This window comes from Nesoenas mayeri, assembly GCF_963082525.1.
Source record: "Nesoenas mayeri genome assembly, chromosome: W".
NCBI classification, from domain to species: Eukaryota; Metazoa; Chordata; class Aves; order Columbiformes; family Columbidae; genus Nesoenas; species Nesoenas mayeri.
In genome coordinates this window covers 5,382,977-5,455,065 of record NC_137553.1, presented here as the reverse complement: position 1 = coordinate 5,455,065, position 72,089 = coordinate 5,382,977, and positions in this window count along the sequence as shown.

Below are 72,089 nucleotides of genomic sequence, written 5' to 3'. Positions count from 1 at the left end.
TCACGGCACCAAAAATTGTTATAAATGAAGACAAGTCTTTGAGCCAATTAATTAATTTTATTGAGCAAGCGAATTTAAAGCAGCAGTAATTAGGCAAAACAGCGCTGGGTGACCGGGGGAAGCTCAGTTCCACCACGGCACAAAACTCAACTTTTCATATGTGCTTATATATGTTATACACTTGTTCACGCGCTGGGACACCCTGACGAGTTAGCTCCTGGTTGGCTAGTCGACAGTGAAAGATGTTGCTGGGTGTCACTTGGTGTTTCTGCCTCTGGAGTTCTGTTACCTGTTACACCATCTGGGAGCTCTGTTATCTGTTGCACCATCCGGCCATTGGCTTGGTTGGGGTCCGGCATCCGGCCATTGGCTTGGTTGGGGCCCGGCATCCGGCCATTGGCTTAACTACTATTTTTTACAAAATATAATGAAACTTGCACAAACGCAATTACTTCTTACAACGATATGCATGATATGATTGAACCCTACTCGATTTGTTCAACAACCTTGATCATTATTTATTACAAGTATTGTTGGAGTGACTGGGGGATCCCAGTAACTGACTGTTGTAGAGGCTGAAATGAGCTTAACTGGAAAAAACTGGCAAAAACATCCCATTGTGACTGGTCCAGATGCTCCATGCATCCTTGGCATAGACTACCTCAGGAGAGGGTATTTTAAGGACTCAAAGGGGTATAGGTGGGCATTTGGTACAGCAACTGTGGAAACTGAGAATATTGAACAGCTGTCTGATTTGCCTGGTCTCTCAGACAACCCTTCTGTTGTAGGACTGCTGCTGGTTGACGATCAGCATGTGCCAATTTTTACCACAATGGTGCATTGCCATCAATATTACACCAATCGAGACTCTTTGATTCCTATCCAGAAGTTGATTCATCAACTGGAAAGCCAGGGTGTGATCAGTAAGACTCGCTTACCTTTTAGCAGCCCAATTTGGCCAGTGTGTAAGTCTAGTGACGAGTGGAGACTTCTTTCCCTCCCAATTGCCTGTCCTTAGTGGGAACGGGGAAGAGGTGGAAATTGGCTTTCCCAAAATTCAGGGTCCTGACTTTACTCTTTGCCTGTTTCACATCCCTCAGGGCTGCAATCTCCACAAGTGCATGATTACTGCAGCCCAGACTGCCTCCAGCCTTGACATCACTACTTAGCTCAGTTGCATTGGTGACCACGAGATCCAACATCTCATCCCCCCTGGTAGGGCTGTCTGTTACCTGACTTAAGAAGTTGGACTCCAAGGAGTCTCTTTTCCAGCAGATGTCGGGGTGGTTGATGTCCCCAGGCAGGACAAGAGCCTGCAAGCGCAATGCCTCCTGTAGCTGGAGTAAGAAGGCTTCATCAGTAGTCTCCCCTTGAGCAGGTGGCCTGTAGTAGACACCAACCACAAGATTTTCATTTGTTACCTTAGTCTCTGATTTTTACCCATAAGCTTTCAACCTTCTCGTGGCTATTCTTCAGAGACAGCTCTTCACGCTCTATCCATCTCTTGATGTAGACAGCAACTCCCCATCCATCCATCCTTCCTTGCCTGTCCCTTCTGAACAGCATATAGCCATTGTTAGCCACACGTTTGTCATGGGATCTTTTCCACCAAATTTCAGTAATAGTCACTAGGTCATAGCCTTCTAGCAGCACCATGGTGTTAGCAATCAGGACACATAACCACGGGCGTAGTTATATGTGGTGCTTTATTTCAGCGCTGAGAAACCAGGGGTTCGCACCCAAAGCTGGCTTCGCTGGTCAGTTTAAGTTACACAGTATTTATACAGTCCATTCACATACATATTCATATATTCATTAAGATACGTAAAGGTTACTCAACATTGATTGCAACATCGATTGCAACATCTTGGAACTATTTTGATCATGTGCAGTGTCCTCTGGTGGTCTTTCAGGGGGTCTTCAGGATGAAGTAAGTAGTCTTCATCACTTCTGTCCCTTTCACCTTTGGGTACTGCACAGGCGTACTACTTCTGTAGCTAGGTAACTGCTGACTTGCTCAACCTCCGGAGATATTGCATGTACTTCTCCTCACTCTATGCGTATTTAGGCTAAGATAAAGCTAGGTTGTTAAGATAAGAGTATACTCGAACACAATATGCTTGAACATCCTTTCAGGGACAGTTTACAAAACTGCTTCATCCTTTCAGGAACATTTTGTAAAACTGGTTCTGTTACTAACAAATATACATACAAAATAGAAATAAAAGATAAAATAAAAGGTACTCAAGGCAATTCCTCACGAACTCTGTTCACATCAAGCAGCCAGTCCCAGGAAACAGGACCTGGTCCCAAACAGCTGATCTCGAAGAGAGAAAAAAGGAAAAAAGGCAGAAAGGCCCAGAGGCCTCTGCAAAATGGCAAAAGGCCGAAATAAACATCCCAAACAGAACTCCCCCGGCTCCGACAAAAAGAGCGAAGAAGAACATGAGAGAAAGACAGAAAGACCAGAAGATCCTGACTCTCCTTAAATATGAAGCATGACGCTAATGAGATGGAATATCCTTATTGATTAGTCTGGTTTCAGTCAAGTTCTGACCCGTCTATGCCCCCCTGCCTCGATGCCTCACACCTGTGCACAGAGCATTCAGAATGTCCTTGGCTCTCAGACCAGAGCAATTAAAAACATTAATTCTGTGCTGAGGTGTTATGTCTTGTTCTCAAACTAAGTCCAAATAATAACTGTGCTAGCTATGAAGAAGAAAGGTTTCTAACTGCATGAAGAAAATTAACTCATTTTTAGTCAAATCAGCACAGCACTGATCCAGCACTAAATGAGATCTTGGGCGAAGACCACCTACGGTGCTTTGGCATGATTTCTGCTTCAGTACCCACCAAATTAAGATTGATGTTATTACAGTACAGGAATAAAGTTCGTCTAGAGCAGACAATTTCAGAATTATTTCTGACTGAAACTGTGAGTGACCTCAAAATGTCTCTGGTGCCACAGCTTTTGAAAAGGGGACATTTTGTCCTGGACCACCTGTCACGGTTTACCAAACCACTACAGCTTTATGAGACTTCCCAGAACCATCAACAAAAACTTTGCAAGTATGTAGGATCAGACCAAATACAAGTATGGCCTATGACCTGATGTTAAGGACTTTCAGGTTCTGCATCAATTTACATTTAGGCGTGTCAAAAGCTGTGCTGTTAAGAAAACCAGCTAGTGCAATTTATAAAGACATAAATTACAAATAAAATTAAAAAAAAATTAAAAAAAAAATCAGAATTAAATTTCACAAATGGTACATATATGACAAAAGTATCATGGCCTATTGAAACTTAAATTCATTCCCTGCTTTTCTTGATCAGAGTAACAATCAGTATATCAGTCTGCTAGCAATCTCATCATACTGTCCCACAATAGCCACAGTTTGTTTTTTTTTCTATGTTGTAGCTATAAACAGACAATTTTGCAAGTCCAATCGAATGCAGTCAGCCTGCAAGGTTGTCACAAATTCACTCCTCAAAATCTCCAAGTCCACTTTTGTTGTCATATTTATTGGATATTGTTTTCCCTTACCAGATCGAAGTCCTATTTCAGATCTATCAGTGTAGTATTTGCTTTATCGAAACATTGGCTGTTAATACTAGTGGAAATAGAGCATTCAAAATTTCCTTGGAGATTTCTCACTTGCACAAGCAGATCTGCACCATCCCAGCAGCTTCTTGCAGGACATGCAACTAAACAGAATTCTCAGAAAACGTTATTTGAGCTTACAATTTACTTAACAAATCTTAACCTAAGAGAGCTATAGGACTTTCTGGCAACTACGAGAATTCATGTATTAAAACTTTTTTCCAGATTTGGCATTCTATTGGTCTCAAAAAATGGCCTTTCTTTCGTTCTCTCTCATGACCTCAAAAACTAGCATGGTGAATTTACTAAGAAGTCTCTTACAACTAATTACCACAGAATAAGTCTATTAACAAATATTTGGTTTAATTTTCCAGTTTCATTAGAACTAAGGATCCACTGATGATGCCTTTAAATTTCACCCTCAGACTCCTTCATGCAGTATTACAGCTCTGTAGTAGTAACATGGCTTGGGGAAGGGGGGCGGGGGGGAATAAAACTTCCCTCTCGCCCCCATCTGAGATGGCAAGATGCACAGCCCAGCATGAAAACACATCAGTTTGAACTCCACATCAAACCAACCTGGCTCCACTCCACACTCAAATCAGCACCAGTCTGACCCAGAGAAGCACTGAACACTGTGACCCCCCAAAGCTGACCAGTGTGAAAAGACTGACTTCAGCAAGGAGGTAAAACTATGAGCTCTTTCCCCAGATGTGCCAAAACCTAGGAAACAAGACAGAAGCAAAAACAAACAACACCAACAACCCCTGATTCAAAGCTGAAAAGCAACACAGTGCCACAACAAGGATGGATGACAACACTTCATGGAAAAAAAAAGAGACAGAGCAGGGGGAGTAAAACCCCCCTTTCTCTGCTTAGCAGCAGGAAAACAGGTTTTTTCCTTTTTTTTTTTTTTTTTTCTTTCTTCTTCTTTCTCTTCTCGCCGCAGTTCAGATATAGTCAAGGCCATGCAGCTGGTACGAAGTGGGAGGCTCTGGCAAACTCCTCAGTTACAATGAGCTGCACACAGGCCTGGAATATTTTGTTCTTTTGTGTTCCCATTTCATTCCAACTACACTTTATATGCAATTTCAAGTAGCTCAGAAATAGTTACATTCCTTAGCTCCATTTACCTTTTACAATTTACAGATGTCAAAATACAGTATATTAAACGTCAATCCATTCAATCCATTATTCCATTTTCCCCGATCCAAATCAGTTCACATTCCAGCAACCTTTAAATACAACTTCATAACTTCATACAATACCAAGTTCACATCCATTATAGTATTTAGGGGGGTTTTTTTGTTTTGTTTTTTTGTTTTTTTGGGGTTTTTTTTGGTTGTTTTTTTTTTTTTTCCAAAGCAGAGTTTAACAATTTAAATTCTTTTCTGGTCTCAAAATTGGCAAATTAAATTACAATACCACACTTCACCAATTTTTTTCCAAAGTTCTGCATAACAACATTAATTGCAATACAGCACTAAACCCCAGAATTCTACATTTAAGCCACATTCAAGTAAAGTATCATTTCAAGTTTTTCTTTTTTCAGAATATTTCCCCTCAAAGTTACTCTAACGTGTAAGGATGCATCCTAAGGGGAAGCAAGGCGGAATTTTAGGAATGGAACCGGTTCCCATTTTGTAATTATCTCCCCAAACAAGATTCTTTTGGTACCAAATATGAATATGCAAACTAAAATACTGAGCTCAGATGTGAAAACCATATACCAAGTTCAAATATGCAGATGGTTCACAGTTACACCAATTTAAGACAATATCTCAATTTTTGCATTGCACCTTTGAACCACTTACTGCTCGGCCAGGTAGCGGTGCCGCTGGGTCTCCCTGACAAAATGGGTCAGTGCGCGCTGAAACCCAACTGGCACTTGCCCCCCCCCCACCGCCGCAGTAAGCTGAACTGGGCAAAGCTTTTATTAGTGTCTCATCTGGTGCGCTACAACTGTTATTCTAAAACCAGGATTCTTTACTTGATGTGCATACAAGAAAGCCAAATTTAGTGCACCGAGATGAGAGACAGCCTGTCACAGAGTTGTGCAAGTCTGGATATTGGAATAAAGCTAGTACGCTAGGAAAAAAAAAATAAAAAATAACAGCTACTACACACAAAATCTTAACACCACATTCACGCAGTAAGGAACTAAATTACTCATGATCTTTTGTACTATCACAAAATGCACCTTTTGAGTTAACGGATTCTCATGATTTAACAGTCTGTGAACTTACTGTACCATATAACACAGACCTACCAAAATTGCAACATACTTAAACAGATACCCACAAAGAAAACAGGTTAATAAGGAAAGCATCTTGCAGACTTTAACAAGTTTTCTGACCTGTGTGTTATCAGCTAATTCTCTCTCAGCTTGTTGAAGTTCAAATCGCCCTGCCTGTAAAACTGTCTGAAATGATTTAATGATTTCTTGTAGAGATTTATTTTGTCCTGCTCTTCTCGCCCTAAAAACAACATTAATTGCAACAAGGTGTGATACTTCAAGATTCTATTCCCCGGACACTTTTCCCAATCATTTAACTTATACCACAGCCACCATTAATTACAATATTTTACAAGATCTTCCTTCTTCATATTTCCAAGTGCTTTCCTATGTTTTAAAACACCTCCCAATACCGATTTTTTATGAACACGACTGAAAACCATTATTCCTGACCTCATCTTGCAAGTAAAAACCTTGAGAAGATGACTGGGAAAAATGGGGAGAAAGTTTTACGGCACACTCATACCACAAAGAAACAATTCTAACAACAACCAGTAAAACAATTAACTCACATTCCTGACAAGCTGCTTGATTTTCAGAGAGGCAGTAAAGAGGAGCACATAATATGTACTGTAAAACTCGCAAATAACACATTGATAGCAAACACTAGCATTCTCTGCTGCTAATTTCAACATCAATGCTTGCTTAACTTCTAAGTTTTATACCCTGAGTTCCCAGGAGCACCCCCTCTCCCGTCACGATTATCATGACTGCATTGCTGACTGTCGGATTCACTTGCTGTTAGCTGATCTAATCTGTCACACAGTTCTGCCGTCCAGTTCCCATCCAGTGACCTCCTCTGTTCTCCCGTGGAAGCCAGAGGTTCAAAAGGCAGTAAAACCAGATGGGCAAAATTGGTAAAAGGACTGATAGTACACTTGTTTATGACTTTAGCATTCTCATCTTTCACAGGTTCTTTGAGCAAGTTGTCTGACTCCAATCTTCTGGACTTGCTGTTCTCACCAGGGTTAGATGACAGTACAGGAGGCCACCCGCTCGGCATTTTTCCTCCCCCTGCCCCAGACTGCTGAACTATCGGGGGCGCCGAATGCACTGCAGGGGACGGAACAGGGAGGGCATTGCAGACACAAACCGGGCAAACCTCACAGCAACTTTCAGGATACTTGCTGACTTTATCCCATAATTTCTGCTTTATATTGTCCCAAAGTTCAAGTTTAAGTTTTGAGTCACTAATGCTCGTAACAGTCTTTTCAGGTTTTAATTGCTTCACTGTAGTAATTATCAGTTTCCAGGTGTTTACAAGGCCGAGAATATATTTCTCACGGTGACTAATTGCCTTCCACAACACAGTTCCCAGTTTTTCCCAAGTCTCTATTTGAAAAACTCCTGACAGGTCAGCAGGATACCCATTGCCTCTGCACCAAGTTAATAGTCTTTTGAGGTTCTTTGCTGATTTATCATCATCTATAACCATATCTCATAACACATCCCCTAATTTTTGCCATTCACTAACATCAAAAGGAGAATCCGGATTCTGAAAACAACCCTTAACTTTACCTAACATTACTAACCCCGTTAAATGCTTGATACAATCAATTCCTCGCTTTTCTAAAAAGCGCTGCAATAAATCTAGGGCTACTTTAAATCCATAGTTCCGTTATCCATATCCTGATACCTGCCCTTAGGCAAAAGAAAGGCGCCTTACCCTATAATCCTTGGTACCTTGTAAACCTGGCACCACCTGCAGCCCTTGCCCTGTAGCCCATGCAGACGGCGAACTCCTGAATTCAGTTCAGGTCCTCGGAGACGACACACCGACGCACGCACGCAGTGTTCGGTCACTCTTGACCCCCCGGTCGCTGCTTCCCAGTGCCCCTCTGCTTCAGCCGCTCCTTCGAGAGTCCCTGTTTGGGCGCCACTTGCTAGTTCGCGGCTGAGGAAAACATGCAGGCCAACTCAATGTGAGTGATAAAGCATGATTCAACTTTATTGCCCGAGATAGCACGTATTTATACCAAATACCATAATTATGCATACTTGTCTCTATCTAATAGGCTAAGCACTAAAAGGTTACATTCACTTACTCCACCTAGTTGCAGTTAGCTAACTATGCACATTCCGCACTCTTCCGACTCCTACTTTCTCAAGTTGTTTATCACCTCTTCAAGGGCATGCTGACCTTGCTTTAATTAGTACTTTTCCATTTCTCCTTTTCCCACGGCCTACTAGCAAAGCAATCTAAGGCCTACTTATGTCAACTAGAACGGGCTCTGCTCGTACAGTTGCTCGGTGGACTCATGTCCATGCTCCTTGAGCCAATTCCTGACACCAAATGTCCCCCTACTTTCCTGCAGCTTTATATTGCTGAGCTGTTGCCTTCTATGAAGGTAGTGACGACCTGGTTCAGAGACAGCACGGCGACCACGCTCGGGTCGTTCGGTCCATCAGCTCGCAGACACCAATGTGGTGGACGGCAAATGGCATTTATTGGCAGGTAACACAGGTTTATATACCTTGAGGTTACAACGTCACTTCCGTTTGCTTTCATCACACACTTCTACCTGTCTAGGGAGGGGCTACTACCTTTCCGTACAGCGCGAGATCTTCCGGTTGCCAGGCCTTAACTACCTGCATTTCCCCTCTCCCTATGCACAACTAAATTAGCTAAAATATAACAGTCTTAAAAAATTTATACTTCTACCTTAGTGCAATACTATGTGATTAACGTGAACAGGGCACTATAAATTGGTGAAAACTAGGGGGTGACGGTGTGCAATACTGTGTAAACAATCTTTAGAGGTAGATTTCATAACGTGAATGATAAGGCACTACAAACTGGTGAGGACTAAGGGGGTGACCGTTAGTAATGGGGTATAACTAGGGATAACTAGGGATAACACTGGGTAAACACCCTTTTAAAGTAGTTGCTGGCGTTCAATCATCATGATGTTAACTCGCTCTAGCCGGCTTTTAACAAACGACACAAGCTTATTTAGTATGCAGGGTCCGAAGATCAGTGCTAATATGACCGTAATGATTGGCCCTGCCAAGGTAGATATCAGGGCGGTTAACCATGGTGAGTAGCTAAACCATGACTCAAACCATCCCTGTAGGGCTTCTCTATCTCTTTTCCTTTTTTCTAGACCCTCCCTAAGTTTGGCCATTGTGTCTCTGACAATCCCTGTGTTGTCTGCATATACACAACATTCTTCCCCCAGCACAGCACAGAGCCCGCCTCGTCGTAAGAGCAAGAGATCCAGTCCTCTACGATTTTGTAAAACAACTTCGGACAATGATCTCAAGGACTTTTCCAAAGCGGTGATCGATTGTTCAATTCGAACTAAATCTTCATCTACTGCTACTCTGAGGGATTGAAACTTTTGATTTTGTTCCACTAGTGCTGCTATTCCCGTTCCTGCCCCCGCAGCTCCTATGGCTAGTAGGGTAGCTATAGTCAGGGCAGTAATGGGTTCTCGCTTTTGTATGTGACCAAGAGTTAAGGGGGATTGATGATTATACATGAATTCTTCAGGATGGTACATGATTCTCGGAATAATCATTACTTGTATACAAAACTCACTGTTTTGATCAAACACACTAAGAGACACACATGGCGTAACTCCAGTTTTTGAACATATCCATTTGGTATTGCTGGCAGGAACTAGCCATTTGGCTTTCGATTCCTTTTCTAGTGTGAACTCATTTGCACACAATGCTTTTTTCTCAGGGGGTACTTTACCGACACAAGTGCCTTGCCCTGATACATATTGCATTGTTATTCCTGAGTTGTTCGTGGAGTTCCACAGAAATTGTTGTGGATTAGGCTCGCCTGCCAGTCCTGGTTTAGAGGGTATACCTACTGCTTCATAAAAGGGGGGCCTTATGTCGTAGCAAAGCCAGCAGTTTGCTGTCATATTTGGATTGGTAAAATTCAGGAGCTGGTATGTTGAGTTCAGCAGATTCCATAGCGGGGACATTTCAAGTTTCAAAGTACTGAATGTCTTGGTACTGCCTACTAAGGGCCTGGATGCTTGTGGGCTAAAAACTGGGTTAGGCCCGAGTGCCCGGGGCATTTGTGGCCTGACCTTGATGATTTGTATTAGTGTTCCTGAATCTTTAAAAGTGGTGCGAAGAAATACTGACCACATTTTCCCCACAACCCAACCCGCATTGGTCGGGTTTCGGATTTTTAAGTTTAGATGGGTGCAGTCACCTTTTTGTTCTAGCATTGCATTGAACGCAAATATGGGAGGGGAACACCCTTGTGGTCCCCATCTTACTTGCAGAAATTCGTCCTCTTTTTCTGGTCTCCATCTATTGCTTGTTACAATGGTCTCACATCCCCAATACCCGCAAAACATATATCCCGAATAGTTGCAATAGCTTTTTCCTGGGTTTGAACTAGGGCACCAATATGTTCCCCATAACGATTTGGATGTGGGAAACAAGTCATCGAATGTAATTGTGAAAGTCGGAGCACCTGCTGTTATGTTTTCCCTTATCAGTCGATCGTTTGAAGCGTCCCGTAGGAGCCACTTGAATGGCTGATGGTGACTGTAATCTGGTTCTGTTTTACCTGTAGCGACAAACCCTAGAATCAAGATCACACACAAGTGTCGCAGCTTCCCTCCACGAAGGCCGCTTCGCTGTTGTCTGGATTCTGTCAGTGCGGGACTCTCAGGCTCAGACAGGATGCTTGCCGACTTGTTGACTTCTCTTGTCACCGGAGTACACGGAGTATGAGGGCGCCCGATGATCCGGTCCTGAAAACAGAAACTCAGTTTTCATTAGTTTTGGTCTGAAGATCCGGTTTAATGGACTTAAGCGGACACCATCTGACTCTACCATCTTTTTTGACCGCAGCATACCCTCGCCCTGTCAGAATTAATTTCCACCCCAGTTCCCATTCTCCTAACTCATTTCTGACAACAACTGACGGGCCCTCTTCTAGCGCTCGAGTGGCCCAATGTTTTTGGACAGGGCTATTCACCTCCTCCCCCCTGGGGAATTGATTTAGTGCTAGCAAAGCAGTCACTAGCAAGCGTGCCTGGTCTCCTGAGGGAACGGTGGTGGTAAAACCTTCTGTGTTTGCTAATACTTCTAACTTAGATTTCAGAGTTTGATTTGCTCGTTCGACTATAGCTTGTCCTGTACTATTATACGGGATACCGTGTATTAGAGTAATACCCCATTTCTGAGAGAATGACTGGACTGATTTGGACACGAAATGCGAACCATTGTCTGTTTTGATCTGATTAGGGACGCCAAGCCACGCCATGGCTGTCAACCAATGTTGGATGGTTGCTTTGGAGTCGGCCTTAAGATGCTGTGTAGCTACGATCACCCCGCTATATGTGTCCACGGTTACTGCTAGCCACGCTCGAGGTCTCAGCAACTGACAGAGCGTAAAGTCTGACTGCCACACCTCGGAGGCTTTGAAACCTCTGGGGTTGACTCCACTGGACCACAGTGGTGCTTTTTGACAGTGGGGACACGTAGCTACTATGTGTTTGGCGTCGGCGGTTGAAATCCCACATCTCTTTGCTAGGGCCCTAGTTCCAATGTGGAGGGACTCGTGTAGCTGACGGGCATCTCTTAGTGTCCATAACCCTTTTGCAGCGGCGTCTGCTTTATCATTGCTGATTTGGTAAAACCCTTTGATTGGGTCATGGCTGTTGACGTGGATGACCGATATGGTTCCTTTTTGGGAGGAAAGTGCTTCTTCTAGCATTAGAGCAGCTGTGGATGCCGACATGCCAGGCCCTGACATGGCCAAGCAAAGTTTGGCTATGAACATTGAATCGGTCACTATGTTGAGGTGTTCCATTGGGAACAGTCCGCACGCTAGAACCATGGCCGTCGCTTCTAATAGGTGGACTGAAAGCGTACTGTCGGTCATTTTAACGCGGTGCCATTCTTCTCCCGACTGCCATACCACTGCTGCGGTTGAGGTCACTGAAGATGCATCTGTGAAGACCGTTGGTCCCTGCTGGGGTCGATCCATGATCTTCTGTGGGAGGTCGATGTTGGCAATTTTCAGCATTTGAGCCCAAGGGGGCTTGATAGCGTGATGGACTTCTCCGCGAAATCCGGCAAGGGCCACGGCCAGAGATTCCGACATCGCCACTGATTACGTTAACAGTTGTTTGCGCAAGGGTAAATATATCCTGGCAGGTTCGATACCTAGGTGCCTTAGGGCGAGTTTTCGGCCTTTCATGATGAGGTTACCGAGGCACTCGACTCCTGGAGAGAATGCGTGTGACGGTTTTCCCAGGACTATCCACTGTATTGGTCGAGCTTTTTCATGGGGGCCCTGGGCTAGTGCCCCTACTCCCCCTCCTTCTGTGAAGGATACATACAGATCGAGTGGCTCGTGTGGGTTCCACCTGGCAAGCGTGCTTGATGATATTTGCTGCTCGATAAAATCAAGAGAGTCCATTGCTTCTGATGTCAGGGTCTTATGCTCCCACGGGTTCTTTCCTTTTAAAAGATCGTGCAGGGGAGCCATGGTCTCGGAAGGAATCAGGACGATGTTGCGGAGCCATTGTAAAGATCCCACTAATTGTTGCACATCATGAAGCGTCTTGACGCCCCAACGGATTTTTATTTGGGGAGGGGTTATGTAAGAACTTGTGATCCCCACTCCCAAAAAACTTACACATGGTCCCTTTTTAATTTTTGCACTCGTGATTTCGAATCCATTTGTTTTTAGGGTTTCTGAGATCGTTGACACCAGCTGGTCTACCTGACTCCCTGACGGTGCGGCGATAAGGATGTCATCCATGTATTGGATGATTGTTGCGGTCGGGTCACTGCACCGAACTGGTTCCAGTGCCCGATCAACCGTGATCTGGCAGATGTTAGGCGAGTTGATCATTCCTTGAGGCAGCACTTTCCACTGGAAGTGTAGGTTAGGACGTTGGCTGTTTGGAAACACAATGGAGAAAGCAAACCGCTCCTTGTCTTCTTCATGTAAAGGTATTGAGAAAAAACAGTCTTTAATATTAAGAACGGTGCAAGGTTGCCCCTCTGGTATCATAGAGTTCATGGGCAGCAACGTTTGAACAGGACCCGTTGGTTGAATTGTCTTGTTTACTTCATGAAGATCATGGAGGAGACGAAACCCTTCACCAGTTCGCTTGGGTATTACAAAGACAGGAGTGTTCCAAGGGCTGGTAGAAGGCTCTATGTGACCTCGTTGCAGTTCGCGGTCGACTAACTCGAGAAGAGCGTCCATTCGAGGCTTTGATAGGGGCCACTGCTCGACCCACACTGGATCGGACGATTTCCATGTCAGTTTGATCGGTGGAAGTGGGTATGCGGCAGTGGCCCTCACGGTAAATTTGTCACCCTGGTTTTCAATAGGGCTAAAGCGTCCCTTCCCAACAGGGGTGGGACTCCTGGCAAGACATACGGGAAGAGAATAATGTTTTTTTCCGGTCCCTTTTCTGTGTGAATTGTGATTGCAACCAATTGAACACTCTTCCGAGCTCGGGTTACTCCTCCAACTCCACCCACCATGGGAGCATCTTCCAGTTCCCAGCACGGAGGCCAGGTCACCTCAGGGATAACTGTAACGTCTGCTCCAGTATCAATCAAGAAGGGGACACTAATGGTGGTGCTATTTGGGGTATCATAAAGGGAGCAGATCCCCCACACCACTGGCGGGCTATCACACGTTACGGCCAGAGCCACCCTGGGGTCTCGCCCCCAGGGGGTGGTGCTTGCTGTCCCTGAGATGAAGGCGGGTTTGGCTGGACAGTCGGTTGTGCTGTAAGGTTGGTCACCTCTTGAGGGGGCAGTGGATTCAGGGGAACTGGGTTTTGAGGCACCGGGTTTGGAAGCACCGGGTTCGGGAGCACTGCGCTCCATGTGGGGTTGGCATAATTGGGCCGCCTCGTATCCCAAGCGGGAGAGGGCTGTGCACGGCCCGACTGCCCTCTCCCTGACCCGTTTCCCTGGGTCTTAGATCTGCATTCCCTGGCTAAATGCCCTTTCTTTCCGCAGGCCCAGCACGGTCCTTTGGGTCGGTTTTGGTGTGGGGGGAGCGCTGTTGACGGACCCCCCAACTGAGGGCAATTTGCTGTGACATGGCCTGCCTGGCCACATTTTAAACATACCATCATGTTGGTTATTGCGGTGCAAACAGCTGTCTGGATCGGGGCCAGGTGCTCTTCTTTCGCAACATGCTTAATCATGTCCGCAATGCTGGACCCTGCTGGCAGTGACCGCAAAATATCTTTGGTTGTCGAATTGCACTGCTGGCGTAGGCATTCCACTGCGACTGGGCCCTTTGCCTCCGCAGGCAGTGTCGAGGAGTCGATCGCTGCTTGGAGGTGATCTACAAATTGCGTGAAGCTCTCGCTTTCACTTTGTTTTATTGTTGACCATGGCGATGGTTTGGCAATAATTCTACAGGCTGTGCGAATGGCTTCTCTGGCTGCACATGTAGTTGCTGTGACTTCTTGGGCCCGCAAGCCCTGGGCCTGTAACTGGGGGGTGATCATTGCTGGATCCGAGCCCATCAGCCGCTGCAGGTTAGAACCATGCAGCAGGTGATCCGCCCCAGTTACTGGGGCCAGTTGTTTTGCACAGTTGTCCTCCCATTCTTATTTAAAAACGATCATCCCTGCCCCGTCAAAGATCAGCCTACAGGTTTGTTTAATATCAAATGGGAGCATGTCGTCTCCCCCGAAAACGCTGTCTATGAGGGTGGAGACCATGGCAGAATTAAGCCCTTTATCCGCGATGGCTTTAACAATCGCTTGTATATCCTTAGGGTTTATCGGTGTGTGAACCCTTTGTCCCCCGTCCGCCACCCGGACCGGGAACGCCAGCACAGCCGATGGGGCCCAGTCGGCGCACGCTATCTTAATCTTCCTCCAATCCGTGAGAGGAATTTTTTCCTTTCGCGGTTCCGCTTCGTATTGGAAGGAGAAACTTTTGCTTTTAATTCTGTTTATTCCCATTTCCTCCTCCGAATATGAATCGGTATCTGAATCGGAGTCGGAACTCGACTGATCAGTTACTTCCGTATCTGATCCGGAACGGGATCTTGACTGGTCGGTTACTTCCGAGTTCCGGCCCCGCCCACCACCCTTGCGGGCGGGCCGCTCTCTGCTCCAGCCCCGCCCACTACCCTTGTGGGCGGGCCGTTCCCTCACTCTTGGCTCACCCCGCCTCCTTCTCGGGGAGGTGTCCGCCCCCCACTGGCACCTCTCCAGATGAACACCTTGATCGGCTCTCCGCCCCTTGTCCACGCCTCCGCCGCCCCCAAAGCTCCGCCCTCCATTGTTCTCTTCCACCCTCTCGCTCGCGCCAGCCAGATTCAAAGTCCCCTCCACATTCCCGCCAAGAGCATCTCTGTCCCACCCCCCACCCACGCGCTGGGGGCCATCTTGGAGGGCATATGGCGGGGTTCTCGTCCAGGGTTCCTCAGACCCTGGTTTCTCAGCGGTGTGCCTGGCTTCCTCAACTAACCCGCCGCAAAAGGATTTAGCTCGCGCCTGCGCCTCCGTGAGCGGGTCGGGGTTTGGGGACTGAGGGGGGGTTTCGCCCTCTCGCGGATCTCTGGGCTCGGCAGGATCGTCACTATCTGGGGCGTGCAGGGTCTGCGTAGCCGCCCCGACCCCCAATTGTGGAGTGGCCCACAAGCAAGCCTGTGCTGCCTTCCAGGTCTCCTACGCCTGCATAGCCTTCCACAGGGCCTATACAACTTTCCCCCACGACTTAAGGTATTTCCCACAGCCCGAGGACATCGTTTCCTCGGCGAGCGCTTTAGTGCACTTGTCCCACGCCTCAGGGTGGAGAATTTCCACCGGCTGGTCAATGACCCCTGTAATAAATAATGGTCAAGGTTGTTGAACAAATCGAGTAGAGTTCAATCATATTATGTATATCGTTGTAAGAAGTAATTGCGTTTGTGCAAGTTTCATTATATTTTGTAAAAAATAGTAGTTAAGCCAATGGCCGGATGCCGGGCCCCAACCAAGCCAATGGCCGGATGGTGCAACAGATAACAGAGCGTCGGAATGGTGCAACAGATAACAGAGCGCCCAGATGGTGCAACAGATAACAGAACTCCAGAGGCAGAAACACCAAGCGACACCCAGCAACATCTTTCACTGTCGAATAGTCAACCAGGAGCTAACTCGTCAGGGTGTCCCAGTGCGTGAACAAGTGTATAACATATATAAGCACATATGAAAAGTTGAGTTTTGTGTCGTTGGTGGAACTGAGCTTCCCTCGGTCACCCAGCGCTGTTTTGCCTAATTACTGCTGCTTTAAATTCGCTTGCTCAATAAAATTAATTAATTGGCTCAAAGACTTGTCTTCATTTATAACAATTTTTGGTGCCGTGACTCGGATTAAGGATTTCTCGGAGGAACTTCTAAACTTCAGGGAGGCGCCCCGTCCCAGTTTCAGACGGCCCTGGAGTGGACGAAGGATCGCCCCGAAACCTTAACCTCCGAACCCTAAATTCAGGTAATTAGGCAAAAGAATCAAGCCCCGTAAAACTTTGTGCACGAAGAACCGGATGAAGACCCCAGGGAGGGTAAGTATAGAAAGCGATTCCGTTCGGTTGAGGTGGGTTTCCTGGAGTGTGCTTGAACGAGACGCCCCCCCTCCTTTTTGGGGAGGAAGCGAAGCGAGCGTGGACCCTGCCATAAGGCAGGGCAGGACTCTCTAGTAGTGCGGTTCTCATTGCCCGCGAGGGCGTGAGCCACGAACGAGGGGTGTGTGTGTGTGTGTGTGTGTGAAAGAAGGCACTCCAGAAGATGGGACAGAGGAAGAGCAAGCCCTCTGATCTCATGGGGAAGGGACCCAAGGAGAGGTCACCGGATATTCCCCGAGATTCCCCATTGGGCCTTATGCTCAAAAATTGGGAAGGTGCATTTTGCATGAGAAACAAGAGTAAAGAGAAAATGGTATATTATTGTATGTATGTCTGGGGAAACCAGCAGCGCCCTAATTGGGATAATCAAAACCCGGAACACAGGGGCCATATGGGAGATCTCCGCACTATAATCGTACAACGGATTAAGGAATCGGTCCCTCGAGGGCAGAACATAAATAAAGCCTTTAATGAACAACAAAAGAAAGATGAGACTCCCACAGAATGGTTAGAAAGATTAAGAAAGAGCTTGCAGCTTTACTCCGGGATAGAACCTACGACACCGGTTGGGCAAGCTCTTTTAAAAACTCAGTTTGTGGCGAAGTCATGGCCGGATATTAGAAAGAAGTTAGAAAAATTGGAAGATTGGCAAGTAAAAAGAAACCCGTAGGATATTATTCCAAATTATTAGATCCAGTTAGTCGCGGCTGGCCTACCTGTTTACAGGCCATAGTTGCTACTGCTCTCTTAGTCGAAGAAGTCGGGAAAATAACTATGGGAGGAGAATTAAAGGTATACACACCTCATAATATACGAGGGGTATTACAGCAGAAAGCTGACAAATGGATTACGAATGCTAGGTTACTGAAATATGAAGGAATCCTATTGCACTCTCCTAAGTTAGAGCTTGAAACCACTAATTTACAGAATCCAGCCCAATTTTTGAATGGGGAACCGAGTGAATCTCCTTCCCATGATTGTATCAGGGTAATAGAATATCAAACCAAGATAAGGGAGTATTTAGAGGAAGAGGAGTTGTTATGTGGAGAAAAATTGTTTGTAGATGGATCATCGCGGGTAGTGTACGGGAAAAGGAAGTCAGGATACGCTATAATAGACGGGAACAGTTGGACAATTAAAGAATCGGGTCCCCTTAACATAAGTTGGTCAGCACAAGCCTGCGAACTATTCGCAGTATTGAGGGCATTACAGTTGTTAAAAGATAAGAGAGGAACAATATTTACGGATTCTAAATATGCATTTGGGGTAGTTCACACGTTCGGAAAAATTTGGGAAGAGAGGGGCCTAATGAATTCTCAAGGTGAAGGATTAATACATGAGACCTTAATAAGGCAAACTTTGGAGGATAGAGACCAAAATGAGCTGGGTGAAGTGCCTCACCTTAGCCCTCTTGAACATAAGGACACAACCGAGGGCTGATACAGGACTTTCCTCCTTTGAAATGTTATATGGAGTGCCCTATGATTTGGAGAAACCAATAGAACACCCTAAAGTGGAAGAAAAGATGTTACAAGAATACCTTATAGAGCTCATGAAAAGGAGGCAAGAACTGTTAAAGCGAGGCCTGGTGGTTCAAAGACCACCTTTAGATATAGCAATACATAGTATTAAACCAGGAGATCAAGTACTCATAAAAACATGGAAGGAATCATCGTTAACCTCTCGCTGGGAGGGACCTTTCCTTGTTTTACTCACCACAAATACTGCAGTCCGCACCACGGAAAGAGGTTGGACACACGCTAGTCGAGTAAAGGGTCCTATTCTGCACACAGACTGGGAAGTCACCGGGAAACCGGATGAGTTGAAGCCGACCTTCAAGAGGAAACAGACACGTGACGCATAGCCCTGGATACCAGGCTTTTTATGGACAATTGTAAGGAATTATAGAAGTCGCACATCGCATGTCCTGTATGTAAGCAATGCAATCCGTGGGTATGTCGCGTGTGTAACGGGTGCGGGATAAAGCAGTGGAAAAAGTTTCCTTATGTTGAATGATGGTGTAATGAGTGATGGGGAAAAACCTTAGATACCATTAGGATATTAATAATCACTGGACGAGAACATAGCACGGATCCTAGTTACGAATACTGTAGAAGAGATTGGTACAAAACTGTTGCACAATTAGAGGAAGAACTTAGGGATATAGGGTGTAATAAAACTATTCAGGTACCCTCTGTTTGGACTGTAAGTCCAGACATTTGGGAAATAACCAAGAGGAATTGTAAGAAGCATTTTGGTAAGAAAAGATACAGGAAGTGTTCCAAACCCTGTGAGGATTCGGGACAGTGGCCAAAACCTTGTATTCGAAAATAGCCCTATTGGGTTGAGTATTAGAAAGTGGATTGTGACAGAACAAGAAGAGAATTCAGGAGGCAGTTCCCTGAAGACTGCAACTGCTGCCGAGAAGATAACTTACCCGGCTACTCTGAAGCAACAGAGTAGGCCCAGGGCAAGGCAGAGGGGTATCCTTGTGGGGATTAGCAAGTGCCTCCGAAAACTTCTAAAATAAAGCAGCTCCATTAAGCAGAACAACCCTCAACAAAATGAACCTCCACTGGCTGATTTTCAGCCAACTAAGGGCTGGGTCGCTCTCCCTAATCCTCCTTACCTTACCGGTAATAATAGCAATAAACCAAGGGAGTTCCCATCAACCTTTTAAATGGACCCTCTATCGATGGGAGGACCAAACGATAATACAACAACAAACCACATCAGGGTCACCCTCTTTTACTCCAACCTTATGCCAATTAGTTCAGGTTAAGCCATGCCTTAACAAAATGGGGTTTTATATGTGCCCTAGCACAGAGCCCTCATTTTGTAATACCCCAGGACACTATTATTGCACTTACTGGGGGTGTGAAACAATTGCCTCAAATTGGCAGATTCCTCAGGCCAATGTGGATAAGTTTTTAAAGGTTGAATGGGACCTCCAGGATGCATTTCCTCTAAGTGACTCGGGGGCGGGATGCAATTGGCTCGCCGTGGGAAACTAGAACCCGATGGCAACTGTAAATACATAGTCATGAACATAACAAATCCTGAACATAATGGATGGCTTGTTGGAAAAACCTGGGGAATGCGGTATTATCAGCCGGGTAACAACAGAGGAGGCATGTTTATCATAAAGAAGGAAGAAGTTAAACCGACCTTTCGAGCAATAGGTCCCAATCCAGTAGCAAAATCCCCTCCCCCTCTAGGCAGGGAAACAAAGACAGTAGAAAAAGAGAATATAATAGTAAGAGAGGAAACTGTCACTGAAGCCTTGAAATCTCTGAATACTGAAGCCTCAGAATCTTTGAATCCTCTGTGGGAAATTATCTGGGCTACTTATCAAACCCTAAACTATACTCAACCCAACCTAACCACTGGTTGCTGGTTGTGTTATAACGTTAATCCACCTTTTTATGAAGCTATAGGGGATAATCGTCTGTATACCACAAGTAAGGAGTCTGCGCCTATTCAGTGTCTTTGGGAAAAGCAGTAAAGAGGGATAACTATGCAACATGTAACTGGGATAGGGACTTGTATAGGTAAAGTACCAAATTCCAAGAGGTCACTTTGTGGTAAGATCATACCGAGCCTTAATGAAACCACAGGATATATTATTCCCCTGAATGGAACAAAATGGATATGTTCCAGGACGGGACTTACTCCATGTGTGTCTTTAAAGGTGTTTAACAGTTCCCGAGAGTATTGCATGTCAGTTACCATTATTCCAAGGATATTATATCATCAAGAAGATGTGATGTATCCTAAATCGACTTATAGGACTAGTTAAAAGCCGTGTAGAGCAGGTATACCTTATGCTGCTACAAAGATATGGTACTGATGAAGAAGATGAAATGATCTTACTAGCCCAAGAAGCGGTAACTCGATTTGATCAACAAATAGATGCTCGAAAGGAAAGGGGAGAATTGTAATAAATAATGGTCAAGGTTGTTGAACAAATCGAGTAGGGTTCAATCATATCATGCATATCGTTGTAAGAAGTAATTGCGTTTGTGCAAGTTTCATTATATTTTGTAAAAAATAGTAGTTAAGCCAATGGCCGGATGCCGGGCCCCAACCAAGCCAATGGCCGGATGCCGGACCCCAACCAAGCCAATGGCCGGATGGTGCAACAGATAACAGAGCGCCCAGATGGTGTAACAGGTAACAGAACTCCAGAGGCAGAAACACCAAGCGACACCCAGCAACATCTTTCACTGTCGACTAGCCAACCAGGAGCTAACTCGTCAGGGTGTCCCAGCGCGTGAACAAGTGTATAACATATATAAGCACATATGAAAAGTTGAGTTTTGTGCCGTGGTGGAACTGAGCTTCCCCCGGTCACCCAGCGCTGTTTTGCCTAATTACTGCTGCTTTAAATTCGCTTGCTCAATAAAATTAATTAATTGGCTCAAAGACTTGTCTTCATTTATAACAATACTGATGGATTGTTTTCCTTTATAGTTGGAAGGAATTATTGTGCAATGAGCACCAGTGTCCATCAAAGCTTTGTACTCCTGGAGGTGTGTTGTACCAGGCCATCGTATTTGTACAGTCCAATAAACTCTGTTATCCCTTTCCTCCGCCTGGCTGGAGGTAGGGCACCTCTAATTTCTGTTTTGCACAGTCTCTGGGTATGAATTAGAGGTTCCTTCAAGAGCATCAGAATCTCTTCTGCTCCTTTTGTAAACTGGAGCAGCCATTTTCCTAGGACAGCCTCTGTCCTCTCTCTTGAGATTGGAAATGCTTTCTCCTAACAGCTGAAACATAGGTTCGTACGGGTCATGAATGGTACCTGTCTTCTCTGAGTGCTTTGATTTCTTGCAACATCTTTTCAAAACGATCATCAGATTTTTCACATAGTGTGGAGGTGTTTTGACAGATAGACATTTGTTGCTGAATTAGTCAGGCTCAAAGGAATCTCAAGGCCGCTTCCAGAAGCTGAGAACAGAATCTGCTGTGAGAAAGAGGGGCGTCTCCTCATTAACAGGGCCCCAACATGGCGTGAATCATCAGATGTATCATCAGTGAGACTCCAGCGCGTGGAGATCCCATGAGACTCATTTAGCGAATCCATGCTTGGAGCGTGGACACGTGATTAGAATATAGTTGCATATATAAGGAGGCTTGTTTCTGTAATAAATGGCTCTGCGTGATTCACATTGAATCGGAATGCTGAGTCCTTTATCGTTCCAACAACATAGTTTCTCCACAGCAGAAACACAAGCCCATAGAGAACCATCAAGGCTGTCCTCCAATTCCTGAAGCTGCCCAATTGTGACGGAAATGGTTTGTACTCCTGGTGTCCAGACCATTGATGCCAATGACCACCTGCATATGCAGGTGGTGTGCTTTGTACAAATCTGCGCCACATAGGTCATGTACAATTGATTCTGTCTGGGTCTGTCCCCTCTTGGCTGTTTGGCTCAAAATAGATGATCTCCTGCACAGCGAATTCTCTCAGGAACTGAATACCTCTCTCCATAGTATTCCATGTCCCTGATTTGCATATACAATCTTCCTTGTAGGGAAACCTTTCTTTCATAGCTGTCAGGAGTCAGGTCCAGAGAGTGGTGGCATCATGCTCTCTTGAAATTGCCCTATCAATGGTGGAATCCTTTGACAGAGATCCCAGCTGCTTGGCTTCCCCACCTTCTAGTTCTGTAGTTCCACCTCTGTTATCCCAGCATTGGAGCAGCCAGGTTACAGTATTCTCACCTTCATGATGACTAAGGTCTTTTCACATATATCTCAGCTCACCTGGAGAAAAGGACCGAGTGGTGGTCACTTCCTGTCCTCCCGGCACTGATGATGATGCCCCTTGGGTTTATGTTGGCCCTGTGGCCCCTGTGCCATCACCTGCTGCACAAGTAGTCTTTCTCGTTACTTTCTTACAACCGGCAACTGATGCTGATATGGGCTCACCATCTTTTGATTTATTTCCAGAGTCTGAATGACTGTCACTGGCATTGGCATAATCACAGTGGTTGTTATGGTTACAACAGCAACAGTGCCCAGTGTGTGAGGAGGCAGGGGCCTTATTAGCCTTTGAGGCTGGAGAAGTAACAGTATCTGCAGTCAGCGAGGCAGTGACCTTGGCAGACTGGCTCTCCACAGAAGCTGTAACCGCCTTATCAGTTTCTGAAGCTGCACTGTCTGAGTTTTGTGGGAGGGGCGCCTTGGCTGCTTTCCGTTTAGAATGACCAGCTTTTACCAGTGGTTCAGCAGATGCAACACAAGTCTCAGGACTCAAAAGAGATGCAAACCTCCTATTTAACCTCATTTCTCTTAACACTAGCACAAGCACAAGAACATTCAGCAAGACAGATAGCACCATCATAGTTCTATCAAAGCTCCAAGGATATTCTAAACTCTATCCTAATAAAAAAGCAAAAGTATTTTTAGTCAGCCTTTCTAAAGATTCACTCGTCCAATTAGCAAATACGTAGCTGTATTGCTCTTTGATCTCCCAGAGGTTTTTCAAGGTAAAGCAAAAACGAGCAGAAATTCATTATCGGCTGCAGTATAATGAAATAAACCAGTGCCAAATCACACAGTATAATCATAACCATTGTCTAGTTTCCTGTTGTTATAAAATGTATGCATCAATTCGTAAAATACACCCAACACAGGTAGGGAACAGCAGAACACAATGTAGAAAGTAGCTGATACAACTTATGGCACAACATCTTTAAACCACTCTGCCTTAATACTACCAGATAACGTCCGAAGCATACAGACCCATGAGTATTACAATTCTATGAGTTGGCACCGTGCCAAGAAAATTGAAAGGTACATCAGAGCAGTAAGAAAGCCAAAAATCTCCAAATTTACCCCTTTTTAGTGCCAAATTTTAACCCTTTCTCTGCCCCATATTGGGTGCCAATTAACTGTCAAGGTTTGATTGCAGGGTGACAATAAACTGTGGCAGATGTTTTGTTAATCCCTTCTTCCCCCCCAGCCCCCCCGTCCCCTCTTCTCACTAAGGACAGGCGATTGGGATGGAAAGAAGGACAGAGAGAAGAGAGTTGGAAAAAATTAAAAATGTTTTACTAATACTACTAATAAAATAGAGAAAATAATACAAAATATACAAAACCAATCTTGAAAGTCCCAGCAACTGCTCTGGCAGATGTAGGGTTGGCACTCAGAAGTCCTGGACTGGACTCTGCAGCCAACCAGAACTGGATTCAGTCTGTCACTAGGCTTCAGTTCACAGGGATGACTAGCAAGGTCCTCTCCTAATGTTGGCCATAAGGAAAAGGGATGAGATCCTCGTGATCTCCCACTTTTATATGAAGTATGATGTGAATGGGATGGAGTACTTAGTTGGTCAGTTTCAGTTCACTACTTCTTGTAGCCCCTCTTGCAGGATATGCATCCATCCTTATCAGAGACCTTGCATTCCATTGCTATGTCTACCAAAACATGTATCTAACTTTCAGAAAAGTGCATTTAGTAAGAAGACTTTAGCTGTCAGGAAAATTCACTAAAAGAGAAACTTGTTTTTAACAAACCCAGGACATCTAGTTAAAGCTTTTTAAACTCTTATTGTTTCATTTTGACTAGTTTTGTTCTTCTTTGTCATCTTGGATTATACTTTTTCCTGAGGAATGAGCTGCTTTTTCAGGGCTAGTACTACATTTGCTACCTGAAGCAGGAAAAAAATGGCATGGGTTAAGAACTGAACATAGTGACTGCTCTCCACAGCCACTGTGTCTTTGCAATCAGTTGAGAAGCCAGCATTATTAAAGAATGATAAATCTGTCCTGGACTGCTAGTATAAAAATTATATTTAAAAAGCTATATATTAGCAGAAGTTATTCCTGGAGACAAAGTTTGAGTTCCTAACTCCAAAACAAACTTTCTGTCTATCATGCTGACTGTTTAAATGAACCTCTGTGCTTTAGCCTCCATCTATAAAAGGAAAATTGTCACACTTCCCTACCACATACAGCTATAGCATGAAAGCATTCATAATCTTTCTGGGAACCTCGAGTATTACAATAATGTTGGAAATGAACAAGAAAAAGGAAGATTGATTTTATCTGAGGATATTCTTGAACCACAAGACTTGTCTGAGCATTCTGAGCTGTAGAAAAATTCAGATCCACTGTCAGTCTTTAAATTTCAGGCTAAACCTGATCGTTGAGGACTGAATAAAAAAAAAAATGCTCCTGGTATTATGTATCTCTATGTATTGAATTAGTTCAGTACTATAATAGTGACAACTCTCACATTGTGCAAAGATTATAGATCTCTCAAATGATCATAATATATAATGGGACTGGAGCTGAGCTTCTTAGCCCAAATGTTTCAACCATTATACACACACAACACAGAAAAAAAAAAAAAAAAAGCCAAATTATTTCCAATGCTCATGACTGAGATCAAAAGGATACTTGAAACAGACCTAATGTGGTGTAGGTGAGAATTACTAAGGTAAATTGATATATTATGTGTGTTATTGAAATTATTATTTCATGCCTCAAATGTCAGTGCATTTTTTGGAAGTTCTATTAATTTATGCAGCCTCCTAGACTGTTTCATGTCTTTTGTATTGTGTTTCCAGCAGACACCTGGCAAGTTGAAGTCCCCCATAAGAACAAGGGCTAGAGACCGGGAGACTTCTCCCAGCTGCCTGCATCACTTTTCATCAGCCTCTTCATCTTGGTTGGGTGGTCTGTAACAGTCTCCCACTAGGATATCTGCCTTGTTGGCCTTCCCCTTGATTCTTACCCATAGACACTCAACCCTATCATCACCCTCATCAAGTTCTAGACAATCAAAACACTCTGTAACATACAGGGCTACCCCACCTCCTCTCCTTCCTTGTCTATCCCTTCTGAAGAGTTTATAGCCATTTAATGCAGGGCTCCAATTGTGGGAGTCATCCCACCATGTTTCCATGATGGCAACTACATTGCAGTTTTCCTGCTGCACAATGGCTTCCAGCTCCTCCTGTCTGTTGCCCACGCTCCTCCATGCATTGTGGGAACAGCAGTTCCAGCTAAAGGGCCTTGGACAGATTCTACAGAAGTATGTTTTTTATGAGTGTAAGAAGTGATAGCCCAGGCCAGCAAGAACGATAAAAAACGCCCCCATATGTATGATGTGTGAATGTCTTTGGGCCTGGTCTGTGAATGAGTGGGAATGTAACTGAAACAAACATAACATGAGTGTGGTGTGTTTTTAATAACAATTATTGGAAAAACATCTTATGTAACATCTTAGTCTAGGCCCGTATCTGTAAATCTTATAAACTGTCAATGGCTAATAAAGAGGGCTCAGCTTTGCCTGGCGCTGCTCTCGCTGCTAACAAGAACTCTGTGCCTGTGCGTCTCTGTCTGCATCCCGGTGTTTGTCGTTTCTAATCGCCGTAATGCATTGGTATAGATGCACTTCAGCTGAGCTATTGATCCTGCCACCTTTTTGTGATGAGAAGCCCTAATCCCTATGTGACCATTCTCAGGTAATTCTGTGGTTTCTAACTCATAAATAACCCTTATGACTTTGCTACTGCATGGCTCTCCAACCCCTACCTCCACTGAGATGGCATATCAAAGGGCTTCGCTAGCACCTCATCCTTCAAACGTTGCCATGCTGCACTTGGGTTTGCCTCTGCTGTGTCTCGTTTTCTCCTCTTCCCCCTTCAAATCTAGTTTAAAGCTCTAGTTGGGCTTTGGCCCTTCTAATTTTCTCCTTGTATAACCTCACAGAATTCTTGTATTCCTCTTGATTAGCCTCCCCCTCCTTCCAAAGGTTATAAATTCTCTTTTTATTCCTAAGTTCCAGCCACAGCTCTCTATTGAGCCAGGTAAGACTTCTTCCCTGCCGGCTCACCTTCCGGCACATGGGGACAGCCTGCTCCTGCGCCTCTGAGATTAACTTCTTGAAGAGAGACAGGCCTTCCTGGGCTCCTTTGCCCTTCAGGACTGCCTCCCAAGGGACTTTGCCAACCAGCCTTCTAAACAGGTCAAAGTCTGCCCTTCAGAAGTCCAAAGTAGCAGTTATGCTGACCACCCTTCTAACTTTTCCAAGGATAATAAACTCAATCATTTCATGATCTCTATACCCAAGGTGACCTCCAAATGACACGTTACCCATGAGCCCTTCTCTATTTACAGATGCAGTGGGGCTCCTTCCCCGGTAGGCTCACTAACCAGCTGTGTTAGGAAGTTGTCTTCCATGCACTGCAGGAGCCTCTTAGACTGCTTCCTCTCTGCTCTGTTGTACTTCCAACAGACATCTGGTAGGTTGAAGTCCCCCATAAGAACAAGGGCTAGCGATTGAAACACTTCTCCCAGCTGCCTGCAAAATATTTCATCTGCCTCTTCATCCTGGTTTGGTGGTCTGTAACAGACGCCCACCAGGATGTCTGCCTTTTTGCCCTTCCCCTTGATTCTTACCCATAGACACTCAACCCTATCATCATCCTCCTCAAGTTCCAGACAATCAGAACCCTCCCTAACATACATGGTTACCCCACCTCCTCTCCTTCCTTGCCTATCCCTTCTGAAGAGTGTATAGCCATCCATTGCAGTACTCCAGTTATGAGAGTCATCCCACCATATTTCTGAGATGGCAATTAAATCATCATTTCTCTGCTTCACACAGGCTTCCAGCTCCTCCTTTTTTTTTTTTTTGCCCATGCTGCGTGCATTCGTATAGATGTACTTCAGCTGAGCCATTGATTCCACTGGGTCAGCAGACCAAAGGGTCTTGTTAGCACTGCCCTCAGATGCTGGCATGTCACCCTTGGGTGTGTCTCTCCCACATCTGGTTTCCTCCCCCTTCAAATCTAGTTTAAAGCCCTCTCAATAAGTCCTGATAACTCCTGCCCCAGGACCCTTTTCCCATTCTGAGACAGGTGCATCCCATTTGTCACTAGCAGGCCAGGTCCCATGTAAACCAACCCATGATCAAAAATCCCAAAATTCTGCTGGTGACACCAGTCCTGCAGCCGAGTATTGATCTGATGGATCTTCCTGTATCTTTTCTCGTCATACCCTGCAACTGGGGGGACAGAGGATAACACTATTTGTGCTCCTGATCCCTTGACCAGTCATCCCAAGGCCCTGAAGCCTCTCTTGATTGTCTTTGTTTTTCCCTTCTCAGTTTCATCACTGCCTACCTGAAAAATTATTAGCGGATAGTAGTCTGAGGGTCTAACCAGGCCAGGAAGTTTCCTTTTTGCATCTTTAAGACTGTCCTCAGGGAGGCAGCAGACTTCCCTAAGAAGTGGGTCTGGGCTGCATATAGGGCCTTCTGTTTCTTTTAGAAGGGAGTCTCCTACAACCACAACTCGCCTTTTTTGCTTTGTGGGAGCTGTTTTGATGGAGGGTGCAGGGTGACATCCTCTGTGGCACCTCCAACTTAGTGGAACCTCCTCCTTCAATGTTGTTTGGTTCCACTTACAAGGCCTCATACCTGCTTTGCAAGGAAACCTGAGAGGGTGGGGTGGTCACAGTAGGAACCCTCCTTCTTCTGCACTGGGCAGGAACTTGCTGCCGTTTCCCCTTATTCCTCAAGTTGCTGCATTCCACATTCTGAGCCTCATGGCTGTTGGACAGAGGCATCTGAGAAGATGGAGTGGGTAGGGAGGTGTTTCTCCTGCCACCTCAAGTGTGGACTTTCTTCCATTCATCCCTTTCCCTTGACCTGCCTTCTTCAGTCAGGCAAGGGGAGGATACAGGAATCCCTTGATCTTCATTCCTTGTTGGTCTTACCTGCCCCTGGGCGGCCAGAGCTTGATCCCACCAGTGGATTTCCTTTTCTAGCTCCCTGATACTTCTCAACCTTTCCACCTCCTCTCTCAGCTCTACTACCAGGCTGAGCAGGTCATCCACATGCTCACACCTCACAAAACTGTTTTCTCTGTTACCACTCCACACCAGTGAAAGGCTCTGACATGCTCTGCAGCCTGAGGTCTGGGGGGCTGCATGTTCCTGTGGCAGCTCTGTCTGAGTTGCCACCTCCTTCTTGTTGAGTGCGGAGTACTTATCTTTGCCTGGATTGGATGCCATAGTCAGCTCCTTCTGTGAGGGTGACAACAACCAAGTGAGGTAAATCACTTGAGCTTGCCCTGCCTGTTTAAACTGCCTGCACAAACTGCTGTGCTAACTGCTTCAACCCTCTTCACATGACCTGGTCGCCTGTGCTTCCCAGGAGGGCATTTAAATCTCCCCCTGTTGCTCCTGGCAACGCCCCTTCCGCATTAGCCCGTCTCACAAGATCAGCCGCTTTCACTGCAATTCTCTTGGTAGGACCACGGCTCCGGGATCTCCTCCTTGTGTCCTCAATCTGTTCCCAGCCTCAGCTCTTACCATAGCTGCTGCTGTGCACATCGGTTCACTGCGTTTAAATCTCCCGTGGTTGCTCTGTAGCCACTGCTGCGCTAGTCGCTCGCCTCCTGTCCAAGGATCATTCAGTCAGCTGATCGGAGCCAGCCCAGCGAGAGCCGGAGCCGGCGGGGTTCAGCCGACCACGAGGTTCAGCAGAGATTAGGAAGCTCAGAGGGAAACGTACAGGGACAGCGTGATTCCCGGCAGGTCCCGATCCCCGCAGCCCCGGCAGCCATTGCGAAAGAGCGGCTGACGTGGCGTGGGGCGTTCCCACGGTGACGGCGACCACATCCCCTCCCCTTGCCTTGAAAAAGCCTTTGGAACTACTCGCTGCCCACCACGGGCAGGGAGGAGCAACCAGCTTATGTAGTGGGTGAGTCACACCCACACTGTGCTGCAGCAGTGGGTGTGGTAGCTTGTGCAGCAGGGTGCAGAGAGCACTTGTTGCTTTTCACTCTCTCTCTAACTTATTGCCAGCGTCCCAGACGACTGATGACCATGGTCGCCTCCAGAAGGAGAGCTTGTCTCAAAAAGACTGTGGCAATGCAGACTGAGGTTCTGTCCCGAACGGTGGCTGTTCAGGTCTCCAGCTGCAGGGAGTGCCAGAGCCTGCTGCTGCCGGGGGAGGGAGGCCAGAATTCCACCTGCGTGAGGTGTGAGCAGGTGCAAGATCTGCTCGACATGGTTGTGAAACTTAAGGAGGAGGTTGAGATGCTGAGGTCCATGAGGGAGTGCGAAAGGGAGATCTACTGGTGGAGTATCACCCTGACATGCCAGTCAGAAAGACCCCAGGAAGGTACCCCCCAAAAGGAGATGGACCTCCTGCCCTCTCGGACAGAGGCGGAAGTCCTGAGATGGCCCCACCCTTGTCGCTGTTGGGCAGAGGTAGGGGACCTAAAAGATGACGAGGGTTGGAAGCATATTCCAGTTCGGCATCATGGGCAGCCCCCCTCCCTGCCTGCTTTTCCTCCCCAGGTGCCCCTCCGTAATAGGTTTGAGGCCCTGGATCTTGAAGAAGAGGTAGGTGAGGAGGTGGTACCAAGCCTGCCTACAAGATCACACAGGAAGACGCAGTTGACTTCACAACTTAAGACTGCCTCTGATAAGAAAGAAAGAAGGGTGATTGTAATAGGAAATTCCCTTCTGAAAGGAACAGAGGGCCCAATATGCAGAGTGGACCCTCATCTTAGGGAAGTTTGTAGTCTACCTGGAGCCCAGATCAAGAATATCGCTATAGAGCTCCCCAAACTGGTGCACCTGACAGACTACTACCCACTGCTGGTCTTCCAGACAGATGGGGAGGAAGCTGCTTCCTGTAGTCTGAGGGGAATGAAGAATAATTTCAAGGTCATGGGAAGGATGGTGAAAGACTCAGGGGCTCAAGTGATCTTCTCTTCACTCCTGTCTTCAAGTGACGATGTGGGATGGAACAGAAAAATTCAGTCTCTAAACGGTTGGCTCCAAGGCTGGTGCTACAGGCAGGGCTTTGGATTTTTTGTTAATGGCTGCTTTTATAAGACTCCATTCTGGACAGTGTTACACGGGAAAGGTTTATCTCGAGGGGCAAAAGGATGCTGGGGCAGGAATTAGCTGGGCTCATTTGGAGAGCTTTAAACTAGGCTTGAAGGGGGATGGGGTTGTAGCTGGGCTTGTCCCAGTGGGGCAGCATTCTTAAACTGATGAGGACCGGGTGGCCTCCTATGCCCCTAGGGAGAAATTGGTGTGCTCTGCTCGCTCCCTGAAATGCCTGTACACCAATGCGCGCAGCATGGGGAATAAGCAGGAGGAGTTAGAATCCTATGGTCAGTCGGGAGATTATGATCTGGTGGCAATTACAGAAACATGGTGGGACAGCTCACATGACTGGAATGTGGTCAGGGATGGCTATGACCTTTTCAGGAAAGACAGGCCAACTAGGCATGGTGGTGGAGTTGCTCCCTATGTGAGAGAGCACCTACAATGTACTAAATTCTGCCCAGGAGCGGATGAGGAGCGACTTGAGAGTGTATGGGTCAGGATCAAGGGGCAGGCTGGCAGGGGTGATACTGTTGTAGGTGTCTATTACAGGCCACCAGATCAGGCTGAGGAAGTTGCTGAGGCCTTCTATGGGCAGCTGAGAGTGGCCTCACAGTCACAGGCCCTGGTTGTTGTGGGTGATTTTAACCTCCCTGATGTTTGTTGGAAGGACCATTCAGCCAGCCAGCCACAGTCCAGGAGGTTCCTCCAGTGCATTGATGAGAACTTCCTCATGCACATGGTGGAGGAGCCGACTAGGAGAGGTGCACTGCTGGATCTCATCCTCACTAACAAGGAGGGTCTGGTCGAAGAAGTAAAGGTTGAGGGCTGCCTGGGTTGCAGTGACCACGAGATGGTGGAGTTCAGCATCTTGTGTGGCAGGAACAGAATAGCAAGTAGAATTGCAACCCTGGACTTTAGCAGGGCTAACTTTGGCCTTTTCAAGCAATTGCTGGGGGAAATCCCATGGGCAAGACTGCTTGAAGGAAAAGGGGCCCAAAATAGCTGGATTGCATTCAGAGATTGTTTCTTCCACGCTCAGGATCAGAGCATCCCCACACGTAGGAAGTCAAGGAAGGGAGCCAGGAGGCCTGTGTGGTTGAATAGGGGTCTGTTGGGTATGCTCAAACAGAAGAGGAGAGTTTACAGGTCATGGAAGCAGGGGCTGGCCACTTGGGAGGAATATAAGGCTGCTGTTAGAGGATGTAGGAAGGCAGCTAGGATAGCCAAGGCCTCCTTAGAATTACAGCTGGCGAGAGGGGTCAAGGACAGCAAAAAGAACTTTTTCAAATACATAGCAGATAAAACTAATACCAGAGGCAATGTAGGCCCACTGAGGAATGGGGTGGGTGCCCTGGTGGCAGAAGATACAGAGAAGGCAGAATTACTGAATGCTTTCTTTGTCTCTGTCTACTCTGCCGGAGGCTGTCCTGGGGAGCCCTGTACACCTGAGACCCCGGATGAAGCCAGGTCAATGGAGCAGTTTGCTTTAGTTGATGAGGACTGTGTTAGGGAGCAATTAAATAGTCTGGACATCCGTAAATCCATGGGTCCAGATGGGATGCATCCGCAGGTGCTGAGGGAGCTGGCTGAAGTCATTGCTAGACCGCTTTCCATCATCTTTGCCAAGTCTTGGGAAATGGGAGAGGTGCCGAGGATTGGAGGAAAGCAAATGTCACTCCAGTCTTCAAAAAGGGCAAGAAGGAGGACCTGGGCAATTATAGACCGATCAGCCTCACCTCTGTCCCTGGGAAAGTAATGGAACAGCTTATCCTTGGTGCCATCTCAAGGCATATCAAGGATAAGAGGGTTATTAGGGGCAGTCAGCATGGCTTTACCAAGGGTAAGTCATGCTTGACCAACCTCATAGCCTTTTATGAGAATGTAACAAGGTGGATGGATGATGGCAGAGCGGTGGATGTGGTCTACCTTGACTTCAGTAAAGCCTTTGACACAGTCTCCCACAGCATTCTCACAGCTAAGTTGAGGAGGTGTGGTCTAGACAATAGAGTAGTGAAGTGAGTTGCAAACTGGCTTAAGGAGAGAAGCCAGAGAGTGGTAGTCAATGATGCGGAGTCTAGTTGGAGGCCAGTATCTAGTGGAGTGCCTCAGGGGTCAGTACTGGGGCCAATATTATTCAATATATTCATTAACGATTTAGACGAGGGAATAGAGTGCACTATCAGCAAGTTTGCTGATGACACTAAGCTGGGAGGAGTGGCTGACACGCCAGAGTGCTGTGCTGCCATCCAGCGGGACCTGGACAGGCTGGAGAGTTGGGTGGGGAATAGCCTGATGAAATTTAACAGGGGAAAGTGTAGAGTCCTGCATCTGGGCAGGAACAACCCCAGGTTCCAGTTTAGGGTGGGGAATGACATATTAGAGAACAGTGTAGGGGAAAGGGACCTGGGAGCCCTTGTGGACAACAGGATGACCCTGAGCCAGCACTGTGCCCTTGTGGCCAGGAAGGCCAATGGCATCCTGGGATGTATTAGAAGGGAGGTGGTTAGTAGATCAAGAGAGGTCCTCCTTCCCCTGTACTCTGCCCTGGTGAGACCACATCTGGAATATTGTGTCCAGTTCTGGGCCCCTCAGTTCAAGAAGGACAGGAAACTGCTGGAGAGGGTCCAGCATAGGGCAACAAAGATGATTAAGGGAGTGGAGCATCTCCCTTATGAGGAAAGGCTGAGGGAGCTGGGTCTCTTTAGCTTGGAGAAGAGGAGACTGAGGGGTGACCTTATTAATGTTTATAAATATATAAAGGGTGAGTGCCATGAGGATGGAGCTAGGCTCTTCTCGGTGGCAAACAGTGATAGGACAAGGGGTAGTGGGATCAAGCTGGAACACAAGAGGTTCCACTTAAATTTGAGAAGAAACTTCTTCTCAGTGAGGGTGACAGAGCACTGGAACAGGCTGCCCAGGGAGGTTGTGGAGTCTCCTTCCCTGGAGACATTCAAAACCCGCCTGGATATGTTCCTGTGCGACCTCATCTAGGCGTTCCTGCTCCAGCAGGGGGATTGGACTAGATGATCTTTTGAGGTCCCTTCCAATCCCAAACATACTGTGATACTGTGATACTGCCATCCTTGTCCCCTCTTTGAGACAGGTGCATCCCATTTGTCACCAGCAGGCCCCGTGTCATGTAAACCAAGCCGTGATCAAAAAAACCAAAATTCTGCCCGTGACACCAGTCCCGCAGATAGGTGTTGTTCTGCTGGGTCTTCCTTTATCTTGCCTCATCGTATCCTGCAACTGGGAGGACAGAGAACACTCCTTGTGCTCCTCATCCCTTAACCATTCATGCTAAGGCCCTTAAGTCACTCCTGATTGTCTTTGGATTTCCTATTGCAGTCTCATCGTTGTCTAAGTGAAACATAATAAGAGATAATAAGCTGAGAGTCTTACCAGGGCAGGAAGTTTTCACATCTTTAACTCTGGCCCCAGGGAGGCAGCAGACTTCCCTAAGTGCGTCCAGTCTGCATATTGAGCCTTCTGTTCCCTTCAGAAGCAGATTCCCTATGACAATGACCCACCTTCTTTTCTTTATAGAAGCTGTTCTGATGGAGGGCTGTGGTGAATGCACTCGGCACCCCCCCAGCCAAACCAGCAGCAGTTTGGTCCAAGCTCCAGAGGAGGTAAAGGCCTGAACCGCAGCCAGGCCAAGAACTCCTTCCAGGAGACCCACAAGGAAGCAAAATGACACACTGAACGCCGGTGGCTTGTAGGCGCAGGGAGTCTTGTGCATACTTTTCCTACTGTATACAATTTGACTACGAGTCAGCCACTTCATTCTATAAATACAACAACCTGGATGAGCCCACTTTGAGCTCTCCCTGCTAAATAAGTGAACTGTATGGCAATGGTTTTACTACTCAGAGGTCAGTGGATGAGCCCAATTCAAGTTCAATATTAATCATTTAGCTTAAGTAGATGCACACCAAATATAATGGATTATTTAGAGATATAAGGTTGTATGATTTTTAATATACTCTTTGATTCATGTTACTTGGTATACTAGATTTGCTAAAATTTTAAGCTCGTATTTACCAAAAAGCAACTGCAGACTACACTAAACACCTGCAAGATAAAGTCTAGCTTGAATTTTGCTGGGAAAAATGGAACTGACTGGGAAAAAAACAATCCCAGGCTAACGTAGAGACATCAGAGACATCTGCAAAGCAGGACCTATTTTGCATTTCGCTGAGAAGAAAGGATTTATCCAGACAAAATGGCATCTTCAAGGATATGGACCAAAACCTATGTCTACTACTGAACAAAACAAAGGCCCACGTGGAGACAGAGAAAAAGGGTCCAATGGGGAGCAAAGGACATGGTGGTGAAATTTTGCTATTGGACTGTATCTTGGTGTGAATGGTCTGTAAAGATATAAAAGTTTGTAGTTTTCTATGCTTGGACAGACCTCTGTGCAGGTACCCAGCTTGAGCCAGCCCTTCTGCTATTCTACTCCATTAAATTTTTAATTTTCTGAGAATTTTGTCTCCTGGAAGTCTGTTTTGCATGCGGTTAAGGACCTTGCCTGAAAGTTTGCCACTGGAGCTTTAAAAAACAGGCTTCAGAGTGAACGGTTATCAGGGAGAGAAGAATCCTTAACATGTGCACCGTGACAGATATAGGCCTTGCCTGAAAGTTTGTCTTCGGAGCTCTAGGACACAGACTCTAGAGCGAATGGTTATTGAGGGGGAGGGAAATGCCTGAAAGTTTGCTTCGTGAATGGATACAGGTACCGGGAGAGAAGGTAAGCAGCATTTGGCTTGGCATATTTCCCCCATGCAGTAAATAATAGACTGAACCCACCACTGAACTCTTTAAGGTCGCGCTTCTCTTTAAGAAATCTAAACATTGTTCTGCAGCAAGCAGAACCCGAAATTACTTCCCCACAACAAGGGTGCAGACCAACTTAACATCTGTGGCACCTCCAACTGAGTTCAACCATCGTCCTCAATATTGTTGTTTTGTTCTACTTACAGAGCCTCATATCTGTTGCGCTAGGGAATCGGAGGCTACTGACTGTCATCTGAGCTGTGATGCTAAAAATCTGTCAAGGTACAAAGTTCAAATCATCTATTACCTGAAAGTTGAAGCCTCCAGACATTGCTCCTGTAGAAAACAAAAATGTAAATTTATTCTTGTATTACTCTGCTTGTCATCCGAAACACAAAAACATAGGCTGGGTGTCTTTTGCTTCTCACTACAGTGAAATATATCCGAAGTCATTCTGAAGCAATTGTTGATCAATACCTTTGTATCTTAACTAGAATTAAATAAATTCATAATGCAGAGAACACTTTCTTAAGGAAGAACTACTGGCTGTTGCTTACACTGAAGGCCACATATCCCACAGATGTAAATCAACAGAGTACCCCTTCCTTTCTTCTTTCATTGACCCCAGCGGAGCTGAAACCGAGTTAAACTTGGGGAGACAATGGCTCCCAAATTTTCTACTCCTTTTATATCTTAGGAAGGACCCAAGCCGCAAAGCAGTCACATTTTGGCAAAGAAGTAATTTAGGGAGAAAGACAACTAGAATGTTCTTTCATTTTGATTTACATTTAAAGGACTGAATCAGCTCTCAGGTTGTTTCCTTTGCTTCTGCTTCAGCTTTGCTGAAGAGGATATGTTGTGACAGCTTAGACTATTTCAGAGGTTATGTGCACTCATAATAAATGCACATTTTTTTTTCTTTAATCTTAGGCCTGTATGTACTTTAGCAGAAGTGATAGCAAAATACCTCCAGGAGACTGAGAGAATTCCTGTAAAAATACATCTCTTGAAACTGGCTTATTGAGGTGTACAGAGTTCCTAAGGTTTGCTTTAAGTAAGGGCTCCCCAGATTGTTTCATTACATAGAAAGAATTAAAAACTAAAACATTAACTGTTGCAAACAGTTACCAATTGTCCTGGTTTTGTTAAAAACAAGTTTCTCTTTTAGTGATTTTGCCTGTCAACTAAAGCCTTCTTATTAGCTGCATTTTCCTGGAGAACCAGACACATGTTTTGGTAAACCTAGCAATGGAATGCAAACTTATTGATAAACACGGATGGACATCTCGCGAGAGGGGTGACGAGAAACAAGTGACCAAGAAACTGGCTAACTGTGTATAACATTCCATTCACGTGAACACTTCATATAAAAGTGGGAGATCACGGGGATCTCGTCCCTTTTTCCCTTTTTGCCTTTTCCCTTCTGCTTATGGCCGACATTAGGAGAGGACCTTGCTAGTCATCCCTGCAAACTGAGGCCTAGTGACAGACTGAATACAGCTCCAGTTGGCTGCAGAGTCTAATCCAGGACTTCGGGTGCCGGCTCTGCAGTTGCTGAGACTTTCAAGATTGGTTTTGTATATTTTGTATTATTTTCTCTATTCTTATTAGTAGCATTAGTAAAACATTGTTAATTTTTCCAACTCTCTTCTCTCTCTCCTTCTTTCCCTCCCGATCACCTGTCCTCAGTGGGAAAAGGGGAGAGGGAGGGGCACAAGGGGGAAGTGGGTGAGGGAGAGGAGGTTAACAATACATCTGCCAGGGTTTTATTGTCACCCCGCAATCTTAACCCTCGACACCAATGTTCTTCTACTGGCTTTGCCTAATTTAGCCATGAGATATTTCTACATGAATTTATATCCTGAAAGTGAGAGATTGCCACATGCTTTTGCTTAAAGATCAGCACTCCTTGCCTAACTATAAACATATCAGAAGAATATCTCACTCTGGTGAGACCCCACCTGGAGTACTGCATCCAGCTCTAGAGTCCTCAGCACAGAACAGACATGGACAGGGTCCAGAGGAGGGCCACAAAAATGATCGGAGCGATGAAACACCACTCCTATGAGGAAAGGCTGAAAGAGTTGGGGTTGTTCAGCCTGGAGAAGAAAAAACCCTGGGGAGACCTTATTGTGGCCTTTCAGTACTTAAAAGGGACCTATAAGAAAAATGAGGACAGACTTTGTAGCAGGACCTGTTGCAATAGAACAAGGGGTAATGGTTTTAAACTAAAGGAAAGGAGATTCAGGCTAGACATGAGAAAGAAATTTTTTACAATAGGGTGGTAAAACACTGGAACAGGTTGTCCAGAGATGAGCCATCCCTGGAGATATTCAAGGCCAGGCTAGACAGGGCTCTGAGCAAACCGATCTAGTTGAAGATGTCCCTGCTTGTTGTGGCGGAGTTGGACTAGATGACCTTTGAAGGTATCTTCCAACCCAAACTATTCTATGATTCTAAGAATCAAATGTGGGTTCTAGATTATAGTTAACAACTCTCCTAGGTGATGCTCTTATATCTGGCCAAGCACCAAAGCAGCTCTGGAAGATCAGGTCATATTGTTTTTATTTTAAAAGCTTCTATGCTCTGATGTTTTATCTTGATAAAAATCCGCAAATAGTCATGCTTTTTTAAACGCATTGAGGAGTCTAGTATTTGCCTCAGGTTGGGAAAAAAAAGGCTTCCTTAGCTTCATTTGCTTTGTTGGTTAATGCAGGGCAACTGTCCAGTTGACACAATCAGACATTTTGTCATTGACAGAGTCAGGAACAGAACAAAATACTGAAGTGCTGCTTGGGTGGAGCATGTATTTTTTTATCACAATTATTTTTTAAAAGCACGTCTGATCAGAGATGAGAAAAAGGACACTAGAAAGAGGACTATAAAAACTGCACTGAAAAGACACTGAGGCTTCAGAACTGATAGGAGTTCAATTCAGTAATGCCCTAAAGAAAACACTGGCAAGATTTAAGGGCATAACTCATACTGCAAAAGCAGAATGGGAGCATCCTGGAGTGAAGAGAGGGTGGAAAGGGAAGGAATTCTGATACTGAAAGAGGAGTACAGAAAAGGAAAGTGGCATTCTGGTTCTGCATTTATGATGGTGATAGAACAATCAGGGATTATAGAGGAAACAAACACAAAATTTAAGGGGGAAAACATGAGAACAAAGAGCCAGATTTGCAACTCACAGCACAGAATAAACAACATAATTTAACTCACAAGACTGTGAAAAGATAAAGGGAAAATTTTATGAGGTCTGATGTCAGAGGCATAAAAGAAAAGTATGGTAGTACTTTCTTTGGTAGTGCAAAAGACCCTGAGGATGGAGAGTGACTGCCATGTACAGGCACAAAAGATCTGTGGTACCATGAAGAATAGCCAGGGGATGGAAGAGCTGACTCAGCCAAGAAGATGCTGCTCTTCCCCTTGGAAAGGGCTAAAGTGAGTAGAAAGAGTAGAAGTCAGGCTGTGGAGAGCATGAAATGGGGGTACTTCCCAGGATGATCCAAAGAAGCTATCATACACTAGAAGACTGAAGACAAAGGGCAAAACCACTGAAGAAGACAGGAGTAAGAAGCCTAATGACAGCAACCAGATAAGGAAAGGCCCCAGGACAAGGCTGGGAGTGAGAAGATAAGAGTAACAAGTATAATTCCACCAACAATCCAAAATGAAGGAGGAAAGAAAATCTCAGACTGAGAAAGGAAAAGAAGTGAAATGTCAAAAGTACTTTCTGAAACACTAGAGGCCATGAGACTGAGCAGATGGCAGAGCCAGAGCACCTGCATGATCTGACCCAACCTGGGCAATTTTACATTTCAAATTTACTGTACAACCCACACTCCCAGTCACTGGAAAATGAAATTTGCTGTTCTTTTTACTTCTGTTAATCAAGATTTGCTTCCTAAAACTACAGATGTGCATTTGCCCTTTCTGGAACACAGAGTGGATTAATTTCCTCACACTTAGACTACCACCTTCCTACCACCACAGGGGTTTTTACATGTCAAAGTGTCCCTCGGAACAATTTAAACAGCTTGGCTCAGTTTTGCCATGCTCTTGACCTTTCATTTCCTGACCAAATTATTTGAGCAGGATACTTACAGCTCACCAACACCTGCTTGTATAGCAATTTCAGCAATACATATGCACTCTGCATTGAAAGTCAGTATTAATGTTACTTTTTAATAAAAACTATGGAAGAAAACCTGAGGTTTTTCAAGCCACTGGGATTTTTGCCATGACTCTTCAGTAGAGGAAAGATTTCATACTATATTTTATCACAAAGTATGTGCCATGGAAAAAGAGATACTAAGATGAGATTATATGTGTTTTCTAATTAGAAAAAGAAGTTGTGTTACATTTTATAAGAGAAAATATCTTGCAACCAGGAAATAGCTATTTTCTCATTTGAAATATGTATTTCTCTGTAATATAATTACTAGTATCAAAGTTTGTTAAAAGATTCCACCTACGAAAACACAAGATGATAACTAATAGCAAAGTTTGACTTACTGAGCAGCACATCAGTGTTACTGGTTTTGTATTGAGACCCTTTAATTCATCACAGTAGCACTTGCTTCAGATTACTCTACAGAGAAAATAAAAGGTCACATACAGAATATGCAAAAGCATAAGAAAGGACTATGCAAACATGTTATTATATATTACTCCAGTTAAATGTCCAAAAGTTTCAAAATTTTTTCACTTACTAAAGGAGAAATTTGAGCTTTTCGCTTTAAAGCCAGCGTTTATTTATATTGTTCCAGCACACTAGCACACAATGATTTTTAAAGTGCCGTACATGCTGAGATGTTTCGTGACCTGCAACATGATCCTTGAGGAATAAAAGGAGATACAAGAGCTGAAAAGTGCTGTAGGGAAGCGGACATTCAGAATACTGCAAATACTGTACAAGCGGCTTATTTTCCATATCTGGGATCAAGTCCTCCTTGAAGAGCACCATGAAAACTGTATCTGAACTTCCAGGATGTAGCATTATACTAATTTTGTATTTGCCTAACACATTCTATAGGCATGATCCAAATAAAAGTTCATGACCCTGCCTGCTGGGAAATAATTGATTCTGCTCTGCTTACGGCAGTCAGCTTATCAGTATCTCCTTGCATGCTACATATCTCCTACCAGACACTCTATATTTACAGCCATTTTAATACTCCAGTGAGTGATTTAAAGAAAAAAAAAAAAACAAAAAAAAAACGGTGTTTGAATTTGGTTTAAAAAAAAAATATATCTAATTCTAGGAAAATACGGCCCTCTTGTGGCAAGAGGAGGATGCAGTCATTTCACAGCATCACATTGCAACACATACATAAATGGAGAGAATAAGGCCAGAATACTGTTTTTCCTAAAAATATCATATTTCACTTCCTCATCCCCACCTCAGCAAAAAGAATGACCATAGAACCTGTGGAAATTTTAGGAAAATATACCTAAAATGCTGTATGGTTTCTAAATAAATGTATGCCTCATGCACTTATTGTTCTAATGGAAAGGCATTAAATTAAATGCAAGGATTACTATCATACATTGCAGAAGCTCTTAGGACAGTATAACTTTCTGTATCTTATATGTTATGTCAATGTAAATACTTTATCATGTCATAAATTCTCATCCAAAAAAAAAATAGTTCTCCCAGAGAAAAAAAGAAACAACCCCCAAAATGTTTGTTTGGTTGTCCTCTTGAAACTCCCCTCATGGTGTCCATAAACTTCATATAAACAACAGACATGGTGGTTTGAAGAAGGGATGTTATGGATGCCCCAGAAATGAGGGAGCTAGAGCTGAAGGACTCATTCATAGAATCATAGAATCGTTTCGGTTGGAAGAGACCCTCAGGATCATTCAGCGTGTATATAGCACATTCAATAGTCTCTTGCATTTGGCCAGAAGTCTCATGACAAAGGGCAAAAATTAACTTTCATATAACCACACCAACATCCCTGACCATGTAATGCAGCTCTTCACAAAAGCTATTTCTCAATAGCAGGTGCCATATGCAAATCTATTTTTAACTGTTCAGCTGTTCTTTCTAGCTCTTTTTATACTGAGATCTGCAAAATTTATGAGGTGCTAAACTTCAGTCAACTCAAATGGTTCTATTGGACTTCAGTTTTCACAGTACTGGATCCTGATTTTGTACTTCTGTACATTTTGTACATTTCCAACCTTTCAAAACATACAGACTAAAATAGCTACTGTCTTTTAAAAAGCAACACACAGTTTATTACTCAACATTCACCACTAGCAATGCCCTTGAGGAGCACAGACTGCTTGGCTAAAATGCAGGGCCAACAAGTATCATCCTACACAGGAATGCCCAACTCCTCAATATTTAGCAGGACTAAGAAAAATCCATTTTATCCCACCTATTTGGGATGTGCAAGTTTGCTTTGAAGAAGGATCATCTTAATGTATTCCTCCCATTATATATCTCAATTGCCAAATTTGTTTTAGTGTGCAAATGAATCCAATATATGTGTGTATATTAGTACTCACTCATGACAAAAAATAAAGCTTATTTCTCAGTAATAACTTGTGCATGACCAACAAAATCACAGGCATAAAGGCAGAATCCTAGTTCTGGGTATGCAAACTGCCTGTTCAGCTGAGAGGACCAGCTTTGACTAGGTTAAGTTGTGTTATCATTGTTCTTGGAAAACCTAGACTTAACAGCCATTTTCAGAAAAATCCATGTCCTGCACTGCAGTGCGCAGCATCAATGAACAATTTTTAAATTTTCTTCAGGACTTGGAGGGGGGAATAAGAAACAAGGTAGCACATTTTTTGGTTTTTTTTTTTGTTTTTTTTTTGTTTGTTGGGTTGGTTGGTTGGTTGGTTGTTTTTTTTAAGCTCACAGTATCACACAGTAATAGCTTCAGTGTCTGCACTAGTATTTTTATGACCTCTAACAGCCTAGATTTTCACAGACTGCATTGTATTATATTCTTATAGGAACTTTAAAAATGCCTGTAAAAGTCTTCTGAAGGGAACATTCCTGTTTTGTATCAGAAACACCCAACACACAGTCAATTCTCTAATGAAGTGCAGTGAGGATGCTGCTCTCTTCTGTTGTTCCATCACACTGGGGATCTGGAGAAGAGCAGAAAGCAAAATGCACATCAGCAGGTCTGACCCTCTGGTACGCTTAATGGCAAGAGGCACAGAGTCCGAAGGCCGTGCAAAGGTAACAGTAAGATGTTTACATTCTCAGCATCTCTATTCTTGGTACTTTTCTAAGCTATGCTGTTCATTAACAGCCCTCATGATGCCCTAGCAAACCATACTAAAACATAGCAATGATCAAGGTGCAAGCCATCCACCCTCACAAACCCTATGTTAGTCCAAGAGACTTCGTGTATCTTTAGGATTAAAAGAAAGCTCAATCAGCCCTCTAGACAAAATTTACATTACAACAGCAGAAAACTTGATGATGGCTATGTCCCATCCCACCAGGTGGGATTAGGGATGAGCTAACTCTGAATGCGATGCAAACGCTGTCTCACCGGGTGAGATCAGGTGTGAGTTAACTCTGGGTATTTCTGCGCAATAATGCGAAGTGATTGACAGACAAGGTTTAGGTTAATCATTGCAAACCTAAAACTTTCTCCTGCAGAAGTGGGCAATGCAACGCATATTCCCTGGTCGGTTTGATTCTAAAGGCAAACAAACCCTTGTATTATTTCCCAGGCCAGGTTTCGGTTAGTTCTATTTTCAGGAGTTTGTTCAGCAATGCATCCATACAGTATATATCCATAACACAAAATCCACAAGTTGCTCCAGGCCATTTTCCCTATTCTTTACTTTGCCATAGGTGTTTCTTGTCTAATTTTATCAAGATTTGGTTCTCTAAAAGGACACTCCTAATAAAAAGGAAACAAATCACAAAATGGTAACAAACTTATAACAACTAAAAATTCCATAAGTCCCATATGATGTGGTCTCTTCAGTTAGCCAGTTACATATGCCTTGATGAAGCAGGAACTTTTGTCAGGTGAAGATCTGCTTCTGTACAAATATCTGTTTTTCTTCTTTCTGCAAGGAAAGTAAAACAAAAAACTTGGTCCGAAGGACTGGCTTTAGAAAGAAGGAACAATCGAACAATCCACCTAGTATTCCTTTATGTTCCCCACCATGGGCATCAGTGGCCACCCAGGTATATTTGTTGAAAGGGGTTTTTAATACCAAGGGGACTTGTCCCACACTGGGGAGTTCAACTATGACTGGTTGTCCAGGATAATGGAGAGGATTCTTGAGGTCTTTAGTTTCTTTTACCCCAGGGAGATTTTAGGGTAAAAGCAGTAATCTGAGGACATCTGTTAACTTCCCAATGGGATGCCTTTAAATTCACCCGCAATCTTCTTCATTCAGTATTATAGTTCTCTAAGCAGCAATATCGCTGTGGTGGGGGTGGGAAGAAAGCCCCCCTTTCGCTACTTTAGCAGTGGGCAACCAGCTTTTTTCCATTTTTTTTTTATTTTCTTCTTGCTGCAGTTTAGACACAGGTAAGGCCAAGCAGGTGGCATAATCGCTGGTACCAACTGGGAACTGCCAGGCTCTGGCAGACTCCTCGGTTACAATGAGTCGAGTTTATCTTGCAGCTTGACACAGGCCTGAAATTTATGTTCAAGCTGTACAGCACAGGTCTGGGCTCTTTTTGCCTCTTTTTTTTTTTTTTTTCAGGTCATTCCTGTTATTATACACTTTATATGCAATTCCAATGCAATACCAATAGGTATTCCTTTTAGATTCCTCAGCCCCATGTACCTTTTGCAATTTCTTACAGATGTCAATAAACAGCGTATTAACCATTAATCCATTATTTTCATTTTTCTAGATACCAATCAGTTCATATTCCAGCAGTTTTAAAATACAACCTCTCCCAAGTTCACATCCATCACAGCATTTAGTTCTAACAAGTTAACATACAGTACTGTATTTCACCTCATATTTTTTCTAAACTTCCGCAGAACACCACCAACTGCAATACAGCACTATAACCCAGAATCTCACATTGAAGTCACTGCAAAAACACTATAATTTCAAACTTTCTTTTATCAGAGGATTCTCCCCACAAATTTACTCTAATGTGTAAGGATTCATCCTAAGGGGGAGCAAGGTGGTACTTTAGTAGCAGAACCAGTTCCCATTTTGTAATTATCTCCCCAAACAAAATTCTTTTGGTACCAAATCTAAATATGCAAACTAAAACACTGAGCTCAGATATGCAAACCAAGTTTAAATACCAAGTTTAAATATGCAAACGGATCACAATTATACTTATTCAAGACAATATCTTTATTTCAGCTTTATACCTTTGAGCCGCTTACTGCTTAGCCAGGTAGAGGTACCGCTGGGTCTCCCTGACAAAATAGGTCAGTGCACGTTGGAGCCCAATTGGCACCTCCCCCCTGCCGTTCTTTAGTAAGCTGGACTGGGCAAGGCTTTTATTAGCATCTCATCTGGGGTGATACAACTGTTATCCCCAAAACAGGATTCTTTACTTGATGTGCATACAAAAGAGCCAATTTTAGTACATTGAGATGAGACACAGCCTATCACAGAGTTGCACAAGTCTGGATGCTGGAATAAAGCTAGGAGGCTGGAAAGAAAAGTAACAACTGTCATACACAAAATCTTATCATGACATTCACGCAGTAAAGGGCTAAATTACTCATGGTCTTCTGTATCATCACAAAATGTACATTTTGGGTCCCTGGATTCTCCTGATTTAACAGTCTGTGAACTTACTGTACCACATAACAGGCAAAGACTTATGAAACTGTAATACACGTTAAAGCAGATACTTACAAAGAAAACAGGTTAATAATGAAAAGAATCTTGCAGACTGTTCTGCAAGTTTTCTGATTCATTTGTTATCAGCTAATTCTCTTTCTGCTTGTTGCTGCTTAGAACACAGTGCTGCCAACTTTGTCTGCAATGATTTAATAACCTCTTGCTCAGTTTGTTTGTCTTTCTGGGCAGCTATCAATGCCGCTCCCAAAACAGCAAAGATCTCAAATCTGTTTTCTTTTGCCAAGTCCCTTATTCGCTCAGTTACAATATCTGGGGACGGCCAATGTCCCAAAGCCCACCTAAGACCCTCAGGAGTTGGGCAAGCCTTATAATCTTTTAGTAAACTACACAACAGGGAGCAGTCTAGGTCTGGCTTAACCCATGATACTATGACCCACTGTCGGAGAACACGGCATAGACCACAGATCAGATCTCCTTTATCAGACAGGCTTCTATTCCCTTTGGAGATTGCCAGCATTTTCTGCAAGGCGACAATAAACTGTGGCAGATGCTCTCTGTTAACCCCCTGCCCTCTCCGCTAAGGAAAGGTTAATAGGAGGAAAAGGGAGACAGACTTGCAAGCTGGAAAAGTTTAAAATGCTTTATTAATGCTACTAATAAATAGAGAAAATAGTACAAAATATACAAAACCAATCCTGAATTTCCTGGGTAGCGCAGCATTTCCCTCCCCTCAGCAGAGCTGGCGTCACTCCAGCGGCTACAGGACAGGCACCCAAAAGTCCTGGGCGGGACTCTGCAGCAAACTGGAACTGGATTCAGGGATGAAGGGTCTGGAACCAGGCCTCGGATCGCAGGCATGACAGTCAGGGTCCTCTTCAGATGCCAGTCATGGTCGAAGAGAGCGAGACCCTCGTGATCTCCCACTTTTATAGGGTGTATGACGTGTATGGGATGGAATATTCAGTTGGTCAGTTTTAGACACCTGTTCTGTCTCTTCCTCATTGCAAATACACCCCTCTCACTTACGGGAGGTGCAAAATTTATCATCAACCTTGATTGCCATAGCAATAAATCTAAACATGGGGTTCTTCTGCATACCATTGCTTCTGTTATCAGCTCCTGTCTGCAAAAACATGCAGCCAAATTGAGAAACGTGCAGTTACTTATAAGAACTTAGCTGAAAGAAAATTCACTAAAAGAGAATTGGTCTTTTTTTAACAAAACCAGGACATTCCACCCATATGAAGGCTTTAGCTGACAGGCAAAATTCACTGAAAGAGAAACTTGTTTTTAACAAAACCAGGACACTGGCCTTTTCCAGTCCCTGCACACACATCACAGCTGGAAGATGACACTCTGTGAAATGTTTCAAGTACTAGGTGAATGCATTGCTATTAGAGAGTATATTGGCTTGGTGTGTGTGTCGGACTACGGGGGGTGGGGGGGGGGCTACAGGGGTGGCTTCTGTGAGAAGCTGCTAGAAGCTTCCCCTATGTCTGACAGAGCCAATGCCAGCTGGCTCAAAGATGGACCCACTGCTGACCAAGGCCAAGAAGGTCAAGACAATCGGCAACTGTGGTAGTGCCTCCATGACAAAATATTTAAGAAGGGGAGAGGGGAAATTGTGGTGGGAACCTGTAGCTGGAGAGAGGAGTGAGAATATGTGAGAGAAACAAATATACAGACACCAAGGTCAGTGAAGTGTTAGGAAACAGGCTGCCTTAGCTTATTGAACTATTTGCTATACTGCTTCTTCTGGAACTTGCTTAGAAACTGCTTATAAAGAACTTGCTTGGCATAATTTGCTTAGCATAAGTAACTAAGTTTGCTTAGGCTGCAAGCTGTGAACTTTTGAACTTTCTGTGTATTTAGTCAGAGAAAGGCTTCAGAGTTGGTTCAAGCTAGAAGGGGAGCTTTTGATCATCAACAGGAGCTGCATCCCTAGACATAAGTGAAGGAACGGAATGGCATGTCTAAAGGAAGATGAGAAACAGAAGAACGTTTTGGTTATTGCCAACAACCTATTTTTCTCCCCAGCTGCAGGTGCAAAATGTCAACTGAAGGACAGGACTTAGACTGTCATCCAGTCTGGTTGGCAAAAGACAAACAACTATCCACAGAGATAAGAAATGTCCTGCCTGATGAAAAATGAAGAGATCCAATGAAGAAGGAGGACACTCTGGCCTCTAATTTTACAATTGGCCTGAACTGATGTGAGGGTTGGGAAGCTTAGACTGTAAGGATATAATTGCCCAGAGTTTCCTTTGCTGAGGGTCCCTCTTCCGGAGGCACCCAGCTCAGGCTGCTCTATGCTGTACTGTGGCAGTACACTCTCCCCGCCTCCCTCTGAGAACTGATGTGGCAGCTGCATGTGTGCACACCCCTCCTCTTCCCCAGCACCTCCCCCCATCTCCTGCAATGGGGCAAGTTAATGGCTCTTATTGTGAGACCCAGGTCAGAGTCGTTAGGAGAGAGGAGGGGGTCCACATAGCCACAGTGCAGAGGTGCACACAGCCACAGTAGGGAGGTGCAGAGGTGCACATAGCCACAATAGTGGGGTGCAGAGGTGCACATAGCTACAGTAGGGGGGTGCAGAGAAGCCACAAAGCTTCTAGACTGCCCACAGCCAGATCTGACAAGACTATATAAAACGGGGTCCCACCGACAACCATTTGTGGTCTTCTCGGAGCTGCCTCCTGCCTTAGGCAGGATCGCTGCCTAAGGTAGCCTCCTGGGATTGGGACAGCCTTGTCACCTCACTTGGGTGAGTGATAACTTACTAGATATAACTTAGATATTTCCTCACCAGATCAGCGAGTGTATTAAATCAATACTGCACAGAAGAGGCAGTCTAGGAAGTTCCTAGAGTGTATAGAGGACAATTTCCTTCATCAGCTGGTAAATGAGCCTACCAGGGGCAAGGCCCCACTAGACCTACTGTTTACAAACAGAGAAGGGCTGATGGGAGATGTAGTGGTTGGAGGCTGCCTGGGGCATAGCGACCATGAAATAATAGAGTTTTCAATACTCAGAGATGCAGGGAGAACCATTAACAAAACCTCTACGCTGGACTTCCGGAGGGCAGACTTTTGCCTATTCAGAAGCCTAGTTAAGAGCATACCCTGGGAAACAATGCTTAAAAACAAGGGGGCCCAGGAGGGTTGGACATGCTTCAAGCAGGAGGTTTTGAGTGCACAGGAACAGGCTATACCAGTGTGCCAAAAGGCTAGCCGGCGGGGAAGACAACCGGCTTGGCTAAACAGGGAGATTCTGAAGGAAATCAGAAATAAAAAGAGACTTTACCAACTGTGGAAAAAAGGGCTGGCTACTTATGAAGAATTTATGGAAATAGCTAGATCATGCAGGAAAAAAATCAGGGAAACAAAAGCGCAATTTGAGGTTAATTTGGCCAATTCTGTCAGGGATAATAAAAAGTCCTTCTTTAAATATGTTAATAACAAAAGAAGGGGCAAGGAAAACCTCCATTCTCTGTTGGACTTTGAGGGAAATATAGTTAACAAAGATGAGGAGAAAGCTGAAGTACTTAATACCTACTTTGCCTCAGTTTTCACCAGAAAGACAGGTGGCCCTCAGGACAACTGGCCTCTGGAGGTGGTTGACAGAGATAGGAAGCCAAACAGGCCCCTTGTATTTCAGGAGGAAATAGTTGGTGATTTACTGAGCCATCTGGATCCTCACAAGTCTATGGGACCAGATGGGATTCATCCTAGGGTGATGAGGGAGCTGGCAGAAGAACTTGCCAAGCCGCTCTCCATCATCTTCCAACAGTCCTGGCTCACTGGGGAGGTCCCATATGATTGGAAATTGGCCAATGTTACCCCAGTCCACAAAAAGGGCTGCAAAGCTGACCCTGGTAACTACAGGCCTGTCAGCCTGACCTCGGTGCCTGGCAGGGTTATGGAGCAGATCATCCTGAATGGAATCACACAGCACCTTCAGGATGGACAAGGGATCAGACCCAGCCAGCATGGGTTTAGGAGGGGCAGGTCCTGTCTGACCAACCTGATCTCCTTTTAGGATCAGGTGACTCACCTGGTGGATGAGGGGAAAGCCGTGGATGTGGTCTATCTGGACTTCAGCAAGGCCTTTGACAGTGTCTCCCATAATATACTCCTGCAAAAGCTGGTAGCCCGTGGCTTGGACAAGTGCACTCTACGCTGGGCTAAGAACTGGCTGGAGGGCCGGGCCCAGAGAGTGCTGGTGAATGGGGCTGCATCTAGCTGGCAGCCAGTCACTAGTGGTGTTCCCCAGGGGTCAGTGTTGGGTCCAGTCCTGTTTAACATCTTTATTGATGATTTAGATGAGGGAATTGAGACCATCATCAGCAAATTTGCTGATGACACCAAGTTGGGAGGGAGTGTCAACCTGCTGGAAGGCAGGAGGGCTCTGCAGAGGGATCTGGATAGACTGGAAAAGTGGGCTGATTCCAATGGGATGAAGTTCAATAAGGCCAAGTGCCGGGTGCTGCACTTTGGTCACAACAACCCCCTGCAGCGCTACAGGCTGGGCGCAGAGTGGCTGGAGAGCAGTCAGACAGAAAGGGACCTGGGGGTACTAATTGACAGGAAGCTCAACATGAGCCAACAGTGTGCCCAGGTGTCCAAGAAGGCCAATGGAATCCTGTCCTGTATCAAAAATAGCGTGGTCAGCAGGACAAGGGAAGTGATCCTTCCCCTGTACTCTGCATTGGTGAGGCCACACCTGGAGTATTGTGTTCAGTTCTGGGCCCCTCAGTTCAGGAAAGACATTGAAGTGCTGGAGCGGGTCCAGAGAAGAGCAACACGACTGGTGAAGGGACTTGAGCACAAGACCTATGGGGAGAGGCTGAGGGAGCTGGGGTTGTTTAGTCTGGAGAAGAGGAGGCTTAGAGGTGACCTCATCACTCTCTATAACTACCTGAAGGGAAGTTATAGCCAGGTGGGGATTGGGCTCTTCTCCCAGGCAGTCAGCAATAGGACAAGGGGGCATGGGCTTAAACTCTGCCAGGGGAAATTTAGGCTGGATATTAGGAAGAAATTCTTTACAGAGAGAGTGGTCAGGCATTGGAACGGCCTGCCCAGGGAGGTGGTGGACTCGCCGTCCCTGGAGGTTTTTAAAGTGAGGTTGGACATGGCACTTAGTGCCATGATCTAGTAAACAGACTAGAGTTGGACCAAGGGTTGGACTCGATGATCTCTGAGGTCTTTTCCAACCCAGTCGATTCTGTGATTCTGTGATTCTGTGAAATAATTCCTCGCCGCTTGGGCAGGCGTTTTCCTCACTAGACATGTGAGTGTATTCTGTGCTTAAATATAAGCCCGTGTATTTTCTATAATAATTCCTTGCCAGATTCAGGCAAGCGTATATCCTTAATATAATTTCTCACTAGACACGTGGGTGTATTTTTCTTGGAGTCAGGGACGGCTCTGGCATTGTTTTTGGTGAGCCACGTGTATGCACACTGCGGATCTCCATTATTCTTATTTGCTGTACCCCTATAATTTCCTCAAAGTTGATATCCGAATCTGTATTTTATGTTACTGGAGTAACTGATTGTATAAACTCCGTTTCTAATTGATTGTTTCCCAGACTTTCCTGGACTTTCCCAGACAGAATAAAAACCCGTTTTGGATCTGGTTGTCCGCCTAAAACTAACTTCGGGGTCCCTCTGTGACATGTACCTTACAAATAAATTATTTATTTAAGAATTTCTGAAATCCATGCTCGAGTCTTTGCTTCATGAAATGTAGGGAAAAGAAACTTCCTTAACAGAAGAAAGAGGGGGAGGAGGTGCTCTAGGCGCTGGAGCAGAGATTCCCCTGTATCACATGGTGAAGATCATAGTGAAGCAAGCTGTCCCCATTCAGCCCATGGGGGTTCACGGTGGAGCAGATATCCACCTGAGGCCCATGAATGACCCCAGGCCAGAGCAGGTGGATGCACATGAAGGAGGCTGTGACTCCATGGGAAGCATACACTGGAGCAGGCTCCTTGTAGGACCTGTGACCCCATGGAGAGAAGAACCCATGCTGGAGCAAGTTTGCTGCAGTACTTCTGACCCTGCGGGGGACCCATGCTGGAGCAGTCTGTTCCTGAAGGACTGTATCCCATGGAAAGGACTCATGGTGGAGCAGTTCATGAAGAACTGCAGCCCATGTGTGGTGGGATGCTGCCCCCCTCCCCAACCTGACCTATTCCCTTAGACCTGCTCAAGCAATAACCACCAGTGGCAGACATGATGGCTGCATCCAACTCAAAGTGGATTCAGAGGAGGCAGATAACACAATAGTCAAAGGATAATTTATGGCAATGCACCTACCTAACCACAGTGCTGCTCAATGTCTGACTCAAGCCAAATTGGGAAGAAATTAACATGTGCAGCTGGTATGCAGATATGCCTATGAGTCAATCATCTTACTCCATAAATAGTGGACAGCCCAGAACCATTTGAGATCTCCTGAATGGCAGCAGGCTGCACACCAGGATCTCCCCTTGAGTAGGGACACCTCTCAAGGTTGCTCCTTGAGGTTGAGAGAATCCTTATCACATCAGATATTTGGTATGTGAATTGGGAATAAGCATGCTGAAATATCGTAATCTAAGATAAGTGATTGTTGCGGTTTAACCCGAGCTAGCAATCACAACCACGACAACCGCTTGCTCACTCCACCCTCCACCCCCAAATAGGGGAGAAAATTGAAAGGGAAGGGAGAAACTTGTGAATTGAGATAAACACAGTTTAATAAATTATCAAAATAATACTAATATACCACTACTACTAATAATATATGTAAAATGGAAAATATAATATAAAATAAGAAGAGAGCACCCTGGTCCCAAGCAATCAGTCCTGGGGGAAGAGAGAAAAAGACAGAAAGGCTCAGAGGCTCACTGCAAAATGACAGGATGGCAAAAGGCCGAAACAAAAGAACTCCCAAACAGAACTCAACCGAAATGAAGGAGAACCGAAACAGATCTCCATTTCCTTAGCTGGAAAACCTGACTCTCCTTAAATATGAAGCATGATGCTAATGGCATGAAATATTGGTCAATCTGGATGTCAGTCAAGGTCTGCCCCATCTACACCCCCTTCCCAACTGCCTCACACCTGGAGGCAGAGAGCTCAGAAAGACCTTGGGTCCCAGACAACAACTAAGATAACAGTAACTTCTTACATTTTCTTTGTTCCAACTCAAAGGCACTGGAAAGTTACTTGAAGAAAAACCTTAACTCTGTCCCAGGGTGTTCTTGTTCTCAAACTAAATCCAAACAATAACCATGCTAGCTTTGAAAAAGAAAGGTTTCAAACTGCGTGAAGAAAGTTAACTTGCTTTCAGTCAAACCAGCACAATGATAAAAAGGACTGATTGTGCATATATAATCCTTTAGACATAAACCGTTGACCAAGTCTGGGACTAGGAATGGATCCAGCCACAACTAGACTCCTCTCTGAGAATGAGTTTAGAAAGCAAGGGGGTCCTTTCTGAACGGCAGGACTCAACAGGAGGGTCTCCCTGATAGTTTTGTCTGACCCTGTCCTCTATGCAGTAAATACTCAAGTCTACCTTGACATTGAATCTTGTTAAACCACTGTCACATTTACTATCAAACTTTGTTAAATTGCTGTTTTATATCAATAAACATTGCTGCTTCTCTCTTGTGAGAGCATCACTCTCTCCATGACACTGCAGGAAGGACTCTGGTTGGAGAAATTCATAGAGAATTGTCTCCTGTGGGAGAGACACCATGTTGGAGCAGGGGAATAGTTTGAGGAGTCCTCCCCGTCAGGAGGAAGGAGCAGCAGAAACAATGTGTGATGAACTGATCACAACCCCTGTTCCTTGTCCCCCTGTGCTGCTTGGGGAGAGGCAGTAGAGAATTCTGGAGAGAAGTTAAGCCCGGGAAGAAGGGAGAGGTGGGGGGAAGGTGTTTTAAAATTTAGGTTTTATTTCTCATTATCCTACTCTAATTTGATTGTTAATAAACTAAATTTTTTTACAAGTCAAATCTGTTTTGTAACTGCTGAGTGATCTCCCTGTCCTTATCTTGACTTCAAAAATAGCTGCACATGCAAAAGAAACTCTTCTGCATAATAATCTTCATCAGCAGATGTTATGTGCACCATTCTGGCTATTAACTGCTCCCAATGAAATAACCTTATGTGAGCTGGCACAGGCAGGATGCAGGAACAACCACAAAACCACAGATGAAATGCAAAGAGTAAATTTATTTTCATTACCTTGCCAACTGGGGGATCCCTGAAGCAGCAACTGGGCAGAGGCATATAAGTGGGGACACAGGCACTGCAGAACTCAATCCATGCTAGAGGATCACCAAACCTGCTGGTTTTGCCAGTTTATCAGGGATTCATGCAGGGATTCCCCACAGCAGGACAGGAATCTCAAGCATGTTCCATAAGTTACCTCTGAGTCTATCACAGGCCTATGTGATCTAAACAAAGATGTTCTACTTCTCAAGCATACAAGAATAAACAACAAATTACTACGATTTATGTGTTTTATGACACCGCAGGTGCAAGTCACTTGAGCGTGCTTACAATCCTCTTCACCAATTTTCCATTTTATTCCCACAATCCTACTGCATACCCACTTCACAAGTGAAATTTTATTTTCCTCCAAATATGTATATTTCATAGCTTAAATTTTATACTGTCATGGAGGCTCCCCAAGGTTAGTTTAAGGGACAAAAGGGTCCAAAACAACTTTTATTAAACCGGTGAGAAACAGGGTTTTAGCACTCCAAAGTGACTTAAATAAAGGTTCAGATATCAGTTGAGGAAAATTATTAAGGGGCAGCAACTAATACAACAGGCGGTCCACAGTATGCATGCACGTGGCTTCACTCAAAACAATGCCAGAGCCGCCCCTGAGTCCCGGAGAAGTACACACTTGCCTAAACACGGTGTGGGATTATTTTTAAAGAGATACACGTACTCGTAGTGAGTACGGGAAGTGCACACTTGCGATTCTGCGAGGGTAAATTTATAATACACTCGCAATCCTGCGAGGGCTAATTTACTTACACGTGCAAATGTGCATGGAATATTACACGTGCTTATGTGGAAGCACTGGAGGAAAATACACCCGCGATTCTGCGAGGATTAATTTATACACGTGCTCGTATTGAGCACGGAAAGTTATACGTACAAATGTGCACGGAAAGTACATGTGCTTGTATTAAGCACAGAAAGTACGCGTGCAAATGTGCACGGAAGGAAAATACACCCGTGATTCTGCGAGGATTAATTTATAATACACTCGCAATCCTGCGAGGGTTAATTTACTTACACGTGCAAATGTGCACGGAATATTACACGTGCTTATGTGGAAGCACGGGAGGAAAATACACTCGCGATTGTGCGAGGAAATAATTTATACACGTGCTCGTATTGAGCACAGAAAGTACACGTGCTTGTATTAAGCACGGAAAGTACACGTGCAAATGTGTACGGAAAGTTACACGTGCAGATGTGCACGGAAGGAAAATACACCCGCGATTCTGCGAGGATTAATTTTACACGTGCTCATATGGAGCACGGAAAGTTACACGTGCATATGTGCACGAAAAGTATAAATATACTCACAAACCTGCGAGAAGTTTTACTCACACCCGTGGCGGCACAGCAAGCGGAGTCCCGGGGAGGGGGGCTCTCGGCGGCAGCATCTTGCTCATGCTCCAAGAGATCCGCGACAAGGGGCAGAGTCTCGACGAGAGTCCCGTTTTTTATTGGCTGATCAGATCTGACTGTAGGCATTCCAGAAGCTTCTCTGCACCCCCACCCTGGCTGTGGGGTGCCCCTGAAGCCTCCAAACATCCCCCACACTGGCCATGGGCGCCCAGTGGCTCACTGGTGCCTTGGCACTCCCTTCTCCTAATGGCCCTGGCCAGGGTGCTCTGGGGCCAAACAAAAGAAGGTGTTAGCCTCAAGTAGCAGAGAGAGAGGGAGATGTGCCTACTCCTTCCATACTGAAGGAGAGAGGGGGAGAGAGGGGGTTTGCATTCTGCCACAATCCCACCCTGTGACTACAGTCATAATCTGATATAACTCTGGAGTTGTCTGGCAGTCACCTCTTGCCTCCAAAGTAAAAAGGGGACACTTCTGCCGGTGAGCCTTGATGTCCACTGTGGATCACCATATCTCATGTGTTGACTTACCCCTGCAAAACAGTTATTAATAACAATGAACGATAGAATTGAAGTAATTACAACAATCAACAATTGCCCAAGGTAATTATTGAGTGCAAACATCAGTCACAGTTCATTAGTGTGCCCATTTCTGTGACTGCCTTCCTTCTGAATGTCTTGCTGGTGTTAGCTGGATCCTTTTCCACCCCATCATTGTTGGTGTTGTTTCCAAGGCATCTGGATCCTCTTCCATCCCTTGCTGGTGTTAGCTGGATCCTTTTCCACCCCATAGGCATCTGGATCCTCTTCCACCCTGTCATCTTCCTTCGCCCTGCAAGAAAACACAACAATAGATCTCAGTCCCTTTGGAACCGGGCTTTCATAGTTAACATGTTGAACTAGCTCAGAAGTTTCTGAGCAGGAACTATCTCTTGGACCTTTTGTTTTGGGGCAGGTCTTTATCAAGTTGTTGCCTGTTATTGACTCTTTATCAAAATCATTAATGACCTCCATAATGCCCCATTTAGCTGCAGGTCCCTTGACCTTACCACTCTTTATGGCCAAACAAGCTTTCAAACGAATTTTAATTTTTTTCTCACCTTTTTTTAAGACTTCTGCTGCTGTGTCACCCCATACAATGATGTCATCAATGTACTGCAGCTGTTCTGGAGCTTTACGTTGTTCCAGTGCAGTTTGAATCAGGCCATGGCAGATAGTAGGGCTATGCTTCCACCCCTGGGGCAGTCGATTCCAGGTGTACTGGATACCCCTCGAGATAAAGGCAAACTGTGGCCTGCATTCTGCTGCCAAAGAAATAGAGAAAAACACATTACCAACGTCAGTTGTGGCATATCACTTGACTGTCTTTGACTCCAGTTCATGTTGCAGTTCTAACATGTCTGAAATCGCAGTACTTAATGGTGGTGTAAACTTCATTTAAGCCACGATAGTCTACTGCCAATCTCCATTCTCCATTACGCTTTAACACTGGCCATATAGGACTGTTGAAAGGTGAGCAAATCTTACTGTTCACTCCTTGATTCTCTAGTCGCTGAATCAGTTTATGAATGGCGATCAGGGAACCTCAGTTGGTGTGATATTTTCATCTGTGTACCATCATGGTAGCAATTGGTGCCTGTTGTTCTTTGACCTTGTGCTGGTTTGACTGAAAATGGGTTAATTTTCTTCATGCAGTTAGAAACCTTTATTTTTCATAGCTAGCATGGTCATTATTTGGATTTAGTTTGAGAACAAAAAGATAACACCCCAACACAGAGCTAATGTTTTAAATTGCTCTGGTCTGAGAGCCAAGGACACTCTGAGCACTCTGCCCACAGGTGTGAGGCATGGAGGAAGGGGGGCATGGATGGGTCAGAGCTTGGTTGACATCCAGACTGATCAATGAGAGTATTCCATCCCATTAGGGTCATGCTTCAGATTTAAGAGTGGGGCCTTCCAGTTTCTGGCTCTCTCTTCTCTTTGCTCCTTTTTGTTGGAGCCAGGGGAGTTTTTGGTGCAGGTTGCTTAGTCCGAATTTGCTTTTTTTTCAGAGACCTCTGAGCCTTTCTGCCTTTTTCCTCTTTTTTTTTTTTTTTTTTTTTTTTTACTGTTGGGACCAGATGCTGCTTTCCTGGGACTGACTGCTCAGTTGTGGACAGAGCTCATGAGGAATTGCCTTGAGTATCTGTCACGGAGGGACCCCGAAGTTAGTTTTAGGTGGACAACCAGGTCCAAAACAAGCTTTTATTCTGTCTGGGAAAGTCCGGGAAAACAACCAATTAGAAACAGGGTTTATATGATCAGTTACTGTGGTAATATAAAATACAGATTCTGATATCAACTTTGAGGAATTTATAGGGGTACAGCAAATAAGAATAATGGAGATCCACAGTGTGCATACATGTGGCTCACCAAAAACAATGCCAGAGCCATCCCTGACTCCAGGAAAAATACACCCACGTTTCTAGTGAGAAATTATATTAAGGATATACGCTTGCCTGAATCTGGCAAGGAATTATTATAGAAAATACACAGGCTTATATTTAAGCATAGAATACACTCACATGAGCGTGAAATAACAATCTTCTTGTTTCTGTAAAAATTTATTGGGATAGGTGCATTGTATGTTAAAAATTTCCAAGTATTGTAATGAATGTGTAATGTTTCTCTCAATATAAGCAAAGCAAAAATGATCAGTTGTTGACGCACTCTTGGTGATCATCTGCAGTGCGGTCCCAGAGCAGATTAATAAAGGGAATGCTACATTTAAAACCTTAAAAAGTGGTTTTAAGAGTTATTAATTTGCTGGTTTTATGGTATCATAACTTGTTTAAACAGAGGCACAGTAGCCTGTCGTTATTGTAGATGTGGGTGGAGCAGGAGCAAGTTGCAAAATCCTAATGTCAGTAGTTCCTTCGAGTTGCAAGGGTGCAGAGGTAAGTGGCAATATTCTAATACGGGCTACCTCTGCTCTGTGATTTCCAAAGCTCCAAATCTCCCCATTAGGTAAGCACCATCGTCTACCTGCCAAAATATCAAATCCCAATATGTTCGCCTTATAAGGACTCAGGGCAACTTCCACAGCCGTTGTCCACTTTTCCCCAGGCAGCAAAAGGTGAGTTCGAGCTAAAGGACATCTCTCTGCTACACCCGTTACCCTACTATATTGATGGCTTTTCTTGATGGTTTAATCCCAAGTTTGTCAGCTTGCCGCCTATTCAAAACACTGATTTGTGCGCCCGTGTCAATTAGAAATTTCACACTTATCCGCCTTGGACCAATGGGGATATGTATGTATGGTTCTTTATCACTGGACCATTGGCAAGAGATCACAAAGCGGGTGGGGCAGTCCTGGTTCCCATCCACTTCTACTAGTTTTTTGGCTCCCTTTGTGAGGATACGAAAGGGTTAGTGTTTCGCTTGTCCTCAGGGAGGAGGGCGGTTACCGGTGCCTCCTCTTTGTTCTCTGATCTTCCCTCTAAATATTCCACCAGCTCCTGTAAATGCTCAGTGGAAAGCTTATGTAGCAGTGTTCGGGGCACACCCAGAACAGCTGCGTGGCACCAGAGATTGCTCCGCTGCAAGCTGCTACTCTGATCTGACTGGCAGCCAAAACGCTCTGGTTTTTGCGACGGAGAGGGTGGCCTGGTGGGGGGCAGTCCCTGAAGAGGCTCAGCTCGGCTCGTCTTCCGGACCTTCCGGCTTCTGCACAGGCTGCCGCTCGGGTCTACCCACCCCATCTCGCGCCCATGTGTAACCACATTGTGTAAAATTTCCGCCCAGGTTAATACACGTTCAGGAGGACTTCGGGGATTTTGCTTATTACGATCAATAGCCCCCTGAATTTTTTCCTTAAGGGACTGGACATATATTTTTAAGGCATCCGGTAATCCTTTAATAAGCAGCCGAAGGTGGACCGGATCCACTGGCGCCGCCATAGGGGGGGACTGCCGGCCTCTTTCATACATTGCTTGTATACAAGCCGCCTTTTGAACTCCCTCGGCAAGATCTGATAAACCTTTTATAACAATTGCCACTGGCTCCCCACGTTCCCTGGGATCTATACCACCAGCCCAGTAAGCTACGTGAGATGTGATAGACTGATTTCCATCCGGACTATCACTTAAAAATACCCCTGGGCCCCAGAAGCCTGTGGCCTCGTCCTTGCTCAATAATATTCTATCACCCCCAGTAAGTGAAACGCACCAAAGATATTCAGTCTCTGTCTCGCCCGGCTTCGGTGAGAATCTAGTTTGTAAATCCCCTAGCTCCAGTCCTGAATATGGCATGCTACGGGTAGCCGTGCGTGGATTTCTGCCTCGTCCATCCGTATGTGTCTCAGTTCTAATAAAAGGACGCACGTCCTTTGTTTCTACCCCCTCTTCATCAACACTGCTTTCAGAATCAGTATCTTTGTCGAGAAGCGGGGGGGCCGAGGGGCACGCCTGGACTGGGGAGACGCTAGAGGAAGCTCTTATATTAATTAACAAAAACTCAAGCTTTTGTTCCAAAAAAACAAGTTTCTGTTCTAACAAGCCAAATCTCTGTTCTAAATAATCCGATCGTATGCTTTGTCGCGAAAAGTCCTGTATTAGAGAGTCAAACTATTCGCTTTGCCGCGAAAGGTCCTGCTTTAAGGAGCCAAACTGTTCGCTTTGCCGCGAAAGGTCCTGCTTTAAAGAGCCAAACTGTTCACTTTCCCACGAAAGGTTTTCCGCCATTCGGTGCTTAAGTTTACACAGATCCTGTGCTACCTTCAAGTAAACACCCAAACTGAAACACACCGCAATCCACATAACGACAAGAAGGAAACACACCGCGAGACGCCAAGTTTCTGCAGAAATGGTACTCAACCCTCTAAATAATTCTTCCATCTCTGATATCCTGCTCGACTACGCCAAAATTGTCACAGAGGCACCCCGAGATTAGTTTAAGGGACAACAGGGTCCAAAAACAACTTTTATTAAACTGGTGAGAAACAGGGTTTTAGCACTCCAAAAGTGACTTAAATAAAGGTTCAGATATCAGTTGAGGAAAATTGTTAAGGGGCAGCAACTAACACAACAGGCGGTCCACAGAGTGCATACACATGGCTTCACTCAAAACAATGCCAGAGCCAGCTCTGAGTCCGAGACGAATACACACTTGCCTAAGCACGGGAGGAAAGTACACTCGCGATTGTGCGAGGAAAATAATTTAAAGTACACGTGCAAATGTGCACGGACTAGTTACACGAGCAAATGTGCACGAAAAGTATAAATATACTCGCAATCCTGCGAGGGTTAATTTACTTACACGTGTGGCAGCAAGGCAAGCGAAGTCTCAGTCCCGGGGAGCGGGCGGGCTGCTGTGGCTCCTGGTGGCAGTGGCTAAGCTCGTGCTCCGAGAGACCCACACAATGGGCGGAGTCTCGACGAGAGTCCCGTTTTTATGGCTTCTGATCATATCTGACTGTAGGCATTCTAGAAGCTCCTCTGCACCCCCACACTGGCTGTGGGTGCCCCTGAAGCCTCCAAAAAAACATCCCCCACACTGGCCGCAGGCGCCCAGCAGCTCCCTGGTGCCTCGGCACTCCCCAATGGCCCTGGTCAGGGTGCTCTGGGGCCAAACAAAAGAAGCTGTTAGCCTCAAGTAGCAGAGAGAGAGGGAGATGTGCCCACTCCTCCATACTGAAGGAGGGAGGGGGAGAGAGGGGGCAGAGAGAGGGAGAGAGGGGGGGTTGCATTCTGCCACAGTCGCATAAGCCGAGATGTGCAGTGCAGTGGTACACTTCCCCTTTCCAAGGCAGCCCTGTTTGCCTTCATCTTGGACAATCCAGCTCTGTACATCAGAGTGTCTCTAAAGATTTAACTTCTCTTTGGAGCTACTATAAGCAATTGCTGATAGCACCCAGGAAGGCTACTACAGCATCTATACACCCAGTCATCCTCCCCTGTGCACAGGGACGGCGTGAGGACAAAGAGTGGGAAAGTGGCAGGCTCCTTGTGTGAGTTACATCACCATCACCACAGCAGCTCTGTAGCAACAGTGAGGTGGTACACAGATGCCCAAAAGCAAAGTTGAAAACCTGGAAGAATTCTTTTTTTTATTTATTTTTTTATTTAAGAACAGAGCTTGACACAGTGTCTCCTTTAGAGCTACTGTTTATGAAGAACTGTGCTCCTTCCCTGCCACATGTGTGATACTGAAAAGACTTTTTTTTTTTTTAATCTGGCATTAGCTTCCTGTTCTGACTTTCCTCCTTTCCACATTTAAAAGGAATTTCCGTCCCAGTAGGAAATCAGTAGAAAATCTCTCAGCGGCTGGAAAAAATAATAAAAGGATTAGAAATTTTGAATGTTTGTAAGAATAAACTCTCCCTGAGTCTAATTGCTAACAAAACCTTAACTGCCACAGGCAGTTGCACATCCCCTGATGAGCCTTCAATAGAGTTGATGACTCTTTAGCACCTTTTGTGCCCCACTGTGACTGCTGTCCCCACCTATACACCTAGGATGGTGCTGACAGTCATGTCCTCCCCGGGGGCAGGGTGAGTTCACCTCCACCTGTCAGTAGTCTTTGTAGTTTCTGATTAGGTGCTTTGCAAGTCACTCTTTGTTAGAGGAGCAGACTGACCTAAAACTGAAAGGACTAACATATCTTTAGGTTAGCAATTGCTGGCAGGATTAATTCTTTTAAGTGATAATGACTATAGCTCCACCCTTTGGGACTTATTTGTTAAAATCTATATATTAAATAAGTTCCAACTTTTCTAAACTCTTGGTGACTGCATCACAATACTTCCTCACACGTTGCAGCATAACATAAAAACATAGAAACATAACAGTAGCTAATACAATAATTGCAATCAATTTTTTAATCTATGTCTGTAAATCAGCAATCCAGAACATAAATCATGTCCAAACTTCCTGAAATCTGTAGGAGGTATTGTCTTTTTGTACCTCTTGAAAGACTGTAGCATGTTTCCCAATCTCCTTTAAGTCAGTTGTGATTCTTTTAGATTGATCAACATTCAAATGAAGTGTTTTCCCAAAAGTGGTCCCAAGATATATAAATAGGAAGGAGTATTCCTAATATAGGAACCCCTTTATTTGACTTTTCCAGGAAATGTGTGCATTTGGTCTTGTTTGCTTTCTGCATGGACTTCTGAATCATCATAAAATATACATTTTGGGCTCATGGATTCTCCTGATTTAACAACCTGTGAACTTACTATACCATATATCAGGCAAAGACTTATGTAACTGTAATACATGATTGAACAGATATCTACAAATAAAACAGGATAATATGAATGTTACAATTGTTATAGACGATCACGATAAATAGCATGCACTCATTGGAATAAATTGCTTAGAATTTATTGCAGCAAGCGGCAAGCGGGCAAAACAGCGCTGGGCGGCTGGGGAGTCTGCGCTCCACCATGGCGCGCCTTTCCAGTAGCAGCAAGCTTGGTTAAATGTGGTAAAGAATTACATATTCATGGTTATTCCAGGAACGCCTATACATATTCATAACTTTTTCCTCGAAAAGGCCCTTCTTATTAAAATGAGTTCCAAGGAATTATATCTATAGTCTTCACCTTTGGCTCTTTCCTGTTGCGTCTGCACAGTGTCTCCGGGTGGTCACGGGCGGGGGTCTTTTAGATGAAGGCTGCAGTCTATCTTGTCGTGCACTTCTCATCTTTGGCCTAGCACGCTGGGTTTGGCCAAGGCTCCAACGGCTTGAGCTGGTTTTCCTCCCGCTTTGTGCTGAAGACCCCCGTTATCTCGTTCACACAAGGATGCAACTGGGCCCTTATCTCTGTCAGTCTCTTACTGAATGTTCTGCAGGGTACACTAAATTAGGCTTTTACACATATCTGTGGAACAAGTTTTTTACAAAGACTACATACAGGTTGCATTGTTTAATGGCAGCATGTACTAATATCATGTTATATGCTCAGTTTTCACAGCCACTGATAATATATCCATTTAGACCGGTTTGATTAACAAATATATCATTAAGTCTATTACACAATCAATGCTAATAAACTTCCTTGAATGCAATCAAATTCTGTATAAGATTCTATTTCAGTCTGTGTCAGTTGCACACCCCCGCCTCTTCCCCCTTACCCCCCCTCCCATCCTTGGATATGGAAGGTGCAGGCACATCCCCCTCTCCCTCAACATATTCTCCCCCTTCACTCTCCTGAAATGGGGTTGAAAGCTTCTTTTGTACAATCCCAGAGCCCATTGGCCAGGGTCATTAAGAGAGGGGAGGAGGTGGTGCAGAGGCGCCAAGGAGCCTAGAAGTTTCTGTGCACCCACAGCCAGAGTGGGGGGAGTGCCGAGAAGTTTCAGGGCACCCCACAGCCAGAATGTGGGTGCAGAGAAGCTTCTGGAATGCCCACAGTCAGATCTGACTTGGCTATAGAAACGGGACCCTGCCAAGGCACGTGCTTGGTGTGGTCTTCTCGGAGCACGGGCCAAAATGCTGTTGTCGAGAGCCCTTCCCTTAGGCAGGATCGCTGCCTAAGGTAATCTCCTGGGACTGGAATTGCATCACTGAATCGTGTGGGTGAGTGATAAACTTCTTAATATTTCCTCGCAGGATTTGCAGGTGTTGTTTTTCCTCACTTAGGCAAAGTGAGGATATTCCGTGCCTAAATATGAGCACGTGTATTTGTTTCCTTAAGTCAGGGATGGCTCTGACACTGCTTTTGTGAGCCACGTGTATGCACACTGTGGATTTCCAATGTTATTATTTGCTGCACCTCAATAATTTCCTCAACTGATATTCAAACCTGTATTTATGTTATTGGAGTGCTAAAACCCTGTTCTTTACCAGTTAATTTGCTGCACCTTTTTGACCAGAATAAAAGTTTGTTTTGGACCTTGTTGTCTGCCTAAAACTAACTTCGGAGTGCCTCCATGACACAGTCCAAGTGCAATTCACTAAGTTTTTATAAGTTTTAGTGTTAAAGGAGCGATCTCGTCTGATTTTCTATCTCTGTACTTTATTCTAGTGTAGTTTCACAGCTGTGTTAGTTACCAACAATACCATACAGGGTCCTTTCCACAGGTCTTTCAAAGGTTTGACCTTCCAGGTCCAAAGATAGACTTGATCTCCAGGTCAGAAGGAAGGTACAGGCACATCCAATGCCACAGATGCTTTCCCCTGGATGTACCTATGTAATGATGAGAAAGTTTTTCCCAAAGACAACATATATTCAGTGAGCATTTAGCTCCCCAAAATATGCACTTTATCAGTTTTTACTGTCTGTATTACTTCTGCTATGAAATGTGTGCCTTGATTTGACGAGATCCCACATGGAACCCCAAACCTTGGTATGATTTCATTCAATAATTTATTTGCTACTTCCCTAGCTTTGTCGGTCCAGCATGGGAAAGCTTCAGGACATCCAGAAAAGGTATCTACTAATATCAAAAGATATTTATAATTATTAAACTTTGGTAATTCAGAAAAAATAAATTTGCCAATATTCTCCTGGAAATTTCCCTCTTTTTACCTCTTCAGGTGGAGGCTTTAACCCCATCTTAGGTTAATTTTACAAGATATCACACATTGTTTCACTATTTGATTAGCACCAACTTTGCATTTTAGGTCCAATTGCATATCTTTTAACATTTGCTATCATAGCACCTGCTGTTGTATGGGTTTTGTGGAATCAGGGCACACATTATCATGCCATTGGCCACTTTCTTTGCAGTTTCATCAGCTTTATTATTACCTTGTACAATTTCAGATTGTCCAAATTGATGAACCTTATAGTGCATTCCTGCCACCTCTTTAGGTTTTAGAATAGCTTCTAATAGCTTCTATATTTCTTGCCCATGCTTGATAGGTGATCCTTGTGAAGTCAGAAGTCCTCTTTCCATATTGCCCCATGTGCATGTACAATTCCAAAAGCATATTTGGAGTCTGTATATATATTAGCTTGCTTATCTTGCGACAATTCTTAAGTTATAGTCAAAACAATAAGCCCAGCTTTCTGTCCTGAGGTATTTGATGGCAATGGTTGTGATTCATTTATGTTCTCTAAAGTTAACACAGCATATCCAGATCATCATTCCCCACCCAGAGTAAAACTGCTCCTATCTGTGTAGAGAGTCCACTCTGGATCTTCCATTGGAGTATACTTTAAATCTGATCTGCTAGAAAAGACTTGTTCAATAGTAAGTATACAATCATGCTCCAAATTTTTATTATTAGATACAGGCAATAATTAGCAGGATTCAAAGATGTTGTTTGTTTTAAACTTAAATCATCCCGTTCCAGTAATGCTCCATGGTTCTGCACCACTCTGCTAGGTGTCAGCCAATGGTGTCCTTATTGTTCCAGCATTGAGGCCACAGCATATGGTACAAATACAGTAATCTGCTGTCCCAAAGTTAGTTAAAGTTAGTTTCCTTGCCTCCTGAATCAACAATACAGTCACAGCTACTTGCCAAGCTTCTAAATCTTTCACCAGTATGTTACCAAACAAGGTAGGACTCTTCTTAAATCCTTGTGGCAAAATGGTCCAGCAAGCTGCATCTTTCTTCCAGTGGTAGGGCTTTCCCATTCAAAGGTGATGATCTTCTGACTCTCTGATGGTATACAGAAGAAGTCATCTTTCAAGTCCAAAACAATAAAATAAATGTTATTTCTTGCTATATTAGTCAAAGAGTACATGGGTTTTGTCACTACCAGGTGTACATTCATCACAGACTGATTAATGGTTCTCAAATTCTATACCAACTGGTATTCCATATAATGTGGCTTCTTTACTGGCAAAATGGGAGTATTATATTCTGATTGGCATACCCACAAAAGTCCATAGTGCATAAACTTGTTCATCAAAGTCTCTAACCCCATTTTAGCTTCCATGTAGACTGGATATTGCTTTTTCCTTACTGGCTTGGAGTTCTGTTTCAATTCTACCTTTATCGGTGTGGTATTAGCTTTACTGGGTACTTCAGCTGCCTATACTAATGGAAATGCAGCATCCAAAATTTCCTTGGAGTTTTCTTGCTCATTTCACTGTTCTGACTGCAGCAAGTAGATCTGCACCTTCAAAGCATTTTATTGTGGCATATGCAGCTGAACAAAGTTCTCAGAAACCGTTATTTGAGATTACAATTTACTTAAAAAATCTCGACCTAAGAAAGGTATAGGGCTTTCTGGCATATACAATAATTAATGTGTTAAAGTTTTATTCCAAATTTGGCGTTCCATTCATTTCAAAAACATTCATAACTCTTTATTTCCTGTGACCCCAATAACTGGCATGGTGAATTTACTAAGACGTCCGTTACAACTAGTTACTATAGGATAAGTTGTCTCCCGTGCCTCTTAAAAAATCTAGTTTCATTTCCCAGATTTATTGGAATCAGGGGATCTGCTGGAGATGCCTCTAACTTCAATAGCAGCAATACATCTGCTGCAGGGGAACATCCCCCCCCTGCCTTTGCTGGTGTCCCTTTAGCAGCAGGCAGTCAGCTTTCCAATATATATATATATTTTTTTTACAAGAAAACTACTCTATTCCTAAAGGATCTTCATGAGAGCTTCTCACTGCAGTTTAGATACAGCCAAGGCCACGCAAGTGGTGTAATCTCTTGTACCAAGTGGGAGCTACCTGGCAGGCTCCTCTGTTACAATGAGCTGGCCAAATTTATCCTGTGGCTGGGGAATTTGTGCAATACAACACAGACCTGAAGTTTAAGTTCAGTCTGTACAGCTGTACCTACAGCACAGGCTTTTGATCTCCATACTTCTCTTTTCTTTTTGCTTCTTTTTTTTTTTTTTTTTTTTTTTTTTCTATTTCATTCCCACTATTATATAATTTAAATGCAATTCCAGTTAATTGAGCAACAGTGATTCTTTCAACTCCATCTATTTTTTTTCAATTTCTTATGAATATCAATAAACAACATATTCAACATCATTCTGTTATTTTCATTTTCTGTATCCAAATCAGTCCATATTGTAGCAGCTTTTTAGTACAACCTCTCCTGATTTAACATGCATCACAGCTTTTAGTTTTCTTTTTCATATCTTCAGCTAGTGCATAAATTCCATGTGATTCAATCAAAGTCTAGCAACTTACATTCTTTTTTCTCATCTCAAACTATTGCATAAAAATAAGAACAAATTAACATACAGTACTGTATTTCATCCAATTTTTCTGAACTTCTGCAGAAAAACATTAATTGCAATATAATACGTTAACTTAGAATCCCATATTCAGGACACTTATCCTCATTATCCAATTTATACAAAGGCCGCAATTGAGTACAATTTCGTTTCAAACTTTCTTTTATCAGAGGATGCCCCCCACAAATTTACTCTAATGCATCTTAAGGGGAGAAAGGTGGTATTTCAGTAGAGGAACCAGTTCCCATTTTATAATCATCTCCCCAAAAGAATTTCTTTTGGTACCAAGTTCAAACACGCAAGTAAATACCGAGTTTTCTTAATTCAAACCTGCATACACTCAGCTGGAGTTCATCAACTCATCACGTCTATGTGTATCAGGTTTTTCTTACCATGGTCCTCAGTGGAGCTGTTACATAGAGATTTATTCCAAATACCAAATTCAAATTCAAACATGCAAAAAAGTTCAAATATGTAAACCAAATACCGAGTTCAGATATGCAAACCAATTACACAATTACACTTATTCAAGACAATATCTTGATTTTAGCATTGCACTTTTGAGCTGCTTACAGCTCAGTCAGGGAGAGGAACCAGTGGAATTCCCTGATAAATCAGGTCAGTGTGTACTGGAGTCCAGTCAGTCTCACTCCTCACTGTTTGCAGCAAGTAAACTGGGCAAGGCTCTTATCAGTGTCCCATCTGGGTTGTCACGACTGTTGTTTTAAAACCAAGGTTCTTTACCCGGTATGCATGCAAATGAGCCAAATTTAGCACACAGAGATGAGATACTGTTTCACAGAATCACACAGAATCACAGAATCACAGAATGTTAGGGATTGGGAGGGACCTCAAAAGATCATCTAGTCCAATCCCCCTGCTGGAGCAATAACACCTAGATGAGGTTACACAGGAAGGTGTCCAGGCAGGTTTTGAATGTCTCCAGAGTAGGAGACTCCACAACCCCCCTGGGCAGCCTGTTCCAGAGTTCTGATACCCTCACTGAGAAGAAGTTTCTTCTCAAATTTAAGTGGAATCTCTTGTGTTCCAGTTTGAATCCATTATCCCTTGTCCTACCATTGATTGTCACCGAGAAAAGTCTGGCTCCATCCTCATGACACTAACCCTTTATATATCTGTAAACATGAATGAGGTCACCCCTCAGTCTCCTCCAAGCTAAAGAGACCCAGCTCCCTCAGCCTTTCCTCATAAGGGAGATGCTCCACTCCCTTAATCATCTTCGTTGACCTGCGCTGGATTCTCTCCAGCAGTTCCCTGTCCTTCTTGAACTGAGGGGCCCAGAACTGGACACAATATTCCAGATGTGGTCTCACCAGGGCAGAGGAGAGGGGAAGGAAAATCTCTCTCGACCTACTAACCACCCCCCTTCTAATATACCTCAGGATGCCATTGGCCTTCCTGGCCACAAGGCCACAGTGCTGGGTCATGGTCATCCTGCTGTCCACCAGGACCCCCAGGTCCCTTTCCCCTACACTGCTCTCTAATAGGTCATTCCCCAACTTATACTGGAACCTGGGGTTGTTCCTACCCAGATGCAAGACTCTACACTTGCCCTTGTTATATTTCATTAAATTTTTCCCTGCCCAACTCTCCAGCCTGTCCAGGTCTCGCTGGATGGCAGCACAGCCTTCTGGCATGTCAGCCACTCCTCCCAGCTTGGTGTCATCAGCAAACTTGCTGATAGTACACTCTACTCCCTCGTCCAGATCGTTGATGAATATACTGAATAATACAGACCTCAGTACTGAACCCTGAGGCACTCCACTAGACACAGGTCTCCAAATAGAATCCACCCCATTGACCACGACTCTCTGGCTTCTTCCCTTCAGCCAGTTCGCAGTCCACCTCACTACTCGGTCATCCAGACTGCACGTCCCCAGTTTAGCTGTGAGGATGCTGTGGGAGACTGTGTGAAATGCCTTACTGAAGTCAAGGTAGACCACATCCACCACCCTGCAATCATCCAGCCACCTTGTTATGTCCTCATAAAAGTCAATGAGTTTGGTCAAGCATGACTTCGCCTTGGTGAAGCCATGTTGACTGCCCCTAATGACCCTCTTATCCCTGATATGCCAAGGATAAGTCGTTCCATCAGTTTCCCAGGGATGGAGGTTAGGCTGACCGGTCTATAGTTACCTGGGTCCTCCTTCTTGCCCTTTTTTCAGACTGAAGTGACATTTCCTTTCCTCCAGTCCTCAGGCACCACTCCCATTTCCCAGGACAGGGCAAAGATGATGGAGAGTGGTCCAGCAATGACCTCAGTCAGCTCCCTTAGCACCTGTGGGTGCATCCCATCTGGACGCATGGTTTTATGGATGTCCAGATTACCTAATTGCTCTCTAACACAGTCCTCATCAACCAAAGCAAACTCCTCCATTGTCCTGCCTTCGTCTGGGGCCTCAGCAGTACAGGGCTCCTCAGGACAGCCTCTGGCAGAGTAGACAGAGACAAAGAACGCGTTCAGTATCTCTGCCTTCTCTGTATCTTCTGTCACCAGGGCACCCACCTCATTCATCAGTGGGCCTACATTGCCTCTGGTGTTAGTTTTATCTGCCATGTATTGGAAAAAGCTCTTTCTGTTGTCCTTGACCCCCCTCACCAGGTTTAATTCTGAGGCTTTAGCTTTCCTAGTTGCCTCCCTACACCCTCTGAGAACAGCCTTATATTCTCCTCAAGTGGCCAGCCCCTCCTTCCATGATCTGTAAACTCTTCTTTTCCACTTGAGCTTCCTCAGCAGTTCCCTGTTTAACCACGCAGGTCTCCTGGCTCCCTTCCTTTACTTCCTATGTGTTGGGATGCTCTGACCTTGTGCCTGGTAGAAACAGTCCCTGAACACTAATGAACTATCTTGTGCCCCTTTGCCTTCAAGCAGCTTTGCCCATGGGATTTCCCCTAGTAATTGTTTGAAAAGGCTCAAGTTTGCTTTGCTGAAGTCCAGGGTTGCAGTTCTGCTTGCTATTTTGTTTAGTTAGAGTTGCTCAAGTCTGGATGCTGGAATAAATCCACCATGCCAGAAAGAAAAGTAACAGCCTTTATATACAAAATCTTATCACTACATTCACACCCTAAAGAACCTATTGGTTACACATCTGCATATTGACTACATAATAATTTTAGCATATAATGAGCAATGTTCATCTAAAGGAGACTTTATCCAACAGTCTCTAGATATGTATTAAAGCAAGAATCAACTAGTTGTGCAGGCCTCAGTGTCTAAAGCTGCAAGGTCATAAAACAAAAAAATAAACTTAACAGCAGAGTCAGTTCTGCTGTTAAGCTGGTATTATTCATTGACAGCGCTGGGGAGCTCTGGGGATCATCTTCCAGAAGTGCTCCAAAGACTGGATGCTCTTGCATTGCTTATATTCACATAATTATTACACATGCATTACAATATTTGAAATTTTTGACATACAATACATCTATACTAAGAAATAATTAATGATGTTAGTCATAATTGTTTAGTTTCTTACTTATAATGCATCTATTAAATATTAGTTAAATATAAACTAAGCACTCTGCTTCTAATCAGTGTATTACTTAATCTTGTGTCTCCCTCTTGTCATGCAGAAGGATCTAAAACTTGAAAAATATCCCCTCGTTTTGCAGGTGATCAGAAAGCATTTATCTCATGTCAATTGGTACGTCTTTCATAACTTAATCACAGTATACATTAATATGGCAGCTTGTCTTCAGTCACAAGTCTCTGTAGTTTCTGATTAGGTGTTTTACAAGTCACTCTTTGTTAGAGGAGCAGACTAACCTAAAACTGAAAGGATTTATGTATCTTTAGGTTAGCAATTGCAGACAGGATTCATTCTTTTAAGTGGTAATGACTACAATTTCAGGAGGAGAAGCACCACTAACTGTGGCTGAAGTAGCTTACAAAATGTGGCAGTATGAAGACAGTCTCTCTTCTCCCCTACACCCTGTGTTGCAGCTGTGGAAAGACTGCGTGACAAACTTTCCAAGAGGGAGGACAGATCCTACTCTCCACCTGCATGGGCTTGAGTTTGAGTTGCAGCTATTAGAAGAAGACACCCTTCTGCAAGACCAGCTCAAGAGAAACAGAACACATGATGAGGTGAATTATGGTTTTTCATGCATGACCAGGGGATATATATGAGTAACTGGCGTGGCAAATCTACCACTGACCTAGAGTCATGAGTATATGAGTTGAAAAGGAAAGCTCTCAAGAAAAAAGCTGCTTCAGTTTCCAGTGGGCAGCTTTCTGGCCAGAGTAGGTGGGATTCTTGTGTCTCCCTACCAGACGCGAGTAAACAGAATTAGACGGGCCCTGCTTCCAGCCAGATGGAGGAGTGGGACAACCAAGTTTATTGGACTGTGTGGATTCGATGGCCTGGTACATTAGAACCAAGTGAGTATAAAGCCCTGGTAGACACTGGTGCACAGTGTGCCATGATGCTGATAAATCAGCAGTTACTAATAAAATAAGTTCATATGAATAAGAGTGGTAGATTTTAGGCACTTGCTAAATTAATAAGGTTCACAGATGTTAGGTGTTAGGCACTTGTTAGGCGTTAAGTCACAAGAATGGTATTTGTTAAGATAAGCAGGAGAAGGATAGGAGACAATGCCCTTGCTCTCAGAAGATAAGGTGGTGACACCAGCGCAAGCAGGTTACAAACTGAATAATAAAGGGATGTAATGCATATGCAAAGAATTTCTTGGAAATGTAATGAATAGGTATGATCTCTGTGGATATAACCTGTGTCTGGGAATTGTTCAGGGCCCCAACTAGGTGGAAATGATTCCCATGGGAGCTGATGGGTCAATAAAGGATGCTTGCTTTCAAAACTGTACATTTTGTTTGTTTGTTTTATAAGTTTCTTCAATTAACTGATTTACGGTATCATTGCCATTAAATCATAAAGGGGCAGATTCTGTCAGTATTCTTGGAGAGACTGGGGGATCCAATGAGTTGACTGTATTAGAGGCTGAAGTGAGACTAACCGGAAATGAGTGGGAAAGGCACCCTGTTGTGACTGGCCCAGATGTTCTGCGCATCCTTGGCACAGACCACATCAGTAGAGGGTATTTTAAGGACCCAAAAGGATATTAATGGGCCTTTGGTATAGCAGCTGTAGAGACTGAGGGCATTAAACAGCTGTCTACCTTGCCTGGTATCTCAGATGACCCTTCTGTTGTAGGGTTGCTTAAGGTCTGTCGTGGTTTAACCCGAGCTAGCAATACAACCACGATAGCCACTCTCCCCCAAAAAGGGAGAGAATCAAAAGGGAAGGGAGAAACTTGGACTGAGATAAACACAGCTTAATAAAATAACAAAATACTAATATACTACTAGTAAATATATATATAAAATAGAAATAAAAGATACTCAAGGCACTTCCTCATGAG